Source organism: Diadema antillarum, unplaced genomic scaffold (genome assembly GCF_040938485.1).
Source record: "Diadema antillarum isolate AM-2024a unplaced genomic scaffold, OU_Dant_1.0 seq00000160_RagTag, whole genome shotgun sequence".
NCBI classification, from domain to species: Eukaryota; Metazoa; Echinodermata; class Echinoidea; order Diadematoida; family Diadematidae; genus Diadema; species Diadema antillarum.
In genome coordinates, this window is record NW_027271231.1 from 529,755 (window position 1) to 594,306 (window position 64,552).

The following is a 64,552-nucleotide window of genomic DNA, read 5'->3' on the forward strand; positions in this document are numbered from 1 at the left end:
GTCTCAATTGTTGTTGATTTTCTTTGTAAATAATGATGTTCCATGCTTGATATCATATTTCGCATCATTAGCCGTATATCGTCTATAATTATAATCACGTAAGGTCTTTTTTTTTATTGATCGGATTGAAATCGATGTAGTGGCTAAGTGTTGCAGCTAAAGAAACAAGTGCTATTAGTACATCTGACCAAATGTATGTGCTTGAGTGAGAAAAAAAAATGCATGGAGTGATGTTGTTTCAAGAGTGTTTCATTCATGTCTTCAGTGGTACGTGAATGTTTGTTTACGATTATGTAACTTCCCGGGACAAGGAAGAAAATTAGGTGCGTTATAGCAATACTCGAAAGGAGAGCCATTTAGGTAAGGCTCTGTATAGCAAACGTGTGTCTGTTTGTACTTGCGTGTATGTGTGTGTGCGTGTATATGTATGTATGTATGTATGTATGTATGTATGTATGTATGTATGTATGTATAATGCGATCGGTAGGTGCAATCAAGAATGGAGACAAACGTCGCTTTTGTCACTCGAATAGTGTGTCAGATCTGTTCGAGCTCCTCACCGAATATCCTTAACTGAGAGAATGCGGAAATAACGCTTAAAAGAAATGCAGTGATGTTTTCTATTTCAATACATCAAGGGGATTTACCCATTGTACACGTAGAAGAAGATTAATGGCAATGAATTAATGTGTCACCGCTTGTTTTTCCTCTAAAAAGTGACTACGCACGACTCATTAAATGGACATATGCAATTATAAGATTATGACTAAACAAAATCGCAGATTTGTACCTCGCCATAATGTACCACATCAGTAGAGCTCCTGATCATATAACGATGAGCTTTAAACAATTTTCACGGCTGCAATGAAAGGCAAACATTGTCATTACCACCAAATGAACTTCGCTTGAACTTGCCCTTTGTATGGTGGAGGAAGAACCGATCGTCATCTTCTTTCATTGTTCTATGATCTCTTTCTCTTGGTTTCTGCCATGTGTGACTGGCGCCTCTTTGCCCATACTGTCAAGGGAGTTTAGATACATGTATTTTCCTATTTTTAATTCTTAGGCAGGGGAGGGGTTGTTTTCCACAGCGTATTTTCACACCATCTGAAACCGCTACTCTATACATTCTACCTTAACCTCTTTCTTCCTGTTGCTATGTATATAATTATAGTGTGTATTTCCGGTGGAAGTGAAGGGGTTAAATACTCCACGTGAATAGTTTAGGAACCGGCTGGAATGGGCTTACAAATTGGGGATTACCACTCACCTTATTTATAGCTAGCTTACATTCAATATTTATGTGCTCACTTGAGTGACAGACCTTCTGTTTTAATGGCTGGAGTAAAACTTGGCTGTTTGACTTGTACAAAAGCAATAGCTGTTACTTCTAATAATCTTTAAACGATCACAGGCTTAATATAATACAAATAACTGGAGTATCTTCGCATACCTTAACGTGAACAGCGAATTTATGACACACACGCATATTTGATGAAAGTTGATATAGTTTGCATTCAACATGTATGAGTAATTTTCCCTAATGATGAGACAGTATGAGACTTAGTGCCAGTTGATAATAAGTGCATAAAGCAAAGAATTAATCACACGGTTTCCTCTGGATGTATATATATATATATATATATATATATATATATATATATATATATATTCCTCACAAAGAACGGATATTATTCGACCACATAACCACTCTCTTCTCTTACTTTTGTGAATGTACTTTACTGACAATGTAAAGAGAAATCGAATTCGAAGGAGGAAAAAAGGGAGACAAACATGACGTCTGAAGAAGAGTAAAGTTTAAGTTGTATGTATAAACATGCGCATGTTTTTATGTACATATCATACACTCATGAATAGATAGATAAGTATATGAAAATAACTATACAAAATTATGTTCGAAATTTCACACTAAGTCTGTGTGTCCACCAAGAGGATAAATCAATATATGTCTTGATCAAAGATAATTTTTCATTACGCTTTTCTTCGCACGCACGCACACACACACACACACATACACATCCGCCTCTTCTCTCTCTCTCTATCTTTTCTCGGTTCCCCCCAAAACGGTATCATATCAAAACTTTCAAATCATTGCTATCGTGAAGGAATGGGTATACACTTTTAACTATTCTCCGTATAAAATTACGCTGCAAGCGCGTTCCGTGTGAAATCTCTCCCCCACCTTCTTAACCTGTCGTGCTCTCTTATGAAGCCATCTTAATACGTATGGACCGATGATGAATCAGGACAACGGGGCAATTGGGCAGACCTGCCAATTTGCAACGTTAATGAGTCAATCAAAATAGCGTTCTCTTTAATTGGGGGATCAAAACGGCATTGTGTATACCTCGAGAACGACAGAGTGGGTTCTACAACATTATTATCTTGCCGAACGGCCACTCGCCATTGTTGACGGGAGCAAAACGTGATGTATATAGGGAAATTGTCCTTACTGGTCTTTTTTTTTTTATTTGTGTATCCAATTCGCATGTTTATTTTGTCGAGTCCCTTTTAAATAGCAAGGATGCTCTGCATTGAACCCACCCAAAAAACAAGACACACTTCAGTGAGATCTTCAGTGTGATGACAACTGTAGAGCACGACTGCGTCCTTACACAGGTTCTGTCGCATTCACATTGCCGCTGATTAACCTTTATTCCATGTTCTGATACTGGGCAATGTCTGTTATCTCGTTGCCTTTGCTATGTTTGTTAGAATCAACCGAAGTGCAAACTACCGTGCGAGAAAAGAAAGGTCTGTGAAAGGTAACAAACATTTACAAGACTAGAAATTAAACTAACAAAACATTTTTTTTTTTTGCTGTAATGATTGGGGGCTAAAAGAATGTCGGTGTTCGGTCCTTTTTTTTCCAAGAGGTAATCTTGGTATGGAATCTAATCGAAAGAGTTGTCTCGTGTTTGCATGGCATGCCATGCTTATAGGTTCACAAGCGGATTTCTGCCAGGTGTCTAGTTGTGGTGCAATGATATCTTGGCAAACACAATCTTTTCGGTTCTGTTCAGTTCCACCTCACGAGATACTTCCCTCTTTCTTTCTGCTTTATTCTCACACAATATTTCTAGAACATAAATACACGAACGATCCATAGCTCTTAGTCATTCAATTTCAATTTGAACAAAATGAGGAGTTGTTTAACGGCCCAATTTGTATACCCAATATGGTGGCGCCGTTATTTTGGTTACCCCGATCTGGTCGCCTGAACATGTTAGCGCAGACAAGGTCATCATCAGGCTCTCAAACTTAGCTTCAAAAAGACTTTGGGACTCAGCATTGTTAACTTGAGTCAAATCCCTTTCAAGGAAGACGCTGTGAAACCGATGGAATGCATGTATCGTTCTCACGGGGGAAAAGGAAAGAAAACGAAAAGAAAGATCGGCAACCAAAGCATGATAATCGCGAGCTTTGGTGTATAGGGAAGCAAGCCATCGTGGTACATTTTGTCAAAATTAGTGTAAAGCGCCGCTTTTGCTGACAAATTGTGCATCGTCTTGCATAATATTACTAGCATATGACGCGTTTATTTCATTCATTGATGTTGCATGCGTGTGATGTGAAATCAAAATGTTTCAAAGAAATCAATCATTCCATGACTATCCCACTCGACGTTCCAATGAATTTCACTTACCTCTCTTACGAACGATTCTTGCTAAGAACACACTTATTTATACTGGCCCAACATATTGGAATTTTCTGAATAATGACATAAGAAATTCACCTTCTATATTTTCATTTAAAAGGAGATTAAAGTTGTTTCTATTGCAATGTTATGTTCCTACAGAAGTGAATCAGCCTGTTGGCTCATTTTATTTTTTTTCCGAAGAATTATGATTACCAATAATATACTCTCACATATTCTCTCGTCCCTGTTGTCCTGAGACTCTTACTGAGTAGATTCAATTCTACTTGTAGTACCTCCGCATCTATTTCTCTCTATTTTTTTTTCTATATTTATGTATCCCTTCCTCGCATCCCAATATTTTTTCGGCATAGTTCTGTCGAGGATCGCTGGATCTGTTTTTCCTTTCTGTCCGCTGTATTGTCTTCCTATATGTCAACCTTGTCTCGTTCTGTCTTGTATTGAAGTCCCCTTTCATAAGTTTTGTCGTCTCAGTCTCGTTTAATGTTCATTCGCCTGTGTATGTGTGTCTGTCCGTTACTCTGTCTTCTTATTGGGCTTCCAGACTTTTTTTTTAATCTGACTTTATTCCCGATCTTTTTTCCCCTTTTTGCATCAGTTCGTTTTCTACTGACATTCTGTACCTGAGGGGCCCACATTCTACAAGCATTGCCTTTTTAGTGGGTCCCTCCATTTTTCAATATTTTGTGTAATGTTATATCGTCTATATCACTTCAGTCAATTTTCATTACAACATTATTTGTTACTTCAAGGTTCCACAATTATGTTCTCTTTTCAATTTTACTTTGTTTTGATTATGTAACCTTATTCTCTGTTACCAATGAAAGTGAAATGTTTATGTTTTTTTCGAAAAATGAAATAAAGTTTGAATTGAATTGAATTGAAAAAAAAAATGTGTCACCCACCCAAGAGAGCTTTAAAGAACAGAAACCTTGCCGTTTTAAATAAGATCTTTGGAGAAAGAAAACGTGTTCCTTCTTTTAGTATGTTCCAACTTCTTTCTACTTTTTTTTAAGGCAGACTGGAAATGCCCACCAAGTATTCAGGGTTAATGCGATGGGTGGCCATTATATTTCATTATCCATAATCCTCGGCAAACAACCATATAAACACGGTGGGGCTCCTTTTCTCCGCTGGCGCCATCTTGCGCATGCATTTAGAACGACTTTCGCACCACTGCAATTTACTTGCCAGCCTTCTCGCACTCGTAAAATAAACTTCCACTCAACCCCGCGGTGAACTTTAATTAAGGCGGCAATGGAGCCATGTCGTGTCTCTCGGGAGCACCCTAAAGTCTTGTGTGTGTGTAAGCGACACATAATCCCCTCTTTTACAGAAACGACACGAATCCATTCGTCTGATCCACAGCTCCAATCAATTTGATTTTTTTTTTTGTCAAGTTCGGTTCTATGTGATCCCAACGCCGTTTTTTCACCTCCCAGTGAGCTATTACCCATTTACTGCGAATGGATCAGCTAGCAACTTTGTGAGAAAAAGAGAAAAATTGAGAGAGAGAAAAAAAAAAGATACCGTATTGTCTTTCGGAATGGGGTCAGATTCAAAGCCGCGATTGACTAATTTTTTTCAGGTAGTTCTTTATTTTTTAAAGGGTCGATGTATGTGATTACACCTAGATTTACGAGTAGGACAGACTCTTTGATGTCATTTTTATTTTTTTGAAAAAGTTAAACTTCATCTGAAAGAATGACGATCCTGAACTTGCTGTTACGCTCCATAAACCTGTTCGTCACAAGAGCCGGATGTGTCCCGATTCTCTTTACGGCAGATGATGGGGCACTCTGTAATCAATGGGGGAGTGTTTCTGCACTGCCCCAGATGACATCGCCTCCGGATTAAAAAAAAATGTATTCAGGAAAAGACATGGCAGAGAACTGATGTAACGCTGGTGGGATATGCTCGTGGCGTATATCATGGAGATGTTTTCAGTTGGTGATGGATTCCTTCCTTCCTCTCACTCTCCCTCCCTCCGGGACCAAATTTCATGAGCCATCGGGAACGCGGCGTGGAGCCAGCCTCCCAACAATTGCAAAAAAAAAAAGAGTCGAGATTCAATTTACGGCGCGAAACCACAGGCTCGGGGTGGAGTTGGTGGGTGACGCCGATTTCCCTACATGGGGTACACTCATTATTCCCTTCATCTCTCATTGACTCCGACACGGGTACAGTAAAGTCCGTCAGCTCTGATATCCACCCCGCTGGCTTGTCCGTTGCAATCAGCCAGAGTCCATTCATTGAACTCGTGTCATTGACAAAAAACAGCACAAACAACGATCAAACCAAAAAAAAAAAATGTATGGGGATCACAATCTATACCCCCTTCTAGGAATATCATAGCTATTCATTACCTGCTTGCATCGTCTTTCATCGAATGCGGGTTTTCACACTCGAAGAAACTAGACACAGTGCTTTCGATTTTGTTGCTCCACCTAGCGTATTATTTCGTACCAGTAGGAGCTGATTATATGATAACAAGGTAACTGGTGAATTTTACTAGGGTTATATTGTACTGTAGAAGAATAAATTCCTAAGGAGATCGTACAGGTGTAGAAGTTAAAAAAGAATTCTTCGACATAAAAGTATTAATCATTGCTGTCTATACGTCGTTCCGCCGCTCTTTTCTTTCTCGTATACATGTAATCTATCTGTCCAAGCTTACTTCATCTATATATCTATCTATTTATCTATCTTTCTTTCCATCCATCTACCATTCCACTTATCTATCCAATGGCCAAGCAATTCATAAACATCTATTTACTTGCAATATCTGTCCGTTCGTCTGGGTGTCGTTCCCGTCAATTACTTATCTCCCTATCCGCCTCCATGCCCAACCATCAATTTCTACCTCAGTCTCTTCCGTCTTTCTTCCCTTTTTTTGCTTTCCTTTCTCGTCTTTCCGTTCTTCCAACTTTACTTCACCCACCCAAACGTCGAGGTCAAAACATGAGTACAGTTAAAAGCAGATTTGGCTAATCCGCGACTAACATTCTCAAAATCGTCTCTGTCACGGTCTAATAGTGCCTAGCTGGAAGGGGGTCGGCCATTTTTTTAACCCTATTCACAACACCTCATCGCAAAAACCAGGCAAACTTAACAAAAAAGTCGCCCCAGGGGACAAATTCAAACTTCGCTGCTTCTTAAAACGTCCGATCCGAAATTAAACCATTTAAGACCGGGACTTAGGTAGGGGGAACATTCCTTACGCTCTTCTTGCAGGGTTATTTGAATGTTCCCTTACCTTCTCTTTGAAGTGTTTGCCTGTAAACAAGATATACGAGAGCAAAATGTGGATTCTTCTTGTATCAAGATGTGAAATTACCAATTAGGAAGGGATCGTAAGGACAGATCGCTCAAACCCTGGGACTGATAGTAAACCCCCATTGTTGAGGGAATTCCAAATGTTTGCTATCTTTTGGTTGTAATCCAGAGCTGAGCTGACAGAACAGTGACTCTTCGTGGAGGTTGCCAGATGAGGATTAGTGACTTTACCAGTCATTAAAACATTATTTTTCCCCATCAGACATGCCCAACAAAAACACCAACAATTTTCATTCCGACAGTAGGGACCTATGGAATAAAGGACACTTGTTTTGTGTGGGCACACAGTGATGTTTTCAGTACAATGATAACTCAAATTTTCATATGAGACTTGTTAAAGACGGTCGCCTACAGTGAGAGACAGTAGATGGTAAAAATAATGATATCACTGACCACTCTGACTCGGCCGAAAATGCTGTCAACATCAAGTGGTGTTTGCCTGAGCCATAAAATATCTTTCTCGTCGACAGATATTGTCCCATATCCCTCGCCCATAACAAAAATTGGGGGCTATTCCGGGAACACCGGAATATCCGTACGTTGCGTTTAACTGCCGAGCTGCATTCGTAGTAGGCATACATCTATTCTCAACCACGGCGCCTGCTCCCTCTGCTAATCGTAATAAGATGGTATAATGACGAGTTTGTGGGTAAGTCCCTAAAACGTACACGATTTGAACGACAATAGATCGACTGTAAATTTACATTCGAGCGATGAGACATAAGAAACAAGGGAAGAAGAGAATGTAAGGTCGCAACAGAGAGTCGGTGGAAATGAGTCATATAATGACAGACGAGTAGTTGTGTCTTTAACAGAATAGACTTTAGAAACATACTGGTGTATGATGAATTCCAGTGGAGATCTAACAGTTTAGGAGGATTGAGACGTTCAATGCAACAAGTGTGCTATCTCCTTCTTATATTCTTTTTTCTTCATTTTTTTTTTGTGCGTGTGTGTGCATTTCATTGTTTTCTCCAGCCCTCTGCCTTTACCCAATCTCGGTTCGAGGTTAAAACATGATTGAAAATAAAAAGTAGATTTGACTAATCCGCTGTGAACATTTTCAAATCGCCTTTGTCACGGTCTGGCGATACCAAGCAAGCTAGCGCAGTCCGCTTTATCTGAGTCTATTCACCGAACACCGTCACCAACCTGACACGGGTAAATAGCTTTTTCTCTGGGAAAAAAAATGGCTTTTCCTCAGAGGAAAAATATCTTTTGCTTTGGGCAACACTGAATCAATACACATCAAAACTCAAGAAAGACACATTTTCTCTTCTTGCTCACTTGACTTTGTTAAATCTTTGGTTGACATTTCCTATTACATTTGCTTTTTCCCCCTAGTTTTGTTTTTAAAAGAGAAGTAAAATGTGATTAGTGGGTGGCAATTCAGAAGGAAGTCGCTGCAGTTGTTTTTCGGAGACTTTCGTCACTTTGTTGGGTTCCATCAAAATTGTTCCATGTCATATTATTTTCCTCCTATCAAACCACGGCAGTGACAACGATCAGACTTGAGTAAAACATAAAGCACCCTGATACACTTCAAAGAAAAATAATGACAGAGTTCCTAGCCGTTTTGAAAAAAAAAAGTGTTTGTGGATGGGGAATGGGACGCTTGATATCTGACTAAAGGACGAGCTTCTGATAGTTTTGATATGCCAGATTCACTGCACGGACATTGGATAGAGATTTCATAATTACATTTATCCCTGTCTTTTTTGAAATATGAGCAAAAAATTCAAGAAGGCGAGGATTTTCATCGCATAAACGAACGATCGCCTGTTCATGTGTTAATACATCTTCCTCGACCTTGCAAGACCTCGTCAAAGTCAACGGTTTTGTATCGTCCGTTATTTCTTTGTTGTCGACATCTTATAGATATGAACGAAAACAAAGGTCATGGTTTATAATGGCGTGTGCCATATAGTCGCAAAGTGGCCATGACTAGTGTAATTAAAATAATGAGCCCATAGACCCGCTACGGGGTATACAGATCACCAGACAAGAATATCTGGAAGGAGAAGTCTAATGTCTCATTAAATATCTCCACTCAAGTACCGATCTTCTGGAGCTTCGCGCTTCTTTACTATGTGTGTACAGCCAACCGCGGCAGTACAAAGTACTACTTCGAAATTATTATGCGGCTTATTTCCAGTTTGTTATGAAGCCTCGACAGATAAGCTGGGATTAAAGTGACAACGTGCATCTACTCACCTGTATCGCTATTTTGTCAAATGTTTGCATTTTTGCCCAGTGTCAAATATTCTTTTGATCAGTGAACGTGATATGTTTGCCGCTATGTTCGTACGTCCTCTCTCATTTCCACACCCTCCTTCTATCTGTCTCTCCCTCTCTTTTGCATTTGTTCTCTCTCTGCTGCCTCTGTCATTTCCAAGTGCGGCTATACCCTCATCGTCTGAGCCATAGTTGATATCGTTGGTTGACGTATAGCGCCTCTTTCGTTTGCTCTCTTCTTCCGATGCCGTGGCCACTCATCAGTCCGCATGCTCTTGCCGAGTAAGCTGGCTCTCATTAGCCGAGACTCTGGCGTACCTTTCTTCAATTTCGGGAGGGTTAAGTCGCCCACCCAACGCGGGTCTTCAAGTCATGGAGTCTGGTGTAACCCCCCCCCCCCCCACACACACACACACACACACACACACGCACAACTACCTTTACATTTCATTTCAGTTAAAACATTTGAAGTTTCTTTTTTATGTCTATCAATCTGATTTTCTCCGATTATTTGAGGTACGATATCTCATAGATATACTGATAATCTTGCCTTCTCCTTGATGCCATAGTTTGATTCTTTTTGTACTTTTTATCTTATTTACTAATATCTATGATTATTTACTATTCTCCGTATATTGATAACGTAATGCTTGCTTGGTTAGAGATTATAATCGTCTGCGACAGGATAATTGGTGTGTTTCTGTGCGTGTCTCTGTGTGTGTGCGTGTGGGGAGTGGGGAGGTGGGGTGGGTGGGGATGGGATGGGAAAAGAACAGTGTAGGGACGGGGCATGGCATGTCACGATATTCAAACCTGATGTCATTCGTTGGTGGCAATCCGTCGTGAATTCAAAGTGGAATGGGGAATGTTGGTTTGGAGCTCTCTACATCAGAATAAGGAGGACAGGAATTACAGATCGATTTCGCTCGAGTTTAGTCTTCATAAACGTCTTCAAAATTTGACAAAATTACAAGTATAGGCCTACTTGTAATTTTTGAGAAGCAAAAGAAAGAACGTATTTATACATAAGCATTCTTTCATCATCATTTCGCTCCCAACGCCATATCGGAACATTTTTTGTTTCATTCGACACTTTGTGATGATTCTATTTTTCTACTTCTCCTCTACGATTTATCTGAAAGTGACGCCACAGAATAACTTTATGTTTTCCTGATCGACGTATTTGTGATCAACACGTGCTTTGATCAGAAGCCTTTACCTGTGGTTTGCTCTCTTTTTCTTTTCTTTTCTTTTCTTTTCTGTTTGGTAAGAGATGTGTTTGTATCTTTAATAAGTATCGTTCACATCTATAGGGACTTCCCCAGATAATAGACAGATATAGATAGATGAAACTTCAGAATAACGTGATAACGTGAGAAGGTTTATTCTATATGATGGTACCTCCATCAGGGCAAAAACGTCCTTAATGTAAGTTCAATCAAACGTGATCGCTCGCGCTTCCGTTATTGTTGACGTTAATTCTGAGGATAATGTTGGCCAGTAATGGTGTAAATGCTAGATGTTGTGGACACAATACTGTGACGATGGCTGCATAGCTCCGCTTAGCATTCGCAATTTGAGAGTGATTGAAACGCGGAAGTGCTGGTGAAGAGATCGAATAAAGAAAAAAAAAGAAGAAGATACGATCAAATTCCGTAAGGATATATCTAGCCTTTCATCCTAATTGACCCTCTAAATAAGAGCAGTTAATCTGTCAAGATTAGAATAACTTGGCTTGGGACATAGACAAGCTTGCGGCCGATCTAAACAGAAGGGGGTATTGAGGTTCTTTAAATGGACGACTTCATGTAATTAGCCACCTTTGTTGGTGGCATTCCCTAATGCGAAGCGATTTAATGAGCCCCATCATTGGACAAACATTATTCACAGTTATCCCTATTGTTCCGACTGTTATCTTCGTAAGTAGTGGGAGGGATCTTTCGAACAACATTTGACAAAAGGCACGTAATGACAACGGGTCTTAAATCATTATGTTGATGAAAAGGTAGGCCTACTACTCGTGACAGGCTCGACTAGAAGCAGCCATTCATTTCTCAAAGCTGGAAAAGGCAGAGCACTCAACTCGTTTATACCAGAAGGATGCAATCCTTTCACACTTTGAAATTTGGGCAGATCAATATGGCTTCAGAAAATCCACTGATTATTTAAAGGAGGATTCGCGTGCTTGAGTCGTTAACGGGAACCCTGGCAGAATGGAGAACGGATTTCGGGTCACATTATTTTTTTTTCACCATCACTGTATATTTGGAGAGGGCTTCGCATTTTTAAACCATCGCGGTTTTATCGTGACAGTATAGCTTTAACCCTTTTTGTGTCAGGGACTTTGGACAGTATGTACAACGCTATGGGGTCTTCTGTGCCAATGGGTACTCAGAGGGTTAACGAATGGTAGAGGCCCGAATTTTCAATGGCGTGGCTCGTAATGCAACATTTATACGTCATGGCGCGCAAGGACGGGGATATTGTATTAGGATGAGCGAAGATCGTGGCAATTTACTGACACCAACAGAAGAAGAAGAAAAAAAATATGTGCATTCTTTTTCTGCATTTAATTTATCTGCATTTCAGAATCTTTCCCAAGACATGCGTAAAGGCAACGGCTTCCAAACCGAACTCTAAACACGTCATTTGCTAATATGATTATGAACAAGCAATGAAAACCGTAATTGAAGAAAGTGGATGATGTTTGAATACTCGCTGGAAAGCATGATAGTTTCGACGGTCAGCTAGCTCCACGTTTGAATGTAAAATTTTTCCTTCTTAGTTCGCTGATGTCAATGATATTTACTGTTCAGCTTGTTTTCCTATGTTTTCCCTACAGTTATCGCGGAGACAGGTGGAGCAGCAAATGAGGAGGGTAAGCACGCTAGACGAGTACATCAATGCATTCAGAATAAACGACACCACACGAAGCGTCAACTCCAGATATTCCATCTATAGAAATCCATCGTCTGTGAGCAAGAGGAGTTTTAGGAGATTGGGGAGAGCAGGGAAAGACAGCTCACGTGAGTATACCAACTACTTTTTGTACCCTCCATTACAATAGCAATATGTCCTGTCTACTTAAAGGACAAGTTCACCTTCATATATAATAGACATGTGGGTTGAGTGAATGCAGCAATATTAGTAAAACGCATCAGTGAGAGTTTGATCCGTTCAAAAGTTATGCATTTTTGAAATTTCTGCTCAGTCACGGCTGGATGAAAAGACTACTATAGCTTGTGATGTCACATGAGTACAACGATATAAAGAAAGAATAAAGAAAATTCAACATATTTCCATTTTTCCCGCATAACAAAAGAACACTTGACTTCTCTCTTTCAGAAGGCAGGAGGAATAATATTACCCTTAACATACATCAGTAGCAAGTCCAAGAAATGTGCGCTTTATTCAAAGAGTAAAGTTTTGTGAAATTCTCTTTTTATTTTCCTTATATAGTTGTACGCATGTGACATCATACACTGTAGTAGTCTTCTCTTCCAGCAGTGACTGTGCAGATACTTAAAATATTCATAACTTTTGAACGGATTGTCCAATTTTCCTCAAACTTTCACTGATGTGTTCTACTAATATTGCTGCATTCTCTCAATCCTTATGTATATGAAGGTGGACTTGTCCTTTACGTATATCATTCATGGCCCAGTGTGTGCGTGCTACCACAGTGGGGAATCTGAACTTTGCGTTTCCGCACCGTCATAACTGAGATTTTGGTTGTGTATGTATTAAGCAAATCTACCGTAGATGGCGACATATAATAGTACCGAATGAATCGGAACTGAAGTTTATTTCGCGTTCCCACCGCGGTGGTTTCATTGGCCAATCTCCGAATTGAGTTTATCTTTTAGGGCGGCTTGTACGAGATGTTAAGTCAAGTCAGATACAATGTACTCTGGTAGAAATAAAGCTAGTACCTCGCTAATCACGTGTGGTGTGTCCTCTAAAAGTAATAATACTCACTCAATTAATTAATTCCCAGTCCACTTACTCGATCTCAACATTTCACAGACTGAGTCTGCTCATCAAGCATTCACTTAACGACGGAGGCTGGTATTTTTAACTTGCTATGCTACCTTTTGTTTCGATATTGGTTACTGTTCGAAAAAAGAGAGAGAAAAATGAGGGGATGTGTCTGAATTTGACCAAGAGACAAACCAATTGAATCCAAATGCGAGGTAATTTCAATAACGACCAGATCCCCATATCTGTATAATTGCGTCCTTTTGAAACACCTCTTATGCTACGGAGTAAACAAATTAATGAGAGGGAAGGGGAATAAGGCAGGGAGAAAGAAGGGAATGTAAAGAAAACACCAAAAAACGGGCCATTTGCAAAAGAGAAGTACACAAGATGGTGGCGAACCGTAATGAGTTGAAATCTCGACCACAAATAGAATAAGGATTTCTGCCCGACTGGTTTCTTTAACCGTCAATCATCTGTCTTCTTTTGTGTGGATTTTCCAACGTAATGACTTTGATGCGCGAATCATCATCGTGTGTACTGGCTGCAAGGACGACGGACAAAGTCGGGGAGGGCTCACGGGGAATACTAGTATTCATCGCGGGAATATGTTGGTCCGCGCCATTGCAGAGTGGCGTTTGATAACAAGGGAGTGCGTGGGCCCTTGCCCAACAGTGCTATATACTCACACGGAATACTGCGGATGGGGCTTCAGAAATAAGCCATGACCTTGTTGCGATGAAAAGAATCGTTGTATCAGTAAATCGAAAGTACGAAACACACTCTGGCAGAGCCTAAAAATCTCATAGCTTTGTTTTGAATTGTTCTCATCATGGAAATACGACACGGCTGATCTTCACGCAAGTGGGCTTAGGTAGTGTGAACTGCTTAGATACACCCCCCCCCCCCCAAAAAAAAAAAGCAACTACACACGCACGCACACACACACACACACACACACACAAAGTGCACACATGCACGTACACACACTCATGCACGGACACACTTATGACCAATGGTGTTTAGGACGTCTCTCAGCTGCAAATGACAAAAAAAGAGCATCATCCAACGCGACAAAGTCAATGACCTCTGAATGTACTTTTCCAAGCCGTTGGCTTTTGAGTCACCTTTTAGTCCGGCTCTGATCAAGAATATATGACGCCAATCGCATCTCTCTTTCTTTAACCCTTAACGTGCTTTGAGTGCTGATTCTCACAGAAAACCCTGCATGTGATAGGGCTGTATACACTACCCGAAGTCCCTGGCAGAAAAGGAATGAAGCGTTTGTAATTCATGCAAATTGACATACGTATACATGGCAAAAAAAAGAAAAAAGATTGGTGTCAAGCAATATTATTTCGTCTAGATTTGTTTACCGAAGATCAGATACAATGAGAGGCTAGATCAGTCAGATCCGCTTTTTGGCACTGGTAATGATATAGGATTGAACTGACATAAAAATAGCAAAAATTCTATCACCATTAATGCGTGGAGCTCGTTCTGTTTTATTGTCAATCTCTTAAGATGCCAGAGGTAGATCACCAGCTGCACTGACTGTCAAGAACAGTGAAAACATTCGTTGATATAAGGAGAAAGGAGTAAAAGTTTCGTTTCGTTTAGTCCCCGAGCGAGCTGAGTCTGGTCACTTTGCTTTTACACTTCAAACCAAGTACTGGAACGTAAACATAATCAAATACAGTGTATATGTGTTATAATTATACCCATTATGACTGAGAGAAAACAAAACAACGATTAATTGTTGTTGTTGTTGTTGTTGTTGTTGTTGTTTTCTTAACATCTTCTTTAGATATTTCTCACACAAGTTGGAATTCTATTTAACTACCCAGTATTTTATTATGGTCCATTAACATAGAGAGTTTTGTTAAAATACATCTATACAGCCGCATCAGTTGTGTAGAGAAATTTTTGGAATAATGTGCACTGTTATCCGTTCACTCGTGTCTTGAGAATCCGTAGTATTAGAGCTCACTTGAACAGACCTTTTGGGGGTTGCAGGCTCATAGATTTATATTTGTATGAGGTTCTGATTTGGGGAGCTTTAAATAGACATAACGGGGAGGACGAATTTGTGAGGAATAAATCATAGCAGCTATGAGCGTCGTTTGCACCCGCGCAAAGCCACAGGGATCGCTAACTGCTTCTTGATGCTACAAATCAGGCGCGAAGTGCACCAATTTACTGCATGATCATTTCGCCAATCATATCTCTTTCGTCATCTACGTGTGCGATTTCTCGCTTATCGACCCTTAAGATTGGACGCTTTCACCTCATAATATCGCCAAATATATCATATACCGTTTGACAGGACCGCATATTATTGGTATATAGGGGGCGTTCGCTACCACTAACCCTTATCACTCGCGTAATCTGATTAATGTATTCGAGAGCGTTGAACATTTGTCACCGAATCAAATTTATGACCAGGTTTTGTAAAATCAAATGGGCATAGTTCTTTCCCCTCTTCGGAGCGGTGCGTGCTGCGTTCTTGGAGAGAGAGAGAGGGAGAGAGCGGGGGGGGGGGGGGAGCAAGGGACAGATAGAGGAAGAGAAAATATATATTCCTACATTATTTACATAAATATATTTATGCGGTAAACAAATCGGCAGAATCGCTTATAAACCTAGAAAGAATTTTTTTTTTTACTTCGTACAATTAGAATGAATGGGAATGCCATGCTTGGTTTTCGAGGTTTACTTAAGTTGAGTATAGTCAATCTTTCGTATATCCTATTTGGAGCGCTTTAAGTGGTAATGCGGCCTGTTTATGAACACGGTCTGAAGTGTGGTGTGCAGGCATTTTCTTTCTCTCTCTTTATAAAGTCACGCGGTATTGTCCCCCTTTCAATCTAAACGACTTCAGCGAGTCAAGCCGAGGTCAAAAGCAAATTGCCACTGTTATCAAAGCCACTTTGGTTCAACCACCAAAATAACAGGGTGAAAGATAGACGAGGGTAAAAAAAAAAAAGAGGGACGAATGATACATTTGATATAAATGGAGAGCGAACAAACATCAAATTCAGTAGCATCCCATTGTCCGTGTCAGTCTGGGCGGGCGAATGACAATGAACGTACTAAAATGCGCATTCCAGTTCACTCAGCCTACGATGAAGGGGGGGGGGTGGGGTGTAAAGGGGGTGGGGAGTAAAGGGGAGGGAGAGGGAGAGAGAGCAGAAGGGTGAATTAATTCTACAGCGCGTAATTTCAAACTCTGTAGACCGAGGAGACAATGACACTGTGAATCGACCAAAAATCGGCATGAAATGGAACATGCCCGGGTGCACAGAAATATTTAAAGGATTCCATTTTCAGGTTATTCTTCTCCCGACAAAGCCTAAAAGGCCCCCAAAATACGATTAAAGCTGCTCGTCCCCCGAGCGGGTAAATGATGGGGCACGAAAGAGGCTGCGTAGAGCATCTCAACAGTTTCCTCTGATCACCCTACCTTATATACCGTATAGAGTTTAGTACAGGTATTCATTGAAATTAACCGTAGTGTTACTCATTCCTGGGCACAGGTACTCGTAACCACCGGGAGCTGCGCCCCTATCCCAATATTCTTCTTCATCAGTTGGTCCGTCATTTTCTGTTAGTAGGACTTGGGATAATATCAATCACATAATGTGAAAGCACGGATGACAGACTTCAATCTTTCCAACAAGTCGGAGTAGGTCACGTGAACAGAGAAGTCTGCTTTGAAACCGCCCAAATCCAGCGTACTAGTCTCGTGATGTTGTATGGATGGGCTGCCTTCATTATATACCGAAATATTATGGAGAATATTGTGTATATAATATGTACCTCGTGACATATTTTGACGATTGAATGCCTCGAGATGTAAACGACGCGGGTGACCGTAGGTATAATGATCTTAAATATTATGTTCTAAGATTTAAATTGTCATGACATACCCCCTAGCTCCGTCTGATAAATCAACAGGACAATTCATCGGCATTAACTTTTCATGGTAAAATTCCTCACCTTTTATCCGTGTAGTGAAGAAGACACTGCTTTTCCCTCTGGCTCACAGACGGGCAAGTTACTTGTTTCGTCTGTCCTTTCCATTAAAAGCAGCATTGTTACAAATACCACATTAAATTTGAGACGATCTGGAAGTCATCAGATCCAACAAACTATCTTGCTCAGAATTCATCGCTTGCTCACAAATAATACCATCAGCGCGAACAATAATAATAATGATAAAAGTTATCGTCAAAGACCAGTGTTATTTAGCTTGTCATTCTTGTCCATAATCGACAATTCCAAGGATATTCACGAAAAACACTCATTAGAATGGAATGCAGGAGGATGTACGTCCCTATCACTGCCTATCCAGTCTCGTAATGCAGCTGAAGATAGGCCAGGGGCTATTATGACGTCACTCATCGTTAAAAATTTCGCGAGTAGTCCCTTTTAAAATGATAGAGAATTTGAAGGTGATGAGTAGAAGGGTTTCTTTCTATTGATTTCGAATCGCTCAAAGGTTCGAAATTGACCCAAAGGTTTATTGTACTTTGATGATTTACGAAGTCGTATTGAGAGAGGAAATAAAAAAAAAAACTCCTCCCCAAAGGGAAAAAAAAAATATATATATATATTTTAATAATGTTCAGATGATTTTCACAGGCCAGTGTTGGTATATCCGTGGATTTTTGCAGCCAGTATGTCAGTTGAACTTTTGAGTGGCAGCCTGTGTTGTTCGAATTGAACCTGAAGAGCTGCTGTTTACTTCCTATGCGTGCCTCTGCGTGTGATGTTCTTTCCTCTGAAACCCCAAAATATTCAACCCCTTCATCCTCCCAGCGCTCTTGGAGCCATCCGCTCTCGTTCCGCACACCGTACTCCCAGCGGGCCCCCAGCGGGCCCCCGCTCCAGTTATAGCACGGGGTGCAGTCACTGTGTTGCAACAGACAGCAGTGAGCACCAAGTTTGACACAACTGTGTTTTGTTTTTACTTGTCATCTTCTCCAAACACGTCCAAAAAAACAGTGATGCATGCTTAAAAAAAACTCTGATAAACCCGTGAAAGCATTGATGTTGATCAGTGGCGGATCCAGAGGGGGGCGCAAACGGCGCACGCCCCCTTTATTTTTCTTTAAAAACAAAAGAAATAAAAAGAAAAAGATGAAATGAAACCCGGAAGTGGCACCAGAAATATTAGCCACGCCCCCTTTACAGAATTCCTGGATCCGCCCCTGTCAATGATAATGATTATATGATGATAATAGATTGCAATGATAATGATTATTCATATAGCACTATATTTTCCATAGAAGTGCTTAAAGCGCTCCAAAGAAGCGAAAACGGACAATAATACAAATAGGGAACATTGCATAACAAACAAACACCCGAACAAACAGTTTAGAACATTTTGTGCAAAACTAAGGATGTGATTTTAGTGTAACCTTCTGTGCATCAATATTGTGTGTTTCCCAAATATATTATGGCAATTTATGAGAAAGTAAAGGTCCCCGCACCGCACGAACAAATGACCAAAATCAGAATCGTCATTATCATTATCATTATCATCTTCACACAAATGGTAATAACAAAGATAGAAATGAAAATGTAAGTATAAACATCAAAACTTTAATATGAGTAGGTAGGCCTATATGATCTAGTTTATCTATTCAGCATTACCTAATCAAAATTTCTCTTACAACCATACGGGGTATATTTTTCTTCAAACCTCTAAAATAAGTTTGAAATCTGAAGTTTGAGTGACTTTGAATCTGCAACAATCTGTAAACATAAAGAATAATTTTTGTTTGACCACACCAAGCAAAATGTCATACAACTATCTGTCAAAATGTCTCGCAAAGCAAAATTATACTGCTGTTCCTTTCTGAATTGTAAGGCCTGACCGCGCAGAGCACGGATTCGGTTTATTTTTGTCAGCGGAAAAATTGAAATTCTTCATATCTCCTGGAATTTGTCGGAATATATATATATATATTTTTTCATTTCTCTAGAGTGTTTGAGGAAGATAGTAATCGAAAGCTGAATGAGAAACGGGAAGGCGCGAAGAAACTGCGGGCGGATGGGCTGGGTAGGGAGTAGAAGGATACGACCTTCTGTGTCTTGAAATTCAGTAATGTCTATATTTAACCTTTGTAAACAGGAAAACAATGTTTGAGCAAAAGGACAGTTAAAAAGCGGCAAATCGAAATTGAATGTGATGCGGAGACTCTTCTTGAGTGCTGCTGGAGCTCGAGATGTGCTCACATTTTTTTTTTCTTGTGGAAACGTTCGTGTTCGTCCTCTCTAATGTCAACCAACTCTTGGCACTTTTCTGAAATACGTGCATGCGTTAGAGCTTTATGGCGAATCTGATGGGCAGATGATACAAGTTTTACTGTGTTTTGGGGACTTGCGATAGGTTTTTATTTGTTTGGTTACATGTATGTTGCTGTTGGCTTTTTTTTTTTTTTCGAGGGAAGCGTAGAAGCATCACGTACTTGTCTGATGAAGTTGTTGTTGTTGCTGCTGCTGTCGTGTGAGTGTGTGTGTGTGTGTGTGTGTGTGTGTGCGTGTGTTGTTGTTGTTATTTGTGATTTTTTTCTCTTTAACCTGCAGAGGGCAACATCTATAGTAAAATGGGGTTTGACCGTTTCCATGGAAACTAGAGAGATGGCGGATGATTAGGGCACCAATGTGTCGTCAGTGGCGTTTTGACAAATTGAATATCGCTGGAACGAAGACAGTAAAGTATGGAAGTCCGCAGAGCACAAAATGTATCCTCAATGAGCCGTGACACACCCAAGTGACAAAGCTGAGAGCAAAAAAGAAAAAGAAAAAAAGGACTTGGAGAGAGATGAATAAAGAAACAGAGTGATGAGAGATAGGCAGTGATAGTGATGGAGCTCCAAAGGGTGTGGACAAGGAAGGCAGAAAAAAATATGGAGACGGAATGAAAGAATGATAGATAGATAGATAGATAGATAGATAGATAGATAGATAGATAGATAGATAGATAGATAGATGAATAGAGACAGATAGACAGATAGATACATCTAGATAGATGAATATACAGATATATAGATATAAAGAGAGAGAGAGGGGGACGTTTGTGATGAGAAGCGGGATATGTTGATCTTTCGGGTACTTACAAGAAAGTCAGTATGATGGCATACAGATAAGCGCCGTTTTTAAACATTTAAAGTAAGTTCAACATCAGATAGAGCAAAGTAAAACTTTTCCATTAACGTATTGTATCATCGGTTGCCAAAGGGTCAAGCCTATAGCTTATTATTGGCAACCGTTCTGTATGGTAATTCATAACATATGTACTGTTATGATGTCACAAATGTACATTATATGTGTAATGAAAATTTTTCAAATTGTAGAAACTAGCTGTAGTGAGTATCATATTTGTATATATTATGTTTGATTACTAGTATATTGCTAAAAATGTAAATGATTCCATACAGAGTATAAATAAATCAAAGCAAATTAAATCATTGATACCTCACCTGGTGCAAAACAAAATCGCCTTTCCATTATTGTCTCATTTTCTTCGTTTTTAGCAGGTTTAATCGCAAATATCTCAAATTTATGAAACTGGAATTAACTCCTTCTTGGGATCTAATTCTTCATTTACTCTGACTGGGACGTGATTGTTAACTATGCAGAGAATTGAATAGGCCTTCTGATAATTGATTTTTATATCTGCCATTTCTCCTCCTGTGATCGCTTCCGGACAGCCTATAAGCCAAACAAACAGGAACTACAGACAGAAAATGAACAGCAGCACACATACAAAAAGTCAATCATCCGCCATGAATATTTTATACTTACAATTTTATGAGTGCACTTTTTTTAGTTATGTATCTTAGTGCATCAAATACGAAAAGAACACAGCTGAGCTTGTCTGATTACAACCCCCCCCCCCATAAAAAAAAAGAAACTAAGTTGTAACAAGAAGACGGTCTGTTGGGGGAGAATATATAGGAAAAGGATTTTATCTCTTTTTTTTTAACTTGCCGACGACTGCAGAAGCGCTGTATATCGAAGTGAAGTCAACAGAAGCTGGCAGACATTAATGTGGCTAATAGTAACTGCAGAGGCGCTGTTTATCGAAATGAAGTCAATAGTAGCTGGCAAACATAATGTGATGACACATAATAATGAACGTCAAGAAGTGATTGAGTGGTGTCATTATTGGCGGGCTGAGGGAGGAAACGAATGACAAAAGCTGTGGACCCGAAATCCTATTAGCATGCCCTGCATATTCCACATTCTTCGTCATCTCTGTTAACAAAAAATGTTAATGTGCAATTCATGTTAGTTCATGATTAGTTCTCTGCATGGCAATCATGTGTGCGTGCATGTGTCTATGTGTGCGTGTGTGAATTTGTGTGCGTATCCGTGTCGGAGGAAAAAAAAAACAAACACAGGCTGTCAGTAAGTTGTCAAAGTAGGATGCTATCGCGCATCAAGGCCCGTTGTGGAAATAGTATAGCGCCCTCTACAAGAAGTTTAGCACCGATGAGCGAATGGGGTTCACGGTTAATGAATTCAGGGAACACTTTTCCAAACTACAGCTCCGTTACATTCTGTTTCGTGAAGTAGTGATCGTCTTTTAGATAGTAAGAATGTAAGAAATAAGAAAACAATGTTTGCGACAAAACAATATCTTTATCTCATGCAAGCTTGGCTATGTTTTGTTGTTGTTTGTTTTTGACAAAGTGCACTAGCCATATTCCAGTGTCATGTAGCTGTGATTCGAAATCATTGCTTGTTTGTGACAACATCTTGACGTAATTCTTGATTTCTATGTTTGTCTGTGTTTCTCGTCCGTGCAGCGAGCAATGAGTTCATGGATAGAGTGAAGGAGGAGCAGCAGCGCGCCCGTTGCCAGCCGCGTGATCAGGTGGTGGACGCCTACGAGGAGCTGGGCATCCCGCGCGGCTACAACCAGTTCATCTACCCGGAGTGTATCGTGGTGCGGCGGTGCAAGCAGGGCGGCTGCTGCCGGGATGACCAGGAGTGCGAGTCCTCGAGGAGAACCAATATCACGATGAACGTAAGCATCCTTTTAATTTACAGAGTCACTCACCAGGCTTGCCGATTATATCCTCTCCTCTATATCCGGTCCTCCCTTCGTTTTAATTTCATCTTGTAACTCAATTGTCCGATCCCTGTATACGCAATACATCAAGTTGAAGCAACAATGTCGTCAGCTCGCATCCAATTTTATCGCTTTACTCCTTGAGCAGCTGTACTCATGTCCAGATTCTTCTCCTTTTAAACATTCTTTCTTGGAACCTGTTTCTTACCCCATGCAATGGTTCATTTGGTCGACTCGAGCATTATTCGACCGTTGTTAACCCGTTCCATACGGGAACCTGGTGGCCTGTGTATTAAGTCTATGGGGAATCCAGAATTCAGTATGGAACGGGTTAATTTTTCACTGTTACGTCAGTTGAAACAAAACCTTTAAACTAGAATCACCGAATGTAATATCAATCGTAATTGCTATTTGAGTTTTTGCTATGGCAACAGTGGGAAATTTAATGACCAGATCCGTCTTTGCTTCGCATATTGATTAAAAGTTAGAATTGATTTGAAGTATAATGATTGTTGCCAATATCATCACCACTTAAGTAAGGCACGACGCAAATTCCGAAAGTAAAGGATGTGGAGTATGAAAAACCACTTTGTGATGGGCACAGTGACATGCTTGGCCGCTTGACACCAGCAGTGACTCGTTCTCTAACAAAGAACGTAATGTTAACTGACGAACTAACCACCTTTGATTCCCAGATTCCCCTGAAGCTAATCTTCTCGAATTTCTCTTTGGTCCACTATATCCTCGCCAACCTTAACAGTTCTTCATCAACGCCGTGGAGATCACGCGCGACATCGAGCACGACACCGAGTGCGAGTGCCAGGACAAGCCGTCCTTCTGTCCGCCGCCAGTGATGGACTGTCCCGACACCAAGGTCTGGTCCTACAGCGAGTGCACGTGCAAGTGCCGCAACCCGTGCCCGAAGCCCTTCTTGCAGGACGAGGACTCGTGCGCCTGCGACTGCCTGACCAAGGACCGCAACTGCAAGAACATCTACCGGGGCCGGCGGGGCCAGAAGCTCTCTCGGGAACAGTGCGAGTAAGTAGGCCAACACCACCGGAGGGCTTTCTGGAATTTTAAAATATAGCAAAAAGAATGAGTGCATAATACCTTAAAAACAACAACAAACAAACAAACAAGCAAACAAACAAAGACATTGATTGCGATGGTTTTCTTTTGTATCGCTGCTGTCTAATTATCATTGCGTCTGTTGAGAATGAGAAGGGCGTTAAGTTGTCTCGAACACTATGGGTTTAGTGGCAACTTAACGCCCTTATCATTCTCAACCGACGATTGTTTTCTTTGTCATGTTGGCTTTAAAAGTGCTTATTATCATTTTGGTATCATTATTATTTAGTTTGAATAACAATGCAATCTATATGATTAGTTTCTACTATTATCACTGATAATTGCCTGCATCGTAAGTTGTATTGCCAATATACTTAAATTTTGATTAACATGCAAGTAACGTAACTATAATGTATATTCAATTGAGTTTGGAATAGTCTTTAGGCGTTTTCCTTATGTCACTTAATGTTGTCAGAACTCTTCCGCAAAATTAAATTTCCCCTACACATTTTTCTTTGGAATAACGAACCTTCCGAATAACGAACATCACCCATTTTGTTCTCCCGTCTTTACCACAGTTGCGTCAAAAAGGGTCTGTGCGCCGTGCCTCCGTGCAGCCATTCTACGTTCTCAATACAACACTGTAGGTGTAGTAACTCGTCAAGCTGAGAGGGACGGTCCTCTCCCGGGACGATCTTCGACGCTCATCACTCATGTTGCTCGTTCGTTGCACCGCTCGTGAAATCTTTGATTTTGGCGCGGAACGCGGACTTAGTTTATGTCGATGTTGTTGTTTTTTTGTCTACAAACCAGTAGAAATTACAGACTGTATTCTGATCAACAGACGCCTTTTTACACCTTATCATCCTTGCCGTGGTTTTGAATTGCGAGAGGGATTGGTCTTCCCGTCCCTTTCCAAAAGATGAGATCACTTTATCTGTCTAACATGGATTGAACCGAACATTCCTTCGTGCTTCGAACTTAAGGCGAACTTACTTCCTATAACGTGCGGAGACCATGCTGCCCTACTTCGCAAGTTCGCACATTTGAAAGATTCACTGGTTCTGGACGTAAGTGGGCGCACTACCTGGATATTCGCAGTCAGATGCCTATATTTAAAGCCACTGGGCCATAGGGCCCACGACCTGCAAATCTGGGAGGCATTTATCGTGGAATGGGACACGTCACCCGCCAAGGCGCTGTACTCGAATCCGGATCCCGCATGATACTAGTATTTGTTCATGTCTTTACAATGTTTAACCTTGTTCTTCCTGACCATGTATTTTACGGAGTTATATCTTTATTTTTTTGTTTCTCCTGCTGACTCTACATGATATGTTAATCCACATGAAACTTTGTGTACGAAGAGGAAGTGTACAGGCGCGGAATAATCATAAACTTTGAATGTCATAAATGTATTCAGTGTCATGAGTTGTTTGCTGCCGTGTATCGAAAAGTCAAAATACTAGAACTGGTGCATGTAATATTTCACATTATGAAAAAGGAATGATGTATATATTTATGTAAATGTATCTATTATCGATAAATATACTATTTAATCATTGTCTTAAATGCCCGTTTGAGCATATAGCTTTACATTTACGATATGTAGATGATGCGAAGTCAGTATTTCTACAGATTATACCGCGTAGCCACGTATTAATAATAGTCTAGGAGAGCGAGGAAGATATTGAAAAAAAAAGAAAGTTAGGCGTATTTATGATTATATAGCTTGGGCTAAAAACCGATGTAGGCAAATTTCGTTCTTCCATGTTTCGTTTTGTCGAAAGCCGACTCCCGAATACCTCAGCTCTGATGAAAATTGTAACCGTTTTTGTGTTTATTAGACGAAATGCACTGTTGAGACCCTCCATTGCCAGCCATTGTTACAATGTCTGTTGAGGGAATTCGAATGCTGAAACAATCACTGCTGCTAACATTATTGCTTCCACAAACCAATACTTAATGTTATTTTCTATGCTCATAGCATTACCACTTCTGCTGTCTGATCTTATCACTAACTCTGCTTCTGCTACAACGAATACTACAACTATCCTTATCAATTTGCTTATTCAGGGCATCGTTACTACTATACTATTATATACTGTAACGACTGCTGCAACTACTAATTCTTCATCTTTGGTCAATATTAGGGAGCTTTAGATTTGCGACGCTGACGTTTAGACGAAGATTGCGTTGGCCGTTCTCTTCTTCTCCCCGTGTTGCAAACTAGCTTTCGATTTCGCGGAGACGCAACCTATACAAAGTAAATTGGCGCCCCATTTGATCCGTGCATGAAGTAGCTCTCTGCGTCGTGAATTGATCGGACGCAAAAATGGCCCAGAACCGACCGTGAAAACTCTGACGACGCGAGGTTGATTTTGATAAGCAAATTTGCCCGTGCTGAGAACAGTCCTGTTTTTTCCTCTTTGAACGTCCGCGTCGTGCAAATCTAAAGCTCCCTAATATCACAACCTTTAAAATAGCTCCATGTTACAATCGTTTACTAGTCTCCATTTTGATAGCAATACACATCCCGTGTGCGGATGAGAGGGGGAAAAATCGTGACAGAAAAAAAAAACACTTTTTTTCATAACATCGCTATAACAATATTGTTATCATTACCATTAAAAGTGAATATTTACAGTAGAGGTGGTGCTATTGAGGTTTCCCCGGAAAACCAAAGTTTGCAAAGAGTATATAGTTTCATCCGGAAGACAGTAGAAAGGAAAATGAGAGTGAGCATGAAAATGAAGAGAAGAGGAAAATGCTTTTTGAAAGAATATCTAAGAAATGGAAATTCATGTTGTCTTAGAACTCCACGAAATCAACAATTCGCACACACACACACACACAGATATATACAAAGAAAATAATTTGCCATCAGGACATATATACAAGATAACGCAACGACAAAAAAAAAACAACAAACAAACAGGCAAGGCCTTAAGACAGAATCACAGACAGACAACTCCGGTAAGACGGACCAATCAGTGACAAAGTCTTGAAGAGAGAAAGGGGAGGTGACATTTACACAAAAAGATCGGCGCTCGTATGTACGATCGTCCCTTCTAAGCCGTCTTCTTAGCAAGTTCGTTTGCTGTTCTGTGGTCTTCGGAGGTAAATCTCTCACGCTCCCTTGCTCACCGCTTTGGTTCGAAAGATCTTCCAATACCTTGTTGCTTCCAAGAATTTTAAGCAAATTAAAGCAACATCGGTCAGTTGCGTAAAAAAAAAAAGGAAAATAAAATCACGAGAATATCAATCAAGTCTCTTAATGACAAGTACATGGTTCTCTTTCAATGCGAAATTGTATTCTGTTTTTCGTTTTGTATTATGTATACAAAAAAAGCGAGAAAAGGATTACATGGCGAATCAATATGGCAAATAGATGTTATCAAATTCATTGCGGCTTGGTTTACTTGGAGTTGTATATATAAATATTATATATACACACACATATATATTATGTAAGTATGAATATAGTCGTGTATATTATGGGACTATTTATGTCAGTTGTCATCATATCAAATTCATTCTGCGCCTGTATCATGTAATGTTCAATACGTAATCTCCAGCCCGGGAGAAATTTTCCTCTCCCCCCCCCCCCCCCCACGATCTGTTGTATTCATTGTGTATTCATATCCATTATTTATATGAGTCTCTCTCTACTATCATAGCTGCCCCTTATAGGAAGTATTGTTGGTGCTGCTGCGTGAGGATGTATGAACTCATTATCTGTTGTTGAGCCCCAAGTTAGAAAAGGCTATTTTCTTGTAGCGGTATACGAAATAATGCCAAGTTTTAATTGTCCATTTAATCTTGACGGTATTCAAGTGAGCATTGCAGGTCAGCTATATGGCTGCCAGCAACCATAACATGGGTATAAGACGGTAACATTGTACTCTCGTATATATTTATATCAGTGTTTTCTGTGTATCGTTCTGATGGACTGAACAAATTGCTCAATCGACTATCATAATGGCGGTGACGAATTGGAATGGGAAATCCAAAAAAATGAATGATAATATTTATCAATCAAACGATCATTGTTCTGAGATATTAAATGCCCGACGCAGCTCTCCCATGCACTGCTCTTTATATACGGGAAGTGTTGATCATATTCTAAACAATATTTAGAAACATAGTCCTGTGTTTATTTGTGTGTTTATAATTATTTTTTTACCAGAATTGACTGGTCATATTTGACCTTAAAACTACTGCAAATATCAACATGAGATTGAGTAATTGTGATACCTTACATAAATTTACATGCCAGGTGTGATTTCCTGCATGTTCTTGTCAGCATATTATATTTATGAACTAACGTCAATTATCGTGGAGAAATAGGTGGTAGGTGTATTTCCATTCCAATGAAATTATGTTATAGGAGCGACGTCATGACCATGTATTAGTCCTATTAGATCACAAGATCGTCAAGCACACACACACACACACACACACACACACACACACACACACATATATATATATATATATATATATATATATATATATATATATATATATATACTGGCATCAAAAGACTTAACCACAACATGGCGGGCGGTGCAAGAACAGTAAATCTATTGACATCAAATCTTGCACATTAATAGACGTAGCTGGTGTTGGGTAGCACCCCTTTAATCATCGAGCTTTCGGGCGAAAAGCCCTTCTTCAGGATCTATACAGTCAATGACAACAACGTATAAATAAAATCAACCTAGGTATAAAATCATACTAAACTCAACTAGCCTCATATACTATACATTTCAAAATATGTTTTATGTTGAGTATATTTTGAAATGTATAGTATATGAGGCTAGTTGAGTTTAGTATGATTTTATACCTAGGTTGATTTTATTTATACGTTGTTGTCATTGACTGTATAGATCCTGAAGAAGGGCTATTCGCCCGAAAGCTCGATGATTAAAGGGGTGCTACCCAACACCAGCCACGTCTATTAATGTGCAAGATTTGATGTCAATATATATATATATATATATATATATATATATATATATATATATATATATATATATATAAATTCATATATATATGTTTATACGGATTATAAAAAAATAACGACACATACACACACGCATAACTTATTAATTCGCAAATCTTAACTGACGGTCGTTCCTTTGCCTACTATAAAATTTATCGTACCCTCTCCTGTCGCAATTCTACAAATTTTGCTCTTTTTTTTCTCTCTCTCTATCATTCTCTCTTTTTCTGTCTATCTATCTATCTATCTATCTATCTATCTATCTATCTATCTATCTATCTTTCTCTCTTTTCAAGATAGAATGAGGGATCTTGCCAGAGCGGCCATAATGTCTCGTTCTTTGAGTACACTGTTTACATCCAGTCGTTTAACTTTGACAGCTTATTCTCTTTTCACGAGTCCTTGTCATTGTACTTCACCTAGAACGATGTAGAAGGTGCCTGGTTGCATTTCGGGGGTGGGGGGGGGGGGGGAGCAGGAGGAGGGAATGGTACAATGCTCGTACACACTTTGCTAGTTGTTTTTGTTTCATTTAACAGCAACTTGGCTGTTTGCCAACTACTATCACAGACTGGTATTTCAAAAGTTTATCAAATCATGACATGTTCAAGTAGTGATGGGCGGACTTTCCCCAAAAAAATTATCAGGTTGCAAGAAACCAGGTACCACGACGTTGTCAACATCGACCAAAGCCCTGGTGTTGCTTTGCATTGCCGTCTGTATTTAAAATGTATCGCTATATTAGCCTTTGTTAATTTTTTTTTCAGTCGCCTGTAAAGATGACGTCAAAGAATCGAGTATCATGTAGATAAGCGGTACAGGAAGAAATTGCCTTATAATGCCAAGAAATCGACGATGATTTATTCTGGATCAATTTTAGACGATTTTTTTTTTAAATCTAAATAAAGTTCCGTAATCAAAATCTTACCACGATAAGTATAGTGGCTGGTGAGGGACTTCTATCAATGACGTGGCGACATTATAGTAATGCGAGAGGTTCGATGATCTAAAAAAGGAAGCTTTTCAAGTGTGATTCATCGGAAATACGGCATGCTTGTTTGTCTAACTTTGTTATCAAGATGAACGTATTGGCATTATACCATTTGATGTTATGGCTTATCAGTACTGTACGTTGTAATGCGATTTCAAATTCGCTTTTTTATTGTATCGCCACATATATTGTCATTACTACGGTGGAGTGTTGTGTTGGTATGACATTGTACTTAATTCAAAATTCAAGTCCAACCATTCTTCTATTTATCAACTTGATATAGCCACGTTGATAGCGAGTTATTCAATCGTCAGAATATCAATATAATGACTAGCATAGTAAATAGATATATCACATCTATGCCATTGTCATTCACTCCTCTTGAAATCATACTTACCAATCTATAGTTTCCTATTTCACCCCTTTCTCAACATTTCGTCGTGTTTATTTGTAATCCCGTCATGCATTGCATTAAAGACAATAAAATACAGTACAGCGGTACGCTTCGTGGTGAAAGAATCACTCTAGACTATGAGTCGGGTTTTCTTTTTCCACCATGAGTTAGGAGCCTATACAGATATTGAACGCAAAGTCGATCACATATAAAAAAAACAAGAGAGACAGACATACTGAATGAGTGTTTGTGTGTGTGTGTGTGTGTGTGTGTTTATCAGAGCTTGTGACATGTGTTCATTTTCCTTTGCTGTGTTTTGATAAGCTTAAGTGAAAAATTGATTTAAAAAGACACATTCAACTACAATGTACTATAAATTAGGCCTAGATTAAAAAAAAATCATCACAACAAATACCTACAATATTTACAAAATCATTTCATTATCTTACTCTATACTATGCGCTATACAATACACCCATGTACACACACACACACACACACACACACACACGCACATATATATATATATATATATATATATATATATATATATATATACATAATATTCATATGTAAGAGAGTGAGAGAGAGAGGGAGAGAGGAACACTCGTGCCTGCGTGTCGTGGATACCAACTATTAAATAATTGTTTCAGGTGTACGTACGCTGACATGTGACTGTAAATCTAGGACCACAACGAAAAAGCGTTAATCGGCATGAGGAAACAAAGGGATGATATAGAATTGGTGGAGATGAGGATTGGGCTTTCAACTTTTTGCGAGATACCAAGAAACCACTCATGAAACAATACCGAGTTTGCCATTCTAAGAGGAATTCAAAGTTTATTTGATGAAAACTGGCTTTGAGATGGCTGAGATATCCAATACAAAGCAATTCTAATAAAAGGTGAGACCCACCTTTTATTAGGATCGCTTTGTTTTACTCTGTTTTTGGATATCTCAGCCATTCAAAGCCGATTTTCATCAAATGAGCTCTGAATTTTCCTTATGCTCTTGAACATTTCATAAAGTGGTTTCTAAATGTATCTTTGCAAAAAGTTAAAAGCGGAATCCTCACCTCAACCAATACTATACCACCCCTTTAATTCTTCATGCCGATTATTCGACAGACACAGTAATGGCAGAGCAAACAAACAGAACTTTAGAACAATTGCAAACCGGAAGGATTTGTGGCATTTCATCGGTCAAATCGTCTTTTTTTTCACGTGATAGGAAATGATTAAAGAGACATTTAGCTCATTTCCCAAGAGTTGTAAGGGCATACAAACACACATTCAAAATAATACATGTATATATGCATATATATATACATATATAGTTGACATTATTACATATGTAAATACATAAGTAAAGTTTGTAACGTAAGTATGTATAATTTTAACTCGTGCCCTACATCAGCAAAACTCATTTATCTACCATCTTAAAAAGCGTTAATGAAGACAGCGCTTCACTGAATAAATCCTTATACACTTTGAACGTAATGCAGACAGGTGAAAAAGGAATTTGCAGAATCTTACATCCCTTTCCGGTTTGACTATACACAGGATATGACTTCCTTATTGACATTCTACCTCAATACACAGAAGAAGAAAAAAAAATACATAGACGTTGGTATTCTCAGGTAGGAACGTGATTGTATGACGTTTCCAATCCCGAATATCCTTAATTCTCTGTATGATATGCCGAATTCATTATGACGTCATCTCCTTCGGAAATACCTTTGCTGCACGGTTTAAAGGCATAGTTTTGTTTCTGTTGAGAGGGCGCTTCAGATTTTATTTGTGTGTGTGTGTGTGTGTGATTCATTTATTCGTGTGATCACACTCAACAACACCTTCATCTTTGCCAAACAGATATTTACCAAAACTTTACTCACCCCTTTCAATCTGTTCATGCACCACGCTATTGAGCATTTACCGTATATATATATATATATATACAAACTGGTAATGCATTTATGGCCAATAAAGCATGAGTTCATATATATACAATTGTATATACATATATATATATATATATATATATATATATATATACATGCATATATATATATATATATATATATATATATATAACTTTCAATTTGCGTCCGTGTATGTCTTTCCATGAAAGGAGGTAACGGAAAGAAGATCAAGGCAATGGCCAACTTTATACAGACAAATCAGGCACATCTAATCAAGGAGACTACATTTACCGCCTATATGACTAACAGGCGAACTGTGGGACTGCAAATGACCGACAGGCTTTTGTCTTTTGTCTTTTGTCTTTTGTCTTTTTTTTTCTTGGGGGGGGGGGGGGGCATTGTTTCCAAGATCCGTCTGCCTTGTCATGGCGGAATCCCGCATATCATAACAATACTTAAAGGGATGATATGGTATTGGTTGAGGTCAGGATTCAGCCTTGAACTTTTTGCGAGATACTTAGAAACCACTGTAATTTATTGTTAAAGAGCATAAAATTCTAAGAGGAATTCAAAGTTTATGCTTTCACGAAAATAGGCTTTTAAAATGGTTGAGATATCCAAAAATAAATTAAAACAAAGCGATCCTAATAAAGGATGGGTCCAACCTTTTTTTAGGAATGCTCTTTCTTTTTATATCTCAGCCATTTCAAAACCAATTTTTCATCAAATAAACTTTGAATTGGGTGAATTCCTCTTAGAATTATACGGTCGTTCATATTTCATAAGAGGTTTCTCATTATCTAGAAAAATAATCTTTAAAAAAAACGATGGAAGCCTAAAGCCCCATCTAAATCAAAACTGGATCATCCCTTTAAAGTCACAAATCTCGTCTCTAGCTTTTACTACTCGTTAACATAATGTCTCCAATTCTGATTGAGGAAAAAAAAAAACATTGGCGAATGACGTTAAAGTCATCATTACGAGAACCGAATGAGCAGCTGCACATTCTAAAACTATGGTGATTAACAATTTTTTTATTTTTTTTTTGGGGGGGATCGAGGAATCAACAGGATTGATTTGGTCGGTGCGTCTTGAGTCTGTTGGGAATCTTGAGAGAATTTCGGTAAATTTGCTCACGTTTCAGAACAGTAAAACATGGTATTAACTTGCTTTTCCAGAGTCCACAGCATTGCATTCTACTAATTTCTAGGAAAGTACCATTTTGTTGAGAGTACAGAAGGTTTAGAATAACACTGTGTCTTTAACAGGAAATACCGAGGCTAAACAGTACGGTCGCAGCATAGGGAGGAAAAAAAGTGCACAAGCGGTCGAAGATCCAAGGGCAAATGAGAAACACGCGTGGTTCAGACTGCTGTTTGACATTGGCAATAAACTCAAGCACAGAATCATTTTTTTTTTCAGGAGTCCTCTTGGGTGCCACTAAAGCAGTTGGAGCTATTCTGGTCCAGGTAATTTACGAACGAGTGTGATATGATAGAGCGTGAACGTGTGGAGTGAGTATATGCAATCGTTCACTCGTAAACGGTTTCTTGGTTTGTTTTGCCTCATGTACGTATAAGGCTCCAGTTCCTTCCTTCTGTTCTTGGACGGGAAATTCAGTATCAATAATGTCTGGTCAACTCCGCATTGTTCTTAATTCTACAGAGAAATGAAGCGGATGAGATGATGTCAATTCCGAATCTGACACAGCTTCCACGATTTGGTGAGAATCATGAGTAAAGTTTGAAACTTCGCAATGTCTCTTTCATTTACTGCGCTGACCCGACCGCCATAACATGTAGATAAAGTGACGCGTACTTCATATTATGCTGAAACTCGCCCTGCTACTCCCTGCGTTCAAGTGCAATGAGAGTTGTGTGCCAATCGACGGCGAACCGGTGAGACTGGCCCGTCCCTCGAGTGACTGCGACTTTTGTCTAAACACAGCTGATAACCCTCCCAAGCGGGTCCCTGATGGCCCCCGGGAAGCCCTCGACTCTCGCCCTGACGCTGCTCGACGCGAAGGCTATCACCGCATGACGGCTCCGACATTCACGTGACGTGAAAGGAGTTTGAACTTGAACTGGGATCAAGCTTCCCTGGTAACGAACGCTGGAGGTCGGCGCCGCGATCAGAGAGGTAACTGTACGTGGGGAAAAAAAAGAGCAGCGTGAGTTTGGGATGTGCCCTGGCTAAAGTGGCAGAGACGTCTAATTGAGGTAAGCAGCCGCTCAGACATGAATCCTTGCAATCTGCATCTCAGTGGAAAGAGATCCAAGAGAATTATTTTGTTTATCACAGGGCAAAGAGGCCTAATAAACGTGATGATCTCGTAAATGTCGATGTGGTACATTCCTCGTTATGGTTTATGTAGACGGGCATTCCGACATCACTCGCTTATCACGTCGAGGGTGCACGTTGATATTTGAAACCAATGAGTTACCGTGTTGATATGCAACCTGTTTCTGGCGACTGAATGCTGATATATTTCTTTTACCTAAACATTGTCCTGCACATCGCGCTGTATATCTAGGCCTACATTTTTCTTTTGTTTGTGTCCAGTATAGTGATCGTTTTGCCATAAGGGCCAGTCATACTCTCATAATTTTGGGAAGAATTTGATGTACGGCATTATTTCTCCAAATTCCTCTGTCATCTAGAGCTTGACGTGGGGGTGGGAGGTTCGACATCTTTGAGCACTCCTCGAACGGTACTCTCTGCATCGGGGACCCCTGTTCTGGGGGTCTAGACCTGTCAGCGAGACATCACTCGAGGTTATCAGTCACGCCCCGCATTCTGGACTCGTTAGAGAGAACAGTTATCGCTGGCTCCTGCAATTCCGTCCATGACTCTCATCATTCGCAATCATATCTGAGCGGCGAGTGTGTTTACATTGCCGGGAGGCGCTCTAATACACAACAGTGTGCGTATCAAAAAGGAAAAATCAAGACAAAACATGGCAACGCATTACACTTTGAGTGACTTCAAGTGGTCCGAGTATCTACTATGGGACTAAAACATAATATGGCAAGTCTTATCTTCAAGGGGGTCGTAAGGGTGATCAGGACCGCTTGTTACAATCATGGAAATTAATGCCGATAGATAAAAAGACATCGCGACGAGTCCAGAAGTGAGAGTCATTGCCTTGCCCCATCGACGGCGAGGGATCGAGCACATCAGGACGGTCGAAGTTTTGAGCTGACAACCTCTCCAATGATGATCACAAAATTCTTCGTCAGAACTCGATGGATATTTGCTGACAGAGGACAGACGTTTGCCAAATATCGATTTTGAGGGTTTTGTCTTTTTGCTGCATTCTCGTCCGTACGTCATCTCCCGACGCTAGTTGCTATAATTATACAGTTCAACATCGAGAATGGAGTCATTTCGGCGAGTTGTGACGTATATCGTGTTACTGGTCTTTACCGTCTGCGACAGCGTCGCGTTCAGCAGGAGACGAGAATTGTCGCATTCGGAGGCAGTTATGTTACAGGTGAGTTTTATCCCCCTTTCCCTTTAATTACTCGTATAGAATCCAAGTCTGGTGATGTGTTTTCCCCCACATTTTTTTTCTTGTCCATCAGGATTAAGAAGCCAAATTGTAAAGTCGATGCTCAACGTGATATTATGCAGGATTACGCGAAACCAACGGGAACATAAGAGAAAATGTGGAGCTCAGTCATCCAGAGGAACATTCCACGAAAACCTGTGGAACGATCATCGTGCTCACACAGTTGAATTCTGTCATCGCTCGTGTCATGCACAATCGCTTGTGCTTGACATTTCACTCATTTTTTTTTTCAAAATTGATCAAAAATAGACTTACGACTCCGCTATGCCAGAGGAAGTTAGTATAGATCGAGGCAGTTATGTTAAAGTTTAGTGTTATGTGACCCTTCATGTCAACAAATTTGTTTTTCACATTTTTTGGAGGGGGGGGGGGGGTGGCAGTTTATAAACAATCGACAGCTTGATTTCACTGTGTAAGCACAAATATCATAACATGTTTTTATCATTATTCTGCGCGATTCCAATGTAGTTCAGCATAACTATGGGCTAATGACTCAGTTGTGGTCGCGATTTTTGTGTGATCTTTCGTGGAAGAGAAGGGGCGTGAGGATAGAGACAAACAATGGACAACTAAAATATGCCAACATCATCATCAACAAGGAACAGATACAACTTACTTTGCGTAAGCTCAGCTTCAGACAGTGATAATCCACTCAAATATCTTAATAATAGTGGCCTTTTATAAAGCGCTGAAGTCCTTAAAAAATGATGCTCAAGACGCTATTACATAACCAGCATTACAGCGAAATGACCTGAACACATTAAACGGCATTAAAAAAAAAATGAAATGAAAGAAAGAAATGTATAGAGACGGAAGAAAGAATATAAAGAAAGGAAAAAGAAATAAGAAGAAAAGCAGTACGATCCAAAAAGAGAATAAAACAGAGAGACTAAGAAGAAAACCGTGAGAATTAGTATACTATCCAGAAACAGGGAAAATAGTGTCACACATAATAAGTGGATAAGCCTAGAACAGGATGGAATGCTAACAAGGAAGCAGGAATAACATGTGCCTATAGGTAGACGAGGATTGTTGGTTTTTTTTTTTTGTCTCACTTCGCTGGTATCATCATTATACTGTAAAACACATGGGAGAACGATCACGGTCATATTGCCACTGGAGAAAAAAAAAACAACAACAACAACTTGTCTTTGTTCTTTGAATACATATGCCTTTGAAAACACAATAGATTGCTTTTAGTGTCGGTCATGGGAAGTAACCTTGTAAGTATCTTCACTCAGTCAGTCGATGTATAGTCATTAACCTGTGGTCCACATCGTTTCAAGTTCAATTAGTACGCAAATGACGCTTATGGTGTGATATGCACGCACCAAATACATTTACGTAGGCGGCCCACTTATTGTACTTCAGGTTAAAACTGCATGATTTTGGATGGAGAGTGGTAAACAATCGAAGGAAAAGCCAACTGCAACAACAACACCTGGACCCAGGAAGCAGACGCGTTTGTAAGAGGACGCCACCAGCATTAACGATCTCATCATTTTTCTTGCCACATGGTGTCGTTGCTTGTTTTCTTTTCTTCTTTTCATAACGAGCGCACGGAAATGCGTTGCACTTGTGCGCTGTTTTCTCCTTTAGTCATGTTTGTGTGTGTCTCACCTCTCGTGCAACGTTTTTATCTCTTCCACGTGGGCTAGCCGGACTGGTTTACATGCACGGCTCGTCTTGACGGATAAATTTAGAATAATTCCTAACAAACAACAACAAAAAGAAAGAATTGAAGACAGAAGCACTGCGTGCCAATCAAACATCTGGATGGTGGCGGAAGCGACGCTGGCGTGCGAGAGTCCGTATGCAGGATTTCCAGAGCAACTGGTGCAATTCGAAAGTATCAGGAAGTAAAGTTGGGACAGCTATTCCATTGGTGCAAACATGGCATGCGATGGTATGCTTGACTATCTGTCCAATTTCGTCACAATTATAACCGTGTGTCTCACACAGGTTTTCAGAGCTATAGCTGCAATGGTATGGCAGAGATGAATATGGCGTCGCAGCGGAAGGGGGAAGGGGAGAGGTTGGATGATGGGGAAGGCGCGGGGGGGGGGGGGGGGGGTGGGAGGATGTCGAAATTCACAAGATCGTCCAGTCTTATGAAGAGCAGTGTCTTGTCACAGAATTGTAACAGTGAAATTCTGCACCAATTTAAAGTTAGTCTGGTAAGAAAGAGCTAAATTTTATAAGTGCAACAGGGAAAATTTGATTAAGATCGGACAAAAATTAAGGAAGCTATGAAATTCTGAAGTTCTGCTAATTTTTGCTAAACAGTTTTCGAACCCTTGATCTAAACATGTAAATCAATAAGCTGATGATGTCGTCACGGCACCATTTTCCGTTGATCGTGTACACAAAAACTGACTAAATTCAATTTTCTGCTGTGAAAGTGTAAAAACAATTTAATTCCTGGCTGAATAAGTATCAGTTGGATAAATTATGATTTGAGAATGGGGCATGATTTGAGTTTCAGCAGGTCTCGAAATGTCAAGATTTTGTGTACAAACTATATGGCACGTTGTGACGTCATGACTTCATTGACTCACGTATTTGCATATTCAAACAGACTGTTGAGAAGAGTTGACTTCCTTTATTTTTTATTCGATTTTGGTTAAATTTTCACGGTTTCCTTGTAAGATTTTGCTCTGTCTTACCAGACCAACTTTAAACTGATCCGGAATTCCCCATTAAAGTTTGCTAGAGTATAGAGTATCATGCTTAGAGTATAGGTTTCGCAAATTTTGCCACTTTATATTTTCAAAATTTTCATTTCGTTTCCCAATGGACTGAAATAAAGTAAATCTTAACGCTCAACATGATCAATGGATAATAAATGTAAAGAATGGAATGTTTTGAGATAGCAATTTATATTGCAAAATATTTTGGCACAGAAAGCAACAATATGTACGTCTTGTGCAGCTTAAAAAAGGAAAAGAGTCTAGAAAATGTCATGGGCCTCCTCTTGTTGAGCATCTGAGAGTTTAAAATTCCATAAATACTAAGAAAAATTAAGTAGAGTGATATCTATGTCCCAAAACCCGGGTAAAAGTTCACTGAACATGGAATGTCCATGATACAGCTAACCATCATTTGATTCCACATTCGTGTTATATTTTTAGTCGACCTCGACTTGTTCTACATCACTGTCACGTTCCTAGGCGATCAATCAAGAAGTTATCGTATTTTTTTTTATCTTTTTGTTTTTATTAACGTATATACCGTGTATAACATTCGTGTTATATTTTTAGTCGACCTCGACTTGTTCTACATCACTGTCACATTCCTAGGCGATCAATCAATCTTTTTGTTTTTTTATGAACGAGAGACGCAATATTGTCCACACCCCTTCCGTAAACACTTTGCATTTCACTGTCTATACAATTCGACATTACCATTAATCATCAACTCTAACAGGCAAAATGACACTCTTTTTCCCCCCATTTTGGTCGTGTGGTTTTGATTGACTGAACCCTAGGACTTGTCCATACAACCATGACATCATTGGAATGAAATTCAATGATCAGTATAGAACAGTGAGAGGAGTAAAAACAGCAAGTTCACCGGGCTCTGACCTCGTACGCCGGGACAGGAGGCACGTATTATAATGACATCAGCCTTCTGAGGTTACGTACATGCATTATGTCCTAAATGATTCAAAGTGATGCATAGGTGTTTACGGAAAAACCGCTACTGCTGATAATCTATTCTACTGTTCTCGTTGCTGTTGTTGTTGCTAATGCTGCCGCTTCTGCTGTTGTTGTTGTTGTTGCTGCTGCTGCTGTTGTTTTTGTTTACGTATCGTTTTGCTTTACCTATTCTGTTATGGAATTTGTGTTTTTTAATTAGCGGCTACGTATTATTCACCACGGTTACCACTGGCTGCTGTATTCCAACACTGTGACCTGACCTTGTCCGACAATCGTCAGGCATTCGCAATTACCATTGGGTCGCCTTTAGAGTATTAACTTGGCTCAATTTAAAGGCCCGGTCCCACTGCACTTACGGATGCAAAGAGGATGTAAAACGTAAAAAAAAGATCTTGCCATCCGTTGGAAAACGCTACGCATCCGCTGTGTACTCATCGCATACGTGTTTCATACGCTCTATCCATCGAGCATCCGTCCATGGTGATTTCATCCGCGCAAAAAGTTTTAAGCTGCTTAAAACGTTTAGAACGGATGAACTTTCCGCCGTGTACGATGTAAATCCGCGATATATACGAGCAACAAACGTTGTATGACCGTTATCATCCCTTAAACGTCCGCTGTATCCTCTCTGCATCCTCTGGGCATCCTCGCAACTCACATCCGCTGCAGCTGAAAACGGAAAAAGGGAGGAAAGATAAGGTACATGGAACGTCTGTACATCGTTAGCAGCACGGAAATAGAAAGGATGTAAGCGTATGCATCTCGTATATAAAGTATTTAAAACGGAAAAAGCGTTTGTTTCCGTTACGCGTACGTGATGCATCCGCTCTGCATCCGCTCTTTCCGCTATTATCCCGGTAACCCCTTCGGAGCTGTCATCCACTTCCATCCGCTTTTATCCGCTAGGCTTCTGATGAACATCCGTTTAACATCCCCGCTACATACGACACACGTCCGTTCTTTTCCGTTCTGTTTTCGCAAATTTTCGCCAATTTCTGGGGCGGATGAAAGCGGATGGAGCCACCCCCGAAAGTTTGCTCGTCCGCTGTGTCCTTTCTGTGTCCATCAGCCAGTGGGACCGGGCCTTAACAATAAATTGTTTCTAGTTCAAAGAGATAGAATACTTTCGGTTCAATTGGGATTTCAGGGTTTCCAACGCTTTTTGATAATGATCTTGTGAGATAATGAGAAACATCTCTGTCTTATGAAATATGAAACAGCATATAATTCTTAGATAAATTCAAAATTTCATGAAAATTGGTTTTGAAGTGGCTGAGATCCCCAAAACAGAGCGATCCTAATAAAATGTTGGACAAAACTTTTATTATAGGATCGCTTTTTTAACTTAGTGTTTGGACATCTCAGCCATCTTAAAGCCGATTTTCATCAAATAAACTTTGAATTCCTATTAGATTTTGTATGCTCTTTAACATTTGATAATGTGATTTCTAAGTAGACCAATTACGCATAATTACGTTAAAAACTGAATCCTAATCTAAGCAACACTACACCATCCCTTTAAAAAATATCTTAGCTTCATGGTCTTGCATGCTACCAACTAACGTATCCCTTTGACTACCAATGTCCCCTGGACAGCAGTGTCTGAGTGACCTACTGTGGGCATAGAGCTTCAGGCATCATTCTCATGGTGTTTTAATGATTTGGGCGTTTTGAATATGATAAACGAACGACTGACGCGGTCGTTATAAATGACAGAAAGCGGTAGAAAAAAAAAGTAAGGTGATTAAAAGTGTTTTTTTTTAATAAAAGCAGCAGTCTGAAAAGTAGGAACATCATTAATAATGTTCAGTGTTTTTAATTGATCGAACTGGGGATCGGAATTAAAGGGGTTAAATTGAATCAATCGCACAGTACGTTTCTGAAGAGTAAGAATTGAATTCATTTTAGTTGAGCCACAATGTCCTTGAACAATATTGGAATAAGAGAATCAGAGCATTGTATATAGAATGTAAAAGGGAATTTTTGGATTGTTCCATTATCCATCTTATCATTACAAAGTGCGTCAAATGAGCTACAAATTCATACCACAAGTTTTTAACCTTAGGATACTATATTACACGACTCACTTTTGTTTGCGTGTGCAGTTGTCGTTAATACTGTCGCACTACACAGTGTACATATTAGAAGGACAATTCTGGACAGGAATTGAGTTGATTTGCACACACACACACGCACACACACACACATACACACACAAGACAAACAATTTACTAGTACACGAAAATCTTATATACATTCGGATGAAAAGTAAGGAAATAATGAAATGTCAAAGATTACCGATTTTTGCAAAGCAGTTCTCGAAGATTTTATGTGAATATGGAAATGAGTGAGCCGATTATGCCATCATCTCACTATTTTCCATTGATCATGTATAAAAATACTCACAAAAAATAAATTTTCTGCTATAAGAGTGTAAAATATCACGTTATTCCTGCCTGAATAATTTCAAAATAATGATCAGTCTCATAGGTTGGGGCATAATTTCATTTTAACAAAAAAAAGCAAACATACAAACAAACAGACTAGACGTTTCAAGATTTTTGTACAAACTATATATATATGGCAAGTTGTGAGAAGATGACAACATCAACTCATTAATTTGCATATTGATATTAAGTGTTCATGAACTGTTTTACGAAAATTAGATTGATTTCACACTTTTATAACTTCCCTATAATGTTTTTGCTATTTTGGGGGTCAAAGTTTCACAGTTGTGCGTACGATACCTTACTCTTTCTTTTCAGACTAGCTTTTAGATGGTCCAGAATTGTCCTATGGCATAATTAAAAATTAAGAAGACCAACAATAAATCCGTTTTTGATCGCAAAGACAGTTACTATCATGCAGTCTCCCATGATTATATAAAAAAAGAGAATCCTTGATAATTCAATCATCCTTCCGTCGTCCAATCTTTCCAGAAAGTTCTATGCTTTAATCTCCGAGTTCTTCATGCACGCATACATCATTCCAGAAAGTTCTATGTGCTCATAATCTACGAGTTCTTCATAGTTAATCGCAAACACGTACGCATACACAGGCACACGTATAATTATGACATACCGTATAGAATACGGATGTCATAACATGGAGAATGTGAAGAAATCTTCGGTTTATTTGGCTTTCCGCTTCGTCCCCCTCTCTTTCTCTCTCTCTCTCTCTCTGTCTTTCCCTGTAATTGTTCCCCGTGTTCGTTATTTCCAAGGTCTGACTAGGCTATCTTATAAAGATATCCTCCTTTGTATTTGCTTATCTTCGCTATGTAAGAAAAATCATGCAAACATTCTCGTCAAATCACTCTTTATCATTCGTAAGGTATTGTAATTCAATTCAATCATAATTTATTTCCAATCAACGAAAATCAAAAACATAGTACAATGTATACATGTCATTAAATGATATTGTTCAAACGCTTGCAAAAGATTCATGTAATATACGAGACAAATTATAGAACATTGTATTGTATTGTATTGTATAATTCCCTTGCAGCTTCACCCATTATAAAAAAAACAAAAGAAAAAGCATTTCACTAGCTTCGAGGGTAGTTACATACGTTACATCTACATGCATCACTGAAGTTCTGCCAACTCTCACTCATTTCGGTCCTTTCTCACTGTAAAACTTTATTTCATTTGCATGCATTTCTATTGATCTCACTCATTTTGACTCCTAAATTATAGCATTAGCCTATGGGAGTCTCACTCTCAACTAGTTTCCAATGTTGGCAGCCCTGATCACTGTATAGTGGCTTAAAATGTTTTTTTGAAAAGATTTCTTACACCTACCCCACGTAACTCACCTGAACACCCAACTAAAGAGCATCAGACATCGCCATCGTAATAACAGTGCTTTGCATAAAAAGTCTGGTCGCAGACAGACACCGCCATATTTAACCGTGCCTTTACGTCCGCGTGTATAATACTATAGTACTAGGTCTGTACCAGTAAAGAGCTGCCTGCAGTCGGCGCGCGCTAATTGCGGGCAAGTTGTTTACCGCCCACGGTTTCACCCATGCAGACAATGAAGGGAGATAAGATAAACAGATCGAGACTAATAGCATCTCAGTGCCATTCTTATCACATTTCTCCCCCTTTTTGCGGTGGCACTCGTTGCCTTTTTAACTAATTTCCTCCTCCTACAACAATAAGATGTGATCATTGAACAAACTTGTTGACTAATGCATCCCCTTTGATCTTTGCTTTTATGATTATTATCGCGTGGACGGAGACGTAGTCTGTTCTGATCCCAAGGACACGAAATTTGTAACGTTTTTTATAGCGGGCGAATCAGGCATGCTTTCGACCATTCTAGATCATGTTTTTCTTCGATAAGTTTCTTCCGTCGCGTTCTTTTATTTTTGTCCTCTTTGACATACCGAAGAGTGTCGGTAAAGACAAGTCACGCACCCCATACTTTCCAACAAGTATACACCATCGCAATAACGCGCCGCGCTTGTCGTAAAACTTTTAATGTTATGCAGGGGATAATAGCGCATGATTGGTTTGCGGGCGGGCTTTTTCAACGCCACCGCACGGTGTGGTCTACCGCCAACCGAAATAATGTGCCCGGTGGTGCTTTCTTGGCGTCATAATTGAGCTCTTTAAGCTACTCATTCGTCATCATTCTCACCCCATGTAGGTCACCAAATGTCAAACATCGTATGATTGCTTCTATAGCTTTTATTTTTTTTTTCTCTTTCTTTTTTCTACAGGGGGGGGGGAGGGGAAAAGATCGAGATTGGAAGTATAATCATGTGTGTGCACAGACACATGCGTACATGCTTATCATACACACATACATAATAAACATACGCGCGCACACACACACACACACACACACGCATATGTGTATGTACATGTATAAGTATGCATGTGGGGATGAGGGGCATTGGTTTGCTTTAATGGACACTCCTGAAGTAATACTGCCCAACCGTCATGTTATTCATATTTGTATGTGCTGATTTACAGAAATTGTCTGTGTGTCTTGGTCTCAATGTTGCGTGTACACGTAATTATTGTTGAATTGCAGAGATTTTTTTTTTTTTAATCTTTCAATTTTTTTTTAATTAAACAACATCAAACAAAATTACAGAGATCAAAAACATGATTATACAAATAGAAATAAACAAGAAAAGAAAAAAAATAAGAAAAAGCAGCATACAAAAACTAATCATGTCAATTATGAATTACTAAACAATATACATTCTATCAAATAAAACAGTGTTATAACGAGGTTTTTAGGAACATATTTTTACCATAAACCCTTTGCTTCATCAGGTCCGTAGTCTATCAAGATACAAAAACAAACAATAAAAGGGGACCAACAAAATAAGTGACACATCCGGGACTCCGGGTTCAACTACATAAACAAGTTAAAAATCCAGTCTCCATTTTCGAAAATGTAAAGCAAGCGTACCCTTTTTCTTTGCCAAAAAATACTCTAAATCCTTGTTAGTCTTAAGACAAGCTTTCAATCCCATGAACTCTGGGGTGGTACCCTGAAATTTACAAATATAAATATAATATTTTACGAGAAGAAAAATATAAGTTAAATATTTATCCTCATTTATACCAAACATTTTTTCAAACTCTGAGACGATTCTATTTGTACCTTCTTTCTGATTAATAATACTGATAACCTCATTCCAAATTGGCTTTACTTTCTCACAGTGAAGGAATAAATGAACAATCGTCTCTGGCGTCTTGTTACATAAAGAGCAATTTGGCGAATCTTTTCTTTTAATCTTAAACAAAAAATCATTCAACGCAATTGCTTTATGAAAAACTTTGAAATAAAAGGAACGAAGCCGTGTATTAATAGTACATTTAAAGTTCCTCAAGTGGATTTTCTCCCAATTCAAATTTTCACGGTCCACACCTAATCCTTCCCAAAAAGTGATACAGTTTTCAGGAAAACACTCATCAACCATAATAGAATATGCGTATTTAGGTACTTTTAAGGTTTGTACAAGCTTATCAACAATCTTTCCATGTATATCAAGATCATGTACATTAAGTCCATCCAACCAAGGAGAAGGAATGTTCTTCAACAAGAAAATATATTTTCTTCTATCATGAGGAGAAATGTCGAAATCGAGTACTAACTCTTCAAAAAGTTTACAACCTGGATGAGGGGGATTAAGAAGATCATGAATAAAAATAATGCCATTCCTGAACCATTCTTCATAATAAAAGAATTGCTTTGACCTAGATCTTATGTTTCTATTATACCAAATACATTGAAATGATCCCAAATATAAAAAATCATTATCATATTCTTTCTTTACAAACTTCTCTCCAAAAAAGTACCAAGTTCTCAATGAATCAGCTAGGTGAATACAGTCGAGTCTATTCAGAACAGTTTCAGGAGCATGAGCTTTCCACAAAATATCTCTTCTCTTGTTGAATTTATCTAATGCATATAACTCAATTTTTTTCCACAGACTATCATAATTATCATCTTAAAGCAGTTTAACCCATTGCAATTTTTGAGACAATGAAAAAATGTAGGGGTTAATCATACGAAGACCACACAAGGAATAATCATTACACAAACGCTGCCTCTTTACTCTGTCGTTGCTACCATTCCAAATGAATTTATAAAACATCTTATCAAGTTCTTTAAAGAACTGTCGTGGAATCTTTATACGTAAAACTGAGAATAAATATAATAATTGTGGCAAAATCAAAGTTTTAATAACACAAGTCTTCCCAATAAGAGATAAGTTTCTGGCTCTCCAGCAGTTCAAATTTCCTTCAATTTGTTTCAGTTTAACTTTATAATTAAGATCATACATTCTTTTTAACTGCAACGAAAAATATATTCCAAGAGTTTTAAAAGTATCAGTTTTCCAAGTTAAACCTTTATCAGCATTTGGAAAATTTTGGGACCCCTTTTTTGCCCCAATCCAAATTGCTTCTGTTTTTGAAATGTTCATTTTACAACCAGAACATGCAGCAAATTCATTCAATACCTCAAACAAACTATCAAATGAAAGAGTAGACCCATCCAGAAAACAAGTTGAGTCATCAGCAAGCAGTGATATCTTCAACTGAGCTTCATAAATAGGAATACCTGTTATATTATCATTCTGTCTAATTGCAAGAGCCATTGTTTCAATAACCATTAAAAATAAATATGGAGAGATTGGACAACCTTGGAAGATTCCTCTCTCCATGTTAATAGGGGTTGTGAGAAAACCATTATTCATAACAAAAGATTTTCTAGAAGAATGAATGGTCCTAATCCATTTAATAAAACTCTCTCCAAACTTGAAACGTTTCAGAACTTCAAACAAGAAATCATGATTGACACTATCAAAGGCCTTCTGAATATCAACGAGAAGGATTGCCCCAGGGATATTATTAATTTCAGTGTATTCAATTACATCCATAATCAAACGAATATTAGAACCAATATTTCTACCTTTCAAAAATCCAGACTGATCTCCGTGAATCAGTTCTCCCAAATATTTTTTTCAAACGATATGCTAAGGTCTTGGCAAAAATCTTATAATCCACCGTTAACAATGAAATCGGTCTGTAATTCTTTAAATAAAAAGTATCTTTGTCTTTTTTAGGAAGTAAACTTATAACACCATTTCTTTGAGATTGGGACATTACACCCTTTTCCATTGAATAATTGAATGAATCCAGAAGCATATCAGAAATATCAGGCCAAAAAGTAGTATAAAATTCTACAGGTAATCCATCTAAACCAGGAGTCTTATTACATTTCATGGATATAATAGTATCATAAATTTCCTTTTTAGTTATGGGCTGTTCCAAAGAAATCTTATCATTTTCACTTAATTTCGGAATTTCAATATTGTCCAAAAAGGCATCATAATTATCAAATTGAGAATTATTATGATACAAATTTTGATAAAACTTATGAATTTCATCTAAAACAGCAGAGTTATCACTTATAATGTCATCTTTTTCATTTTTTATCCTATGAATACATTTTTTTCCCGAGATCTCTTTTCCAAATTGCAAAAATACCTTGAACTTTTCTCACCCTCTTCCATCCATCGTATCCGAGAGCGAATCATAAGTCCTTTAGTTTCAATATCAAGAATTTTATCAAGATCGGCTTTTAGTTGATTCAACTGTTCAACGAGATTATTATTACTAGGAACACTATGAATTTGAATTGCAGAGATTAGTGCAAAAGACTGCGTTGAAATTTTTAATTGCTTAACAACGCAACGGACTTTATTATTATATATTATAGTATATATTATATAGTATATAGTATATATTATTATAGTATATTACATTCGAACGAATCAAGTCAGCTTAAATGGTTCCCGATGAAATCGGAGTCCCACTTTGCGCATGAGCAGAACAAAAAGTAATTCATATCAACGGGCAAGCTACTTCTTAAAGGGATCGTATAGTTTTGGTTGAGACCTAATTTCAGGTTTCTACTTTTGGTGAGATAATGAGAAACCTCGTATGAAATATGAAAGAGCATGTAAGTCTATGAGGAATTCAACATTTATTTGATAAAAATTGGTTTTGAAATGGCTGAGATATCCAAAAAAGAGCGATTCTAATAAAGTGTGGGTCATTCCAAACCCGATTTTCTTCAAATAAACTTTGATTCCTCTTAAAATGGTATGCTCTGTACTATATCATAAGTGTTTTCTTGGTATCTCTCAAAAAGTTAAAAGCCCAATTTTCATCTCCACCAATACTGTATACCATCCATTTAATTTCACTTGGATAAGCATCTGTGATATAATGATTATTCATGAAATGCTTATAAATGCTGCTTGCCAGCACATCCACCTGACAGCAAAAGTGGTATGTGGCAATATCAAAGAGAATGAAAGAGATTAGAAAGAGATTGTTGATTATACATTCAATACAAAATAATGAAATGGATGCTTTCCCAAGTGTTAATAGATATTGACGGATCATTCTGGTCATCTGGCCTATACGCAAGTTCATTATTTATTTGAACAAAGTTGATGAATAAATTGTTAAGTAAAGCTTATGAATTATGTCGCTCTGAAGTGCCCCTTACCGATTGAGAAAAAGAAAAGAAAGGTCATTCTTACCATTATAGAGCGCCCATGAGCTAACTCCGATCTGGCTTATTGCTCTCATATACTGTTCCCGTACCCCACGCATGGTTGCGTACTGAGTTGGCCATAATGGTATCTTTGGTATAATATTTACGTTATGACTTTATTTGGGCGAAACATAATCACATACAACACACGTCGTGTTTTGTTTGGGCTCTGTTCGTTATTCCGAAACAAACATTTCCCTATACCTAGATGTTCGTTAATGCGAAAATGAAATAGGATTCGTTATAACCCGAACGAAAGTTCCGAGATTTATTTTTTTTTTAAAGTGTGCGTACTAACGATCTTATTTCTTTTCAAGATTAACGAACCTTGGGATTAACGAACTTTTACATTTTTGTATGTCTCGCTCCTTGCAGCTTTCACCGAGGTATCATACCTAAAAGCAACCCCAAATTTCATGTTTTTGTTCCTCTATTTGTTTTGCCACTAAAGACATCTTTTACTCGGTTGTTTGTATCGTCAATTTGCTACTTCACAATGATGCGAATCTGAGTATCTTGATATGCCAGTTATTAATAGTATTCACACGTATAGGCGATTTGGCGAAATACAAAGCTTGAGATTTGCATCGCGATCGTTATCCCGCTATTTTGTACATGTGAATGCGACTAATATCGATTCAGCAAACTGAGAACTAAAGGCATGAAAGCATGAGCTTATAGTCTTGACCCGTCCTACATTCCACAGGATTTACGCGTCACATCGTCACATTACCTCACATCATCTTGGCGAAGGCAAAGTAACAATAGCAACAAGTGATACCTTGATCCCCGCCCCACCCCCACCCCCGAAAGAAGCCAATATTTTGGCTCATCGTGTAGGGCTATTACGCGATTAAAGGTGAATTTTTTTAATGCATACACGTATACATGAAATGATTCAGTTTTATTTGACTTTGCCAGCTCGCTCGCTTGATAGTACGACTGGAAATTCGACAGTGATTGCGTAAGCTTGAAAGCAACTGTAAAACGTTCCTGGACATTGCTCGAAGTTTGTGTCGACACAGGCGCAAATGGGTTACGCGGTAGAAGGCAGTAAACAGATGAGATTTTGAGTAAAATGACCATAAACGCTCTGTGTATTCGTATTCTGTTAGTTTTAGTTTTGACAAATTCGTCGTAATAGAAATCGGTTCAAACCTGAATTATTTATGAATGTAATCGGCACAAACAAATTCGAAATGGTTTTGAATCTATGTTTGTATTCCTACAAAGTCATAATAATCCTTTCCAAGAATTCTTCATTGTCCATTTCCAACCAGTCCCTTTTTATTTGCTTGTTTTTGTGTTTGTTTGTTTGTTTTTTTTGCTTTCATTTCGAGACTAAAGTATGTCTGTCGTGGCTTTCGCTAATTTGAGTTTACAGATTGGTCTGATAAGCTCCAAATAGAGAGAAGAGTTTAACGAAATAAAAAATATATATATATTTGAAGCCTGCTGACGTGGAAATGCTCTTGGTTTATTGTTCATGAGATGGTGATGAATGAGGTAAAATGTCACCATTACAGCAATCAGGGTGTGCTTTGATCGTCCGCTTTGAATGGCAGAGTGGAGACTTTATGTGCCAGGTTCGCCCCTTGTTGCTGTCACTGCTATTTGCGTTAAAGTTGCGCCTCACAATAGTATCGATAAGCGACTTTGCATCAATGATGCATACGTCGACAACAGCGAGGCAATAAACACACCAATATACAATGTACGTAACATGCTCATGAAAGAATGGATGCCCTCCCCCCCCCCCCCCCCCCCCCCCCCCCCTTCTGGCGCTTTTATGTTTCTTAGCATTAAGCATACGTGAAAATGCATTTTCACAGCACTCGTCGCAGTAACAGAGAGCAAACTTTACTCCGGACTTCTTGCAACAAATTGGATTGTCAGCCTCACATCATTACAACATTCTACCGTTCATACCGGATTAGGTAAAAGGGGTGTATTCATAACTCACGAAATCTGAGAAAAATATAATGTAAGTTGATTAATAGTCTGTTTTGTTTTTCCAGGGTGTGGTGTACTCCAGGTTTAGTGATTTCTTTCGTATTCACCTATCTGCATGTGGAATGATATTGGTATATATATATATATATATATATATATATATATATATATCAGGGCTCGACACTAACGGTGGCCCGGTGGCCCGGGGCCACCAAAACTGAAAGTCGGGCCACCAAATTTCAAAAAAGGGCAAATTTGGTGGCCCGCCTCGGGCCACCAAAATTTTTTGAAAAGTATGTCAATAAATTCGTAACTTTTTGCGCCGGAAATTAGCAGTTAAATTTGTTCAAAGGATGGATGAAAAGGACTGAATGAATGCCTGAGAGTGAGTGTTGCAAGTTTGTTGAAGTTTATTTATGAGTAGATATGTCCAACTTCTAATTCTTACTATCATAAATCTTAAATATTTGACTCATTAAAAAAAAAAAAAAAGGACTTTTAATGTTTTTTATTGGGTTTTTTTCGGGACACCAAATTTTTCTCTCGGGCCACCAAAAATTTGAAATTTAGGATTTTGGTGGCCCCATCGGGCCACCAAACAAAAAAGTTAGTGTCGAGCCATGTATATATATATATATATATATATGTCAGGAAAGGAATATATTTGTCTCGAGTGTTTAACCATTGATTTTGTACAAAATTTCGTTAGGTCAATGACGCCTCTGTTGGTTAGGATACCCCAGACAGTATGCATAAAAGAAAATTAGTTAATTGGATTCAGTTATGCCGTATTACATCATTGTGTTAAGTTCAGGCGAGCTCATCCGGCTGTGAGGTTAGGTTAATGATATTCAGGAATATGATTAGGTGCTAGGGAAGTCTTAATTTAGTAAGTAGAGGTAGTTTGCTTTGTGAGGAGAATTTTTAATGCATACTTCTGTCTGAGCCATATGTTAATCGATTTCAGCAGTTTATGTATAAGTACTGATGTAAGGGAATATTAGGCAGAGAAACACTTTGGTTAGCTCATAAAACAGATTGGTACGGGGCTTGAATTAACGTCGGCGAGCGAGCGGGACTGTCATGCTGAGGCGACTACCGGTACGAGGGACGAGCGTCGCTAGCTGAGCCACACCTGCTGAGCCACACCCGTTGACGACCTGCGGTCTACCGGGCACGACGCTGGCGCAGTACCAACTACTAAAGGGGGGACACGAACCCGGAACCCAGAGCAGTATAGCCAAAAGTTACTCTCTAAAAAAATCGAGTGAAAATATTCACTCCTAAAAGAGTGAATACAAAAAAGAGTGAATTTGGAGTGAAAATGTTCATTTTCACTCATTTTGGAGTGACCTCAGGGATCACTCGAAGATTTGGGAGTGATCCCTGAGGTCACTCTAAAACGAGTGAAAATGAACATTTCACTCAAAATTCACTCCAATTTCACTCTAAATTCACTCTTTTTTTTTGTATTCACTCTTTTAGGAGTGAATATTTTCACTCGATTTTTTTTTAGAGAGTACGTGTTTATTTATACTTTGTTTTGTATTTGATATTTTTATATCAAATCTTCAACTTTGTAACAAAACCAAAACTCGATTATTAAAGACGTTGATTTAACTGTATTTGATTTGTTTCAATTTGAAAGCTTGCGTGTCAAGGTAGCAGACTAAACAAAAAAAAAAAGGTCGCTTATGTGACAATATATATATATATATATAATATACATACATACATTTCCTTTAGCATGAACCCGAAAAGGTTGCGGTTGAAAACAAAAACAAAAACAACAGTAAACACAAAACATATAAAAAATGTCATGCAGTCTGACTGAAAGTTTGTTTTGCTTTTTTCTTGAATGATATAACCTACCTTGCAGCTTGAAAAGTGATTTGACTGAGGGATATGGATCAAATTGGATTGACGGGAAATGGAAAACCTATCACCTTGTAGTTTGTGTGTTTGTGTGGCAATGTTAAACTTACTTCCGGCATTATAATGATAGTTTTTCCTTGAATTTAATGCGTACAGTGAGTCCAATTTCAATATGTAAACGATGGAAGGTTAAGGTCCAAACTTAGATAGATTGCATGTACTAGTATATGTGCGTGGGCGTGTGCATGTTTGTGTTCTTATGAGTATGTTTGTGTGTGGATATGTAGCTATGTCTACGTGGGGATTATCATATTCGTTTATCCGTCAGCCTTGTCCCTACATTTTCATCTGATTTATTACAGAGTATATGCTTGATATTTTCATTGTCATTTCTAATTTCATCCATTTCTCATATTCCTCAAACTATTTCACTGGAAATCATATGAGAAACGTACAGTAATGATAAGCACTAAACAAACAAACAAAAAACAAACAAACAAACAGACATGTACGTTCACCGCATATCTCAATAGCGATTGACATCATGCACCTCCATCATGTGGTATAAAATCCCTAATGAATACAGCGAGTGTAAACAAAATAATGTGGCACCTATACGTGAAGGCGAATCGGCACAGATATATAAAATCTACGCTACCAGGATTAATATACTGTAGTCAAATGAAAGTGGTGTACATAGAATTCTGGACTAGAAACGAAAAAAAAAAAACATCAGCAGTAAGTAAACGGGATTACAAAGTTTTAAAACTGTTGGTCTTTATAAAAATATGTCACGTTGTTCCATCTACGCATCTAACGAGTGCCAGCTCTATATGGTACTTGAACTTCGTGTCAACCCAGTTGTCTCAAACGGTGTTCAAATAAACCTATTTTTCAATGTCATAACTGTGAAGAACGTCCGAGCGTGAACGCGAGAGCCTGAGAAAACGTTGCTCGTAGCATCCGCGATAAACGACAGCCTCTCTCATACCGCCCCACCCCACCCCCAACAAGCATCTCCTACCGTCATACGTAGAGGGCGCGGGGTCAAACAAATTTGTAAATCATTTTCTAAATAGGCGGCATCGTTGAAACGAACGAGGAGCGAGTATCGCCAGCCGTTTAATGGGAGCTTGATGGGAGGTGCTAAATCATTTTTCTCATTCTCTGGTGGCATTCATGACCCTCTTATCTCCTGTCCATTCTTCAGTTATCCCGAATGAAAATATTTGATCTGAATTCAGCTATTTCTAAGGAGCTCAGTGTAACGACTTTTGATAAGATGAGTGTTTAGTGAGCCTGGTCCCGATTTTTTTTTTTTCAGTGCTTTTCGTAAAATCTTGGGTTGGCCTTTTTCTTATCATCGGGCACCGTCTTGAAATAGACTTTTAAGACCTATTGTATACGGTAAATACATTATTTCACCTTTTTTATTCTTTTGACACTAGCTTTATGTTTTCATTTTTTTTCAAGTGAAGGATGAATAAACTTTCCTGTTTGAAATGGATAAAATTGATGTGTAAACAAATAAAGAGTCTATTATATACCAAGTGCAGATCAATGACAAACTAAAAAAAAAAAAGAGGGGAGTCATTTGGTTTCTGGTTGTGTATGAATGTGAATAGCGTTAAGACGATATCAACATTATTTTTTTTTAAACAAAGAAACAGATTTCACTCGAACCGCTCCCAAAACTTGATTGCAATATCTGAAACGATTCAGGCACCAGAGGGCGCACTTTGGTTTTTAGAGGGACTTCAAAAACGTTGCAGTCATCACCATGAATTTAAATAAATTATATGGAAGTTTAATCAGCAGTCCTCATGGCATTCTCCCTAGACATAAGACGGGAAATCTGTTGAACGTTCCAATGAGGTGACATGCATAAATTCTAACTGAAACTAATGCCATAATTTGCTGAAGATGTTATCTCTTCTTCTTCGCTTTGTCCCCTTTCCCAAACCACCGATTTGTTTCCACAGGAGTACCGTTTGCAGGTGGAGCGCAAGCTTAGCTCCGTCAGGGCCAGCCCGGACTTCCTGCGCATCTTCGTGACTGAAGACGAGCTCCAGCCGACGTTCACGGCCATGGTCAACAAGACCGTGCAGGACAAGAACAAGGGCCGCCTCTTTTACAGCGGCACCTCCATCGAGTTCAGCGAGGAGATTAGTCAACAAGGTGAATCTCCTTCGCTTAGATATATATTTTCTTCACAAATTCATTAATACAGAAATTATTGCTTTACATTCAATCTACAATAATGTCCAAATAAATGAACGAAGAATACAAGAGAGGTGATTGATACGAATTGGTATTTGATACCTGCATTCGTCAGATGCTCGTAACTTCTTGCACGTAATTATGTTTTCAATTTCACACAAACTCTCGCAGTGGTTAGGCATCCCTATTTGTTCTGTTTTAATTCTTTTGTCATTTGTTTTGTTGCTGTTTTCATTAGATATGGAAATATGATTTGTTAAAAAGTTGATTCGTTAGATTCTGACTGTAAAATCATTGTGAATCGTCACCACATTGAAATGGCCTGTAGTCCGTATTTCAGAAATATACATTCATAAATATAACCATAACAATTTGTGCACTATATTTTCCTCTATGTGTATCTCAAACAACCCAAAACACACACCTCACACACACGCACACACACACACACACACAAAAAAACACACAACACACACACAACCCACTCAAGGTGATGACTCTAAATCCAGAGAGAAGGGGCGAATGATAAAATGGACAGAATGCTTCTGAAAATGGACTTAGATATTATATTACTGAATTAAACAGAATGAGCATGCACATGTATCTAGCTGATTTCCATCTTCTAATACCCCCCTCAGCAATGGCGGCCTGGATTGCCCACGGGAAGTCAGTGCCGTGCTCAGAACCGAAGCCCCTTCTTCTCGACATGTTCGACGAGCTCAACCTCCCCCGCTGGACCGGCAGCTACATCTACCCGAAGTGCACGTGGGTGCGGCGGTGTGCCGAAAGCGGCTGCTGTGCCAGCGAGCTGCAGCACTGCGCCAGCGTCCCTGGGACTCGGGTGAACGTCACTAGACCGGTATATGGGACGGGGCTTCTCTCTACCTTCTTACATTAGACCGTTTCCATGTATTGATTACACAATTACTTCCCACTCAGTGAGTGGCAAGATTTTCTTTATGTATCTCTTTACCTGGGGCCATCTTCCTCGTCAAGCTTAGCTTATGATGATGGTCCCCTGCATTTCATTTTTATCATTTCCTATTGCTTCCTTTCATATATGATATTCGTTCTTGAAAAAAAAAGAAGAAAATGTATGTAAGATCCAAACGTTACGAATATTAGCTGTGTAAATGACTATGCAAGTATTTTGTTGACTTGTTGATTTGTATTGATTTTGAAATGCAGAAATAAAAACTGAACTGAACTGAACTGATATTAATCGTAGACGTTTTTCCGACTGCCTAGTAACAAACCATTTAATTCACCTGCTCCTTCCAATCAACTTTCTAAAGTCCCGCTTTAACAGAGCCTTGTTACCGCGACAATTAAATAGCTTACTGGGTCATCAGAAGAAATTACAAATTGAGTGAATTGAATATAGTCCAGTAAACCGGCATATAAAAATGGAGCGTAAGCGTGAGTGTTTGTTGTTGTTTTTATGCATTCACTTTGGATGTCGATCACACCAGTCTTGTCTACAGATTTAACATCATGTTGAATAAGACACACTCAAACACACACACATATACACACATACACAAAAATGCTTATACGCTGCTCGTACTTTGGTTTGTTTTGCTTTATGCGTAATTTTTTTGCTCGTGCTTTTCTTTTGATATTTTTTGAGAGTTTAGTTGTTTTTTAGATGTTAGCTAGTTTGTTTTGCTTCTTATTCAAAAGTTTATCAAATATCGCAGAGAATAGGTAAATTGGAAAAAAGAAATTCTTCCAACTAAATTTTTTTTTTACTCCTTGCCTTCTGCAGTTGCATGATATATATTTTTCTTTCTTCTTCAATTTCTGTGATCAGATACTTATTCAGATAGATTTTAAAGGAAATATTTATGAATGCCAGGCCTTACCATTATGGAACGATCGAAACTGACGGTCAAGTATCAGCGGAAAAACACCCCCCCCCCCCAACACACACACACACACATACACACAAAATCGTCATTTCTCAAATTGGTCAATTTCGTCTGGAGCTTCATGAATACCTCACGTCTTATATACTATCACAACGATGAAGCATTCATGATTGTTGCTTGTTATATATGGCATCAAAGGTGATGACGATTCCATGATGTGATGATGATGTTATAACTTTTCAGTTCGTCAAAGTGGTGGTAACGGACATCACCGCCAGCGGCGCCGTGACTCACCGGAGCGAGTTCCTGAACTACACCCTCTACGAGGACACGGCGTGTGAGTGTCGAAACAGGCCGGACGCCGAGATACCGTGCGCTCCTCGGCCGTGCCCAGAGGTTAGCATAGAGTGCTGCAGTCAGATTTTGATTACTGTTTTGGTTTTTTTTTTTTTTTAAAGACGTCATCACATGCCACGATTACAATTTCTTTTAAGCCCGCCTCACACAGTGCGATTCCTTGCACATCGCAGAGAACGCCAGCTGATGGTGCACAGTGTAAGGATCGAGGTCTGCGACATACAACAGCCGCCATTTTTTTAAATATCCTGCAACAAAGAAGCAACGACGTGAGATATCACTCATTTTTTTTTTCTTTCTTTGGTTGAAACGAACCGCAAGCTATTGCTAGTCAAAATTGCACAGTGTGAGGCGAGCTTTAGAGAGAAAAAAAAGGACCCAATAAGCGTCAAAGGGTGGTATATTCTAGTTATGGTAGATTACGGCAGTAGAGAACTTGGAGGAGAGATTAGCCGTGATGGTGGGAAGTGGATTAGAAAAAAGATGTGAGTAAGATTGGCATATTATGAGAGAGAGACAGAGATAATGAGAGAGAAATGGGGTGGGAGGGGAGATAGAGAGGGAGAAAGAGGAGCAGGTAGGAAAAAAGATGACTGCGATGATGTCACCAAGATGAAAATCGACTTGTTGGTCTCCATCACTTTAAGGAGGGTATAGACAGCTTAGTGAAATGAGTGCGTGTAGTACTGGAAAGTGGTCATGAAAGTTGTAAGTGAAGAATGAATGGAGAGAGAAAGAAAGAAGGACGAGAGAGGAGAGGACACACGTGGAGAAAGAAAGACCACGAAAGATGGATTGGAGTTCTCCAATCACACCTGTCCCTGTCCGACTCTTCATTTAAGAAAAAATGAAACTCGTGATCTCGACACAATAACATATCCCAGTGTTTAATTTGTGCGAATGTCGGTCTTTCTACATTTTTAATGGAATTCTTGCGTGTGCGCGTTTTTAACTTGTTTATTACTTAAATGTCAAATATTATCAAATTTCTCGATGGCTGTTACGGTTAATTAAAAAGTGCAGTTAGATAAAATATATTGTGTGACCGTATTGAAAAATATGAAAAAAAGAGAGAAACGACAGTTCACACAACAAGATGCATCATTTTATCTTTTTGTATTTTCCAGTAATGCAAAGACACTCTCTGCAATCTCGAGAAAACTTCACAATTTTGAAGAGAACGTTCAGAAATGGCACGGTTCTACTGAGTAATGTGTTTAATTAGTTGCCACAGTGGTTGTAACTTTACAATAGATAGCTGTCGTTTCCATTTACATCATTCATAGGAAAACAGACAAAGTGTATTATCTTCGTTATAAAAGCTGTCTCTGTTCTAAATATTGCATTAAATATATTTGTTACCTGTACGTATTTTTGCCCCTATCTCCCCTCTAACCTCGACAGAAACAAGACTTTAGCGTGGCGCTCTGTGCTTGCAAGTGTCGGAAGAGGTGTCCCCATCCGTTTGTGCAGATCCTGGAGACCTGTGAGTGCACCTGTGAGCCGGGCGACAGAAGGTGCCTCAAGATGAGAAGGGGGAAGGTGGAGCTCCAACAGACACAGTGCAGGTAGGAATACCACAACTGTGGGCACACCGAGCACGGTAACGGCTAACAAAATAAATGTCCAACTGGGGATTTTGATGCTCTTACTTTTTACGTAAGAGTGAAATTTTTGGTCATTTTGTACCAAACTTATTGATTTTTGTAACAGAACCAGACATGGTTCCTTTTAGCTCACCATAGCAACAAACCGGACCGTTGCCGTTGCCGTGCTCGGTGTGCCGAGGCCTAAACTGTGTGTAAGAATCATTGTGACCGGGAAGCGGGTGATGGACTCTTGTGAAGGACGAACAGGGAGGCACACAGCGTCCCACATCTTTCATCATTCACATCGGTCGATTTTCCCAGTTGATATTCTTCTTATTGACTGACTGTTTCTAGTCACTTTGAACCACGGAGAGTGGACACCACCCCCCCCCCCCCCCCTCCGTTGTGTTTGCTCCTAACAACATATGCGGATGTTTAAGACGATGATTGCGTTGGCCGTTCTACTCTCTCCCTGCGTCGTGTTGCTTTAGATGTAAGTGGCTTTAGATCAATTCAATTCAAATCAAATGATGAATTGATAGATGACGCGAGGACGCAACCTATACAAAGTAAGAGGGCGCCCCCCATATGATCAGTGCATCAAGTAGCTCTCTGCGTCGTGAATTGAGCGGACGCAAAAATGGTCCAGAACGCGTAAAGGAAGCTCAGACGACGCGAGATAGATTAATTTTGATAAGCAATTTTGCTTATTGTAAGAGCGCCATGTGCATCATTCTTGATGGACTTCAGCGCATTATAAGAGGCCACTATTATTATCATTATTATTATTATTATTATTATTATTATTATTATTATTATTATTATTATGGGCAGAACAGTCCTTTTTTTCTTGTTGTTCATTTGAACGTCCGCGTCGCGAAAACGTTAAGCTCCATAATACCAATAACAACACAGAAATAGTCCCTTTTTACGAAAAACTTTGATTTGTTTTTTTAGTCAAGACTTTATTCTTCCGTCACTATCGTAGTCTTCGTATGAACCGCTCATGTACAAACCAACCATTACCCCCTCAAATGAACGGACTCATCGAAAAGAGATATTCTATTTGTCAGGCTGACTACATGAGTTAATTCTTATGCCATCACCATAGACGGCGTGACAGGGCAGAACAAAATTTTTTGGCGTTACTTGCATATTACGGCTGTTTTTTCAATATCTTATTTCTATCTAGCTGTGTTGGTCATGGATGCGAACAGCCCGAGTGCAGACGGAACTGGGTATTCTCCAAGACGCACTGTCGTTGCATGGAAAGAGCGCCCCCAGATGTCGATAGACGCGCACGCATTCTCAACGGTGCGGCACGCGTCTCGACCGCGGCAGATACGGACCTCCTTGGTGAGCAAGCCTCGGGCTCCCTCACCCAATCAGCATCGGCCAGAACAACCGTTTCGTTTTCAACATTACCACCTGAACGTGAGATACTTGTTCTCTTGCTTTCTTACCCATTCTTAATGTAGGCTACAAAAACGAGAATTTCGAGCATGCAGACAACAAACAAAACTAAATATAAGTGATGTGTCACTACGGTAACATCCTTGTTGATGAAAGTTTCGTACAAAGTAATAATGTTGAATATAGTTTTGATCTCGAACCTCGTCGTATATTTTGTATCATGCTTTCAGCCCTTCTCTAACTTTCCCAACGTCAAAAGTTTGTTTTGTCAACGAACAACACCAAGCAACATAATTATCTGTGTCATTAACAGAGTGCAATTACTGGTGATTAAACAGTCCCTCGTTTATACTTTCTAGCCATGACGGGAACTCACTCCCCGCCAGAGGAGGACGCCACCGACCAGACTGACCCAATGGCCATTTTCGGGAGTCATCTTCCTTCTTCATCCCACAAAGAACAGGACCAGACTCACCATAGCGAGCACGAAAACAACGAAGTATTCACGACTGCCACACCGGTCAACCGACACACGACCAAAGAGTTGTCGGCGCTGATAACCCCAGACAGCGCCACCACGAGTCGAGATGATGATGACGAACGAGAGAACCATCATCGCGGAAGCGTTTCGCCGGAAAATCCCGAAGGATCGACTCGGGGAATGTTCGGCTCTCGGGATCCTTGGACGGAAGACGAATGGCGTCGACACCACCACACCACCGTGGGCTTCGAGGACGACGAAGATGAAGATGCGATGACGCCACAGGACGACGACGACGATGAGCTCGGCAGCGGATCTGTGACAACAGAGTAGACGAGAAGAAGTTGAGGAGCAATTATTTGGGGAATTTTTGGTGTGTGCGTGTGTTTTTGAGACACATGGATGTTCGACACTCATAAAGTATCCGGATATGGACCATTGTTGGGATAAGTGTGCCTCCAAGGCCTTGCTACTCTCTGCATCGGCTAAATGGTCTCATTTAGCAATCCAGAATAACAGCGTGGACTGTGAAGTCGCCATCGAAGAGAAGTTAGCTGCGAGTTGGAGTTTGTGGTAGTCAATAGTGTTGACTTGAGAAAGATTTATCAATACTCATCTGCAAAAGCAGGATTTTTTTTCTTTTTCGGGGAGATAATCCCCATTTGACTGTTCTTATCATTTGACCAAAAAATGTACTATTAGACGTTTTATCATCTATGATGTAAAACGACAATGTGGTTGATATTTTGATGGAAGGTTGGTGACAACAATTCAAAATGCCTTATTACAGTCAAACGTAGTGTAGAAGAAAGACTCAGGTATACGTGTAACCAAACAGCTGAACTCGATGGGATTCGTCATAAGTCTCGTCTTTTAAACGTTTGTAACCATTTTTTGTTTAATAGAAGCATTCATGTTACCAACCCCCTCCCATTGCGGTTTATAGACAAGATTTGAGTCTCGTAAGATCGTGTATTTTGACGGAGAGGATCACTGTGTGTACTGTGCATATCTATCATCGCTTCAGCGTTACTAAAACTAAACATTGCTTGTAACATTATTCTGTATAAAACTGGAATGAAATAATATTAGGCTTCGACAAGAATACTCAGATACTTCTGTACTCAGTAACCGCGGTGTGTATCGTTTTACATGTTTTACAGTATTGTCTATTATAGTCGACTTTAAATCGAGTGGTTGTATCATCAATTACTATCATTACTCATTACCATAGACGAAATGATACGCCTTACAGATGTGTTGCAAGTGCTGCCATAAAAAAAAAAGATGCAGACATAGCTGTAGAAATGACGCGTGGTATTCCTCAGGATGTTAGGCTTAATTACAGTAACGCTTTTTTGGGCGTGGATTGATAGTTGGTACACTATCAAAATAATTAAGGACATCATTCAAGTGACGTGTACCTTTATTCTTTCGACATATAACTTTTTCCCTACATTTATTCTCTCACAATTTCTTCATCATTTAAATGTCGATTTTTTTTTGGTTAATTTTCTGTACTATCGTCGCATTGTTGTCAAAGAATGGGAGAGAGACAGAGAGAGAGAGAAAGAGATTCTAAGTATATAGATAAAAAGATGGAGAGAGGGAGGGAGAGAGAGAGAGAGAGGGGGGGGGTAAATAATCGCCTCATCAACATAGCTTTTACTTTATGTTTAAAATGTACCGTGACTTTGAACCAGAAAACGGTTGTAAATATAATCACTACTATGCGTTACTCGATTACAATCATTCCTTCTCCTTGATTTTTCTTTCATTTCATTTAAAAAGATTAACAATTGTCTGTATTGTTGCCTGTATCATGCAGCCATCTCATTCAAACCCATTTTTTCCTGACGACCGTGGAGACGACGCGACTCTGCTTGCTACCTGTTGCATTCGTCGATATGATTATGCGTTATGTGCAGCGTTTACGCACCGAAGTGCCATAATATGAACAATAAAAAAACGGCCCCATATATCATCTTGCAGTCCTTGCCTCTTGTTACCATAGTTAGCGACAATGAACGAGATACTCCGTTGTCATATTATGTAAGGTCATTTGAAGTTCTCATTGGCGAAAAAAAGAGAGAAAAAAAGAAAAAATAGAAACCAATTTTTGTGCGTTTATTGTAGTTTATATCTGTGGTATGCTTTTCGTGGTAACATAGTCACAGGTCAGTAATAAATGTACATATCTTGACAATAATTATCATCTTTGGTGACTCTTGTCTTCTGTAGTCTGTGTAGCAATGTGTTTACAGTCAGCGACTGTTATAGCGCCCCCTATAATCAGCATTCGACTCCGTACAAGGATAATCATACGTACGTGAATATGGTTACGAATAATATCAGATTGGAGTGCCAGCGTTTTCGAGACAAGTATAAAGTGTTTTCCGGTGAGGCGTGATGACATAGAAAATCGAGTCATTGTGTGGGTTTCGAGGATGAAAACTTACCATGAATTTCGGTCCATGAATTATAAGAAAACGACCAACACTAAATTGTGAAAACAGCAAAGTCATTCTACCCAATCCTATTGCTACAAAAACATAACAAAAAATGCCGCTCATGCTTTTGACATATATATTGATATGATATCTCTATATGTTTTGATGATTTTACCGCATCTCTACTGTCAGCGTCATTTGCTTTATTGATGTGTGACATCAGGCGATTTATACTTCGAAACAAAAATTACTCTCAAATCCCATTTCTATTCATGCAGGTGTTAATATACTAGTTTGTCTGTTTCATCATCTTCATGTCAGTATGTCTGCTTGTCTTTGTATGTATGCATGCGTGTATGTATGTATGTATGTATGTGTTTAAATATGTATGTATGCAAGGTATGCAAGAGTATGTTTGTCTGTGTGCCTGTAAGGTGAGCCTGCCATTAACTGTTTTACATATTCTGATACACAATGGTGGTGATGGTGGTGGTGGGGTAGTGATTGTAATGGGAACAAGGGATTAGCGCCCCCCCCCCCCCCCCCCGTTACGCAGCCCCTGCAAAAACCAAACCAAAACAAACAAACAAACAAAACTTACGTAGGGTAAGGGTTGTGAGAAGGTTTTAGGTTTTGATGTAAGGATTAGGATTTGGGTTAGGGTTATGTTATGTGGGTAGGTTTCATGTTTGGCTTAGCCTGCAGATATTTCATTGGAGCAATAATTCGCAGGAGCAATAGTGTCATGGAACTCCTGCCAGATAGCGGTGATGACCCTTATAGCGGTGTGATCGCATTTGTTCAACGATGACTTTTGCGTAATAAATGCTCCGAAGTTTTGAGAAGCCCCGCCTATGTTACAGAATCAGGGAGGTGGGATAGCTGGTTCTCTCTCCCTCTCTCTCTCTCTCTCTCTCCCACCTCCATGAAGGTCCCACTGTTATTAGTGCTAAATCAAATGATTTTGTCGATAATTCTCACTCCTGGGTCCCATTTCCTTAGAAAAAAAATTGTTATGATAGCAACTCTTACTGGAATGGCAATTGTCATGGTGACGACAAGAATCCAACTTCATGATTGGCTGTTGCTATTGAAAGTTGCCATTCCTGCAAGAATTGCTACGCGAACATCTTTTATGAAATGGGACCCTGGTGGCACTGGACTAACCAAGTACTTAAAGGAAAAGTTTATCAGAACTATCAAGTAGTTAAAAGAAAAGTTTTTAGTTTTTTTAGTTTTTTATCCGCATTAAAATATTATGTCACGGTGGATTGAGTGAATGCAGCAATATTAGTAGAACACATCAGTGAAAGTTTGAGAAAAACCGGACAATCCGTTAAAAAGTTACGATTTTTTTAAAGTTTCAGTACCATCATCGCTAGATGAGAAGACTTCAACAACGCTGCAGGACAACGATATAAAAAAATACAAAGAGAATTCCACAAAATTGCATCTTTTAAAAGTGAAAAATACACATTCCCTTTACTTGTTACTGACGCATGGTACATGCTCTATTGTTCCCCCTGCATTTTGAGAAAGGGACATTGTAGGTCAAATGCTCTTTAATTTTACTAGAAATATGAAAATTTGTTGAATTCTGTTTATATTTTGTTAATTCATTGTCCTGCAGTGACATCACAACCTGTTGTAATCTTCTGGCAGCACTGGAACATTAAAAATGCATAACTTTTGAACGGATTGTCCGATTTTCCTCAAAATTTCACTGTTGTGTTTTACTAATATTGCTGCAAATGGTGTAACTTGTGATTCATCCAGGTAACGATCAATAAAGGAACCAAAATTAAATCAATTCATCTGGACTTACTGTTTTACTTCCGACGACGAGCTGATGAAGCGTCCAGGATCGGACGTGAAACCGTTCTCGGAAGTAAAACAGTAAGCCCAAATGAATTGATTTAATTTTGGTTCCTTTATTAATATTGCTGCAGTTACTCAATCCACACAAATTTGGACGTACTTGTCCTTTAACCCTTTCTGTCCCAATGAGCCAAATGTCCACAGATTTCACTCATAAACCTATGGACGGGCAATCAATGTGGCACACAAAAGGTTAATGTAGGCTTTACACGGAATTATTGTTGTCGCCCTTGCAATACTTGGCCTTTGGCTTCGCTCTATGCAAAAAGGAAAAAGAAATCACTTATGAAGCTGCATTGCTTTCAAATAGGCCTGGAATTTGACAGTGATAGAGAAAATGAATAATTATAATTTAACATTCCTGGTGAAAAAGATAAAGAATGAAAATGAAGGAAATCAGATCGAATATGTACTTCCCTTGTGCAGATCCTACAAGGT

At 39.1% G+C, this 64,552-nt stretch overlaps 2 protein-coding genes and 1 pseudogene across 2 annotated transcripts; 2 read left to right on the top strand and 1 right to left on the bottom strand.

Moving 5' to 3' along the window:
- The first annotated feature begins 12,098 nt into the window (after positions 1-12,098).
- On the top strand, positions 12,099-24,084 carry LOC139727900 (uncharacterized). Its single transcript, XM_071638871.1, has 4 exons — positions 12,099-12,280; positions 22,055-22,271; positions 23,077-23,354; positions 23,963-24,084. The coding sequence occupies exons 1-4, from the start codon at positions 12,120-12,122 to the stop codon at positions 24,051-24,053; spliced, it is 747 nt and encodes a 248-aa protein (XP_071494972.1). The 5' UTR covers positions 12,099-12,119; the 3' UTR covers positions 24,054-24,084.
- A 10,821-nt stretch (positions 24,085-34,905) lies between these two features.
- Positions 34,906-60,354, top strand: LOC139727902 (uncharacterized). Its single transcript, XM_071638873.1, has 7 exons — positions 34,906-35,191; positions 53,838-54,033; positions 54,714-54,934; positions 56,190-56,342; positions 57,708-57,871; positions 59,085-59,326; positions 59,665-60,354. The coding sequence occupies exons 1-7, from the start codon at positions 35,075-35,077 to the stop codon at positions 60,117-60,119; spliced, it is 1,548 nt and encodes a 515-aa protein (XP_071494974.1). The 5' UTR covers positions 34,906-35,074; the 3' UTR covers positions 60,120-60,354.
- LOC139727901 (uncharacterized) lies at positions 44,126-46,160 on the bottom strand (annotated as a pseudogene).
- Positions 60,355-64,552: the final 4,198 nt, after the last annotated feature.

Coding starts and splice junctions, on each gene's coding strand:
- LOC139727900 (XM_071638871.1), top strand. CDS start 12,120: ATGAGGAGGGTAAGCACGCTAGACGAGTACATCAATGCATTCAGAATA. Junction 12,281..22,054: donor GGGAAAGACAGCTCACGTGA/GTATACCAACTA, acceptor CCGTGCAGCGAG/CAATGAGTTCATGGATAGAG. Junction 22,272..23,076: donor GAACCAATATCACGATGAAC/GTAAGCATCCTT, acceptor CAACCTTAACAG/TTCTTCATCAACGCCGTGGA.
- LOC139727902 (XM_071638873.1), top strand. CDS start 35,075: ATGGAGTCATTTCGGCGAGTTGTGACGTATATCGTGTTACTGGTCTTT. Junction 35,192..53,837: donor CGGAGGCAGTTATGTTACAG/GTGAGTTTTATC, acceptor TTGTTTCCACAG/GAGTACCGTTTGCAGGTGGA. Junction 54,034..54,713: donor CGAGGAGATTAGTCAACAAG/GTGAATCTCCTT, acceptor TACCCCCCTCAG/CAATGGCGGCCTGGATTGCC.